General features: G+C 44.8%; 1 protein-coding gene and 1 pseudogene across 1 annotated transcript; both read left to right on the top strand.

The window, feature by feature from the left end:
- Positions 1–26,642: 26,642 nt before the first annotated feature.
- LOC147914259 (uncharacterized) lies at positions 26,643–30,294 on the top strand (annotated as a pseudogene).
- A 5,379-nt stretch (positions 30,295–35,673) lies between these two features.
- Positions 35,674–54,918, top strand: LOC106800146 (signal-regulatory protein beta-1-like). Its single transcript, XM_087445494.1, has 6 exons — positions 35,674–35,841; positions 44,144–44,497; positions 46,181–46,501; positions 47,087–47,416; positions 52,812–52,920; positions 53,781–54,918. Exons 1-5 carry the CDS (start codon positions 35,769–35,771, stop codon positions 52,916–52,918), a joined length of 1,185 nt encoding a protein of 394 aa, XP_087301620.1. The 5' UTR covers positions 35,674–35,768; the 3' UTR covers positions 52,919–52,920; positions 53,781–54,918.
- Positions 54,919–71,862: the final 16,944 nt, after the last annotated feature.

Here is a 71,862-nt window from a genome sequence, read left to right as displayed (position 1 = left end):
GCAGCCTGGGGTTCACAGATTCAGATCCTGGGCATGGACCTACACACCGCTTATCAAGCCATGCTGTGGCAAGCATCCCACATGTAAAGTAGAGGAAGATGGGCACGAATGTTAGCTCAAGGCTAATCTTCCTCAGCAAAGAGAGGAGGATTGGCAACGGATTCTAGCACAGGGCTAATCTTCTTCACCTAAAAAAAAAAAAAAGTTCAACATCACCTAGAAAATAAGGAAGTACCAAAAAAAAAAAAAACCTCATTGATTGCAGCACATGAGAGTGGTGCAGCAACCAAATGAAAGAGCTCCCGAAGGCCAAAGATGGAACAATTTGTGCAAGAAAATAAAATTGTATTATGTGATGGTCTGAATGTTTGTGTCCCCCTGAAATTCACGTGTTAGAATCCTAAAGCCCAATGTGATCCGGTTAGAAGATGAGGCTGTTGGAAGGTGATTAGATCATGAGGGCTCCATCCTCATCAATGGGCCTAGTGCTCTTATAAAAGAGACCCCACAGACATTCCTAGCCCCTTCCACCTTGTGAGGACACCATGAGAAATCTGTGAGCAGAGGAGGGCCCTCACCCAACCATGCTGGCACCCTGATTTTGGACATCCAGCCTCCAGAATGGAGAGAAATAGTTTTCTACAGTTTAGAGTGTTTTGATATAGTACCCCAGCTAAAACAAAATATGGATAAACTATGAACATTGGCTAATAGGTTCGTTAATTGAAATAAATGGACCACAGTAATATAAGATGTTACTAATAGGGGAAACTGTGTGCATCAGTACATGGAACTCTCTATTGTTATCTCACTTTTTATGTAAATCTAAATTTGCTAAAAAGAATAAATCTATTAAAAAAGCCAACATCTTCTGCTCAGCTGGATCCCTGCTTCTTGCACCTTCTAGGGGAACAGCACAAGGAATGTGTGGTGGGGAGACTTCTGTGTTAATATACGCAAGTTTCATCTCACTTCCCACATCTGAGGTTCCTTCTCTTCCTTCGTCTGTCCTCTGCCAGAGCTCAACCCAGACCCGGGCACTCAGAGATCCCAGAGGAAGCTGCTTCTCAGTCCCCCATGATGTTCATCCTAAACTTCTCCAATTAGTAAAGCCCAGGTCAGACCAAGTGAGGTCGGAGAACTTTGGATAGCTGGGTGAGATGAAGTAGCTTTGAGGATCTAACTGAGGGGAGTTAATACACGTCCTGAGAGCAAGGATTCCCACCTGGAAGATGTTCTGAAGAGGCTGGTGGATGCTGAGATGCAGCAGGCTGGAGAAGATGGCCCTCAGCTGTCAGCCCTCTTTGGAATTAACTCAGCTGAGGAGAGCCTCCTTGCCCAAGGTCATGCCTGATAACATGCCACATCCAATGACTCATCAACATGGTGATATAAAGGCCCAGCCCTCTCACTCCGGCTTAGGACACTCTGAAGGACAAGCCTAGCACCAGAGCTCCATGGGAGGTCAGCTGAGGACTTCATTGCCGCTCAACTTCTCGTTCTATCCTGTCCTGCTCCTTCTCCTGCCTCCCACAGATATTGATCTTAAATGTACTCTCTGAAAAATGATTTGTTTGTTAGTTTTCATCTCAGAGTCTGTTTCCCAGGGGACCCAACTCGGGACAAAGAGGCTGTGTTGAGTACTGGAAGAAGTGGATATCCCTTTGTTTTTAGGGGCCAAGCAGTCAGGGAACGAGGGATTGTTTATACGACCGAGTATCATGGACCATATAGTCTTACCATGCTAAGCGCAGTGAGAGTCCACAGTAGTGTTTATACAAGAAAGGGTGTAATCAGACCTGTGTTGTCAAAGAACCTCTGGGTGAAGTAGGAGGAAGAGATGACATGGGGCACAAGAAAATGGGGGTAGCGTAGTTAAGAGGTAATTGTTTTCATTCAGGCAATAGATAATGCTGGAGATGGAGAAATAGATTCAAGAGGTATTCAGGAGGTAAACCCAACAGGGTCTGGTAGGAGACAGATATGGGTGGATGACTGAGGGTGTAGAACATGGGTCCCTTCTTGGTTTCGCCTCATGGGCAGATGATGGGCCTCATACTGAATAGGGTGGGGTGGGAGAAGAGAATGTTTGAGTGCAGATTATGAAATCAGTTTTGAATATTTGAGGCATGCAAATGAATATTTGAAGGTCAAACTATATATAGGTCTGCATGATGGGCTCAAGATTACTAAGCTACCAGGGAATGGATTTAAGATTTGAACCTAGATTGTATCTTGACATCCAGTTGGTTCTGAGGAAGAGGCAGGGGTCACAAGGAAGCAATGGGAAAATGGCCATAGCAGTCAGTTCCTGGCTATGGAGGCTTGGACATTAAAGGGTCACCAGATGAATGTGGGCTGAGAGTCCTTTTAGACAACATTTGTGCTTGGGTAGAGTCCAATCCAGAGGTGAAAAAGAAGGAGGTACACATGCTGGTTCCTCTCTCTGAGAGTGTTTCTTCTGCCCCTCCACTCTTCTTCTAAACCTGGCTCCTGACGCAGCACAGACAGGAGAGGCAGCCCTCACCTAACCAGGTGTATTTCCAGGTGTGTTGCTTTCCCTTTTGGAGAGACTTCTCCGAGGCCCACCTTCCCTGGAGGGCCCCTCTATCTTCTAAGGCAAAAACATCACCATCTCCAAAACTCTAACCTCTTTCCCAGTCAAACACAATTCCTCTGCAGAAAGGACAAGCAGGCATCTTCGTATTGTATGTAGGCATCCATAGCACAGCCAGGAGCCCAAAGCAGACATTGCATTAGGGCTCATTTTTAACTCTAACACCTCTGAAGTGGGGGTAATGGTCTCTTGTAAGGTTCAACTCTATTTCCAAGAGAGTGAGGCCATAGAGATCCAGCCTCCTTCCTGCAGCTGTGCAGCTCAGTGAGGCTCAGATGTTGGGTTCACGTAGTATCTGGACCACATCTGCCCATCACGAGGTTCCAGAAGCCCCTGGCCGAGACATGTCACTGGGGCTCATAGATAGGCGAAGACTATGGGGTGGGGAGAAGCTCAGATGGAAGAAGGCTCAAGAAGAAGCACTAACCTGCAGAAGTTGTGTCCCTCCACTCTGGACCCCGGACATTTCCAGTAGCAACTTCTGAGCCTGTAGCCACATTGTCTCTCCAATTTATAATGACAAAAAAATTGTCACAGTCCCACAGTCTTCCCTCTCATACAGTCCCCTTCCTCTGACATTATGGCAGGAAGAACTGTCCTCTCTCCTCAGAGCACAGAGTCCTGGGCCTCTCCAGAACCACAGTGAGACAGAGCAGGCTCCAAGGGCCACCACGATGCCTGTCCCTGCCTCCTCGCCCTGCCCACCTCTGCCATCCCTGCTGCTGGGACTCACAGGTGAGTGGGACCTCAGGTGTGCATGGTGTGGACTACCTCTGCCTGTTTATGGTGTTCTCCCCACTGATTCCTCCAGAATTTCTTTTGGGGGTGTTTTCTCTGTCTCATCCCAGAACAGACAGAATTTAGAGAACTAGACTGGGATGGCGTCCAGCTCACAAAATCTCCCAGTGGCCGTGTCTTTTCCACACTCTTTGTGCAGGTAATGGACTCACCCCCATGGTCACAGGGCTGAGCACTGCACACATCACAGATCTCATCCCCCAGCCCCTGGGAACTGAGGATCTGTCTTTTAAACTTATTACCACCGCACAAATGCTACCTGCTCAGTGGAGAAATACATGTTGAAGAACATGAAATTGTAAACCAAGAGAAGAATCCACAATGCCTCCTTCCAGAAATAATCACTGTTAAAATTTGCGGAGGTTTGAGTGCTCATGGAACATTGGCCAGAAGTGGTCACTAGAGACCCGTCTCTCTGGGTCAGTGGTGGAAGCTGAGCCCTGCAGGCTCCCCACAGAACTGCACGGTTCTGCCTTTACATGCTGAAGAGCTGAGCAGCCATGTGGAGCCCACTCCCCAAGGCCATTGGTCCTTTAGCAGAGTCTTTGTGTCCCAATTGCCACAGCAGATGGCTTGAGGGTGTCAGACCAGAGGAAAGAGGAAGGAGGACCATTATCTGAGCAGGAGGAAGGTGGAGGAAGGTGTTTATGTTCGAGGACGAAATAAAATGTTTGAGACATGCAGGCCCACTGGAGAATTTTAGCAAACATTTAAAGAAGAATTAACACTAATTTTATACAATCTCTTCCAGAAAATAGAAGAGGAGGGAACACCTCCCTACTCATTTTATGAAGCCATTATTACCTTGATAGCAAAACCAGATAAAGACTGTACCAAAAACAAAACACAACCACAGACCAATATCTCTCATGAGCTTAGATACAAAAATCTTCAACAAAATATCAGCAAATAGAATTTAGCAATGTGTAAAGCTATATGTCACGACTAAGTCAGATTTATTCCAGGTATGCAAAGCTGTTTCTGAAAATCAATCACTGTAATCTATCACATCCACAGGTTAAAGGAGAACAATTGCGTGATATATCAATTGACGCAGAAAAAGCATTTGACAAAATCCAACATCCGTTCATGATGAAAACTCTCAGCAAACTAGAAATGGTGGGGAACTTCCTAAATTTGATAAAGAACATCTACAGAAAAACCTACAGCTATCATTATCCTTAATGCCAGCAAGCTACTCTCTTTATCAGCGATCCTCCAGATGTTCTGCAAAGCAGAATTCTCCAGTGGGCCTGCATGTCTCAAACATTTTGCTTAAGGGTGAAAGACTGAACATTTTCTCCGTAAGATAAGGAACAAGGCAAGGACGTCCATTCTCAACCCTTATTCAACATAGTCCTGGCAGTTGTAGGAGAGAGAGACAGAGGAAGTAGGGAAGGAAGGAAGGAAAGAAGGATGGAAGGAAGAAAGAAAGAAAAGAAGGAAGGAGGAAGGAAGGACAGAGGAAAGAAGGAAGGAAGGATTAGCGAGAAGGAGGGAGGGAGGAAGAAAAGTGTGGAAATTAATAAAAGAAACTTAACTAAATTGGAGTAGGTAAGGCCTGTAGAGGGAGCTCTCATGCCCTATCAGACATCATCAAATACTGCAAACAGTCAGACTTACCTTTGTACTTTCCACAGGAAGTGAAACTACTTTAGTACTGAAGGAGAATTTCTCTCCCACCCAGCAACAGCCCAGCCATCAGAAACTTCACAGCTCAGCCAACGACAAGCCGTTGCCACCCTGAACTGTTTAAGCTGAGGATGAAGGAGTTCAAGTTTCCCTGGATTAGGATGAAACTGTGTCTGTACCCACAAGGTTAACATGGGAAACAAAGCAACCAAAGTTTCTGAACTTGCTTTGCAGAACATCAGGAGGATCGCAGATAAAGAGAGTAGCTTGCCGGCAGCCCTCTGCCTGACTAAGCATCTCGCAGGAGCATTGAGCAGTTCAAACTTCAGCCCCAAAGGCCACATGCTCCCCTCCCCGTCTTATTCTCACAATGTGCTTTGGAAAAACGCTTAGAACTGCACGCAGGTAAGCTACTCTGTGACTGGTAGAAAGAATAACGTGTCCTCTGCCCAAACTGCTCCTTCTGTCCCAGATAAAGAAGTAATTGAGATTTTCTTCGATTCCTCAGGTCTGCTACAGAGAAGCACTCAACATTCTGTGCTCATCCGTCACCTGACGTTTTGAGCCCCCTCCCCAAACCCGTTTGCCTTTAATCAGTCATTTCCAAATCAGTTCTCCCTAAGATGGGTTTTTTGAGGACGATAGTCCACCATCTTCCGATATGCTAGCTTATTGCTTATTAAAGTTCTTTCTCTATCACCGCCTGCTTGGCCTTTTATCTTGCCATGAGCAGATGGAGCCCGTGCTCAGTTTCACTGTTGCTTTCGTCCAATGGACTTTCATTAAGAACAGCCCCTCCCTGCTCTCCATTTTTCTCTGTAAAAGCAAGCTCCCCTCCTTTGTTTTCTGGATTTGTCTATGATTCTCCATAGCACGCACATCCAAAATTGCAGTTCTTTTGTCTATTCCCAAATAAACTCATTTTGAGGATAAATTAACAAGTGAATTTGTTTTCAAGCTGACATATATGGCGTAGAAAAGTGAGATCCAAAAGAGGCGACCCTGGAGAGACTGTGACCCCAAGAATCAAGTGAGGTACACACACTGAGCCCCTTGTGCTCATCACTTCTGAGGGTTGCTCCCTGCTTTCGGTTTGGTGAGTGTCCTCTCAGATTCTGAGCTCTGCTCTCCTCGTGTTTTGAGCTCTCAGACTTATTCAGGATCTGAAGAGGCTTTGTTCTCTCGGGGGAGGGCCTTTGTCCCCACAGTTCAAGCCTCCATCCTTGGGCTCAAGGCATCGTCTTGGTGAGTACTCAGTTGTTTTCTGAAGGTAGCACAGTTCCTTTTGGAGCTCAGGCTTGCTAAATAACCAGATTTTCTCTTTTCTATTTAATTTATTTTATTGAGGTTATATTGTTAATAACATGTAAATTTCAGGTGTACATAATTATATTTTGACTTCTGTATAGACTATATCTCGTTCACCACCAAGAGTGTAGTTTCCATCGGCCACTATACATATGTGCCCCTTTCCCCCTCCCCCCACCCCCTTCCCCTCTGGTAACCACCAATGTGTTCTCCGTTTTTATGTGTTTGTTTGTCAGTTTATCTTTATACATATGAGTGAAGTCCTACGGTAATTTTCATTCTCCGTCTGACTTATTTCACTTAGCATAATACCCTCAAGTTTCATCCACGTCGCAAATGCCATGATTTTGTCTTTTTTATGGCTGAATAGTGTTCCACTGTGTGTGTGTGTGTGTGTGTGTGTGTGTGTGTATCACATCTTCCTTATCCATTCATCCATTGATGGGCACTTAGGTTGCTTCCAAACCTTGGCTACTGTGAATAATGCTGCAATGAACGTAGGGGTGCATATATCTTTTCAAATTACTGTATTCATATTCTTTGGATAAATACCCAGAATTGGAGTAGCTGGGTCATATGGTATTTCTATTTTCAGTTTCTTGAGTAATCTCTGAACTGTTTTCCACAGTGGTTGCACCAATTTGATTCCCACCAGCAGTGTGTGAGAGTTCCTTTTTCTCCACATCCTTTCCAACACTTGTTATTTCCCATCTTTTTTAATAATAGCCATTCTGATGGGTGTGGGTGATATCTCACTTCAAATTAGATTTGCATTTCCCTAATAATCAGTGATGTTGAACATCTTTTCATATGCCTGTTGGCCATCTGTATATCTTCTTTGGAAAAATGTTCGTATCTTCTGCCCGTTTTTTGATCAAGTTGTTTGTTGATTTGTTGTTGAGTTGTATGAGTTCTTTACATATTTTGGATATTAACCCCATATTGGATATATGATTCAGAAATATTTTCTCCCAGTTGGTGGGTTGTCTTTTCATTTTGTTGATGGTGTCTTTTGCTGTACAGAAGCTTTTTAGTTTGAAGTAGTCCCTTTCTAAAATTTTTTCTTTTGTTTCCCTTGCCTGAGGAGATATGATATTCAAAAAGATACTGCTAAGACCGATATCAAGCAGCGAACTGCCTATGTTTTCTTCCGGGAGTTTTAAAGTTTCAGGTCTTACATTCAATTCTTTAAACCACTTGGACTTAATTTTTGGGTATGGAGTTAGATAATGGTCTACTTTCATTCTTTTGCATATGGCTGTCCAGTTTTCCCAGCACCATTTATTAAAGAGACTTTCCTTTCTCCATTGTATGTTCTTGGTTCCTTTGTTGAAAATTAGCTGTCCTTAGATGTATGGGTTTATTTCTGGGCTCTCAATTCTGTTCCATTGATCTGTGTGTCTGTTTTTTTGTGGCAGTACCATGCTGTTTTGATTACTATAGCTTTGTAGTATATTTTGAAATCAGAGAGTGCAATACCTCCAGCTGTGTTCTTTCTTCTCAGCTTTATCTGTTCAGGGTCTTTTGTTGTTCCATAGACATTTTAAGATTCTTTGTTCTATTTCCGTGAAAAATGTCATTGGGATTCTGATTGGGATCGTATTGTATCTGTCGATTGCTTTAAGTAGTATGGACATTTTAACTATGTTTATTCTTCCAATCTATGAGCTCAGAATATCTCGATTTCTTTATGTCTTCAATATATTTCAAAAATGTCTTATAGTCTTCAGGGTATACTCTTTCACCTCCATGGTTAAATTTATTCCTAAGTATTTTATTCTCTTTGTTGCAATTGTAAAGGGGAATTTATTCCTTTTTTTTTTTTGTGAGGAAGATCAGCCCTGAGCTAACATCCATGCCAATCCTCCTCTTTTTGCTGAGGAAGACTGCTCTGAGCTAACATCTATCGCCAATCCTCCTCCTTTTTTGTTTTTTTTTCCCTTCCTCAAAGCCCCGGTGGAAAGTTGTATGTCATAGTTGCCCATCCTTCTAGTTGCTGTATGTGGGACACTGCCTCAGCATGGCCAGTGAAGCGGTGTGTCGGTGCGCGCCTGGGATCGGAACCCAGGCCGCCAGTAGCGGAGCACGTGCACTTAAACACTAAGCCACGGGGCCGGCCCCCCGGGATTGTATTCTTGATTTCTCTTTCTACTCCTTCGTAATTAGTGTATAGAAATACAACTGATTTTTGTATGTTGATTTTGTACCCTGCAACTTTGCTGTATTTGTTAATTATTTCTAATAGCTTTTTGATGAATTCTTAAGGGTTTTCTATATATAGAATCATGTCATCTGCAAATGGTTACAGTTTTACTTCTTTTCCCATATGGATACCTTTTATTTATTTTTCTTGCCTAATCGCTCTGTCTAGGACTTCCAGTGCTATGTTGAATAAGAGTAGTGAGAGTGGGTATCCTTGTGTTGATCCTGTTCTTAGAGAAATAGCTTTCAGTTTTTCATCATTGACTATGATGTTGGCTATGGGTTTGTCATATATCGCCTTACTATGCTGAGATACTTTCCTTCTATACCCATTTTATTGAGAGTTTTTATCATAAATGGGTGTTGGATCTTGTCAAATGACTTCTCTGCATCAATTGAGATGATCATGTGGTTTTTATTCTTCCTTCCTTAATGTGGTGTATCACATTCATTGATTTGCAGAGGTTGAACCATTGCTGCATCCCTGGAATGAATCCCATTTGGTCGTGATGTATGCTTATAATGTACTATTGTATTCAATTTGCTAATACTTTGTTGAAGATTTTTGCATCTATGTCATCAGTGATATTTGCCTGTAATTTTCTTTTTTAGTGTTGTCCTTCTGTGGTTTTGGTATCAGGGTGATGTTGGCCTCGTATAATGAGTTAGGAAGTGTCTCGTCCTCTTCCATGTTTTTGAAGAGTTTGAGAAGGATTGAGAAGAGTTTGAGAAGGCATTAAATCTTTGAATGCTTGGTAGAATTCACCAGAGAAGCTGTCTGGGTCCTGGACTTTTGTTTTTGGGTACGTTTTTCATTGAAACATAAAAAACATTTCAATCTGTTTACTTGTGATTGGTCTATTCAGATTCTCTCTTTCTTCATCTTTTTTTTTTAATTGTGGTAACACAGTTTATAACATTATATACATTTTGAGTGTACATCATTATGTTTCGATTTCCTTGTAGATTATATCATTTTCACCACCCAAAGACTAATTACAATCTATCACCATACACGTGTGCCTAATCATCCTTTTCATGCTCCTCCCTCCTGCCTTCCCCTCTGGTAACCACCAATCTAATATCTGTCTCTATGTGTTTGTTTGTTGTTGTTTTTATCTTCTATTTATGAGTGTGATCATATGGTATTTGACTTTGTCCCTCTGACTTATTTCAGTCAGCATATTACCCTCAAGGTCCATCCATGTAGTCACAAATGTCCAGATTTCATCTTTTTTATGGCTGAGTAGTATTCCGTTGTGTATATATACCCCATCTTCCTTATCCATTTGTCCCTTGATGGGCACCTAGGTTGCTTCCAAGTCTTGGCTATTGTGAATAATGCTGCAATGAATAGAGGGGTGCATGTATCTTTACACATTCATGTTTTCATGTTCTTTGGGTAAATACCCAGCAGTGGAATAGCTGGATCGTATGGTATTTCTATTCTTAATTTTTTTAGGAATTTCCATACTGTTTTCCATAGTGGCTGCAGCAATTTGCACTCTCACCAGCAGTGAATTAGAGTTCCCTTTTCTCCACATCCTCTCCAACACTTAGTATTTCCTGTCTTTTTCTTGTTGTAAGGACAGGAGTAATGACCTTCAAGGTCTTTACATGTCGGAGTTGAAACCAGAAGTCCCTGTTGTGGCCATTTTCACAGCAATCTAACTAAAGCAAGTGAGAGACATTAAGGATCACATAATCAAATGACTATAAATTTCTTGGAATCATATAGACATTGACACATAGACTCAGAGTTTTGCAACCAGGGAATCAAAAATTCTAAGAGTAAAAATTGGCCACATTGAATGTTTCCATGGCTCTCCCCAGCACACAGGATGACATCACATAAAGCGTTTTTCATTGTCTGGCCTGTTCCACCTCTCCAGCCTCATTTCTCACCACTATGTCACCCCTGCCCCCATCCTGTCTCCACTGCAACTCCCCCTAGAAAACAAACTCAGTGTCACACTCAGGGTTCCTGCTGTGTCCTAAATGAATTGAGATTCCCTGATGCACCTTGAACATTATCTAGAAGTTGGAAAACCTCCATGACCATTTGTTAATCTAATTAATGAATAAAATTATAAAGCTCTTATCATAGTGTGTAACACATAGAAGTATCAACAGTGGCCAATGTCTATCGTGCACCTGATTTGTGCTTGAAACTATTCTGAGCACTTCACAGGTATTGATTTATTTTATTTTCATAACCTTATGTGGTGGGTACTATTATTATTTCCCTTTTAAAGATGAGGAAACTGGGGCACAGAGAGGTTGGCCTCTTGCCCCAGGTTACCCAGATGGTAAATGGCAGAGTTGGGATTCAAACTCAGGGAAACTTCATCAATGGGTTGTAATTAGCATGAAGCTCCTACTGTTTGCCAGGCACTGTGCTAGTGCTAGATGCATTCCTTCCATTATCTCTAATTTCATGATAACCCCCATTTAAAACATGAAGAAATGGAGGCCCAGAGATGTTAGGTGACTTGCCCAGGGTCACATAGCTAGGAAAAGCTAGAACTAAAGATCAAGCCAGGTCTGCCTGCTGTACATCCCACACTCTTTCTTATTCTCAGCATGGCTTCTGGGCTGTCACTTAAGGAAAGGAAGCCATCAAACTTCTATTCTTCCTTCAAAACACAGCTCAAGGGTCCCTTCTGATGTGCCACTTCCCCTGACCTCTCCGACACCCAACCCCAGTGCCCCAGTCAGTCCCTTCCTCCTTGAACCTCCACACCCCCCACCCCTGCCTTTCACACAAGGGTCTAGTGGTTAAAAGTACAGCCCTGTGCTCACGTGGTCTTGGGTTCAAATCATGATTCTGCTGGGGAACCTTGACTAACCCTGTGTGTGGTCATTTGAGGATGATTATTTTCTCATCTGCAGAATGGTGATGAGAAAAGCACCTCCCTCACAGGGTCGGGTGAAATATGCACCAATCCTAGCCCAGTGCTAACTGAAGCCCTTACCCCGCTGTGCTCTAATTGTCTGTTTCAATGTTGGTCTCCATCACTGACTTGAGGGCAGGAACTGATTCTTATGCTCTCTCTGCCCCTAGCCCCCACCCTGGCTGAGAAGGGGTATTAAATAAATGTGAAGTAAATGAATGAAAAAGAAATAACTGAATCTTAGAATCCTGGTCTCACAATTTCATACATAAAATCTAAAAACCTGGCATCATGTAACTGCAAAGTTGAAAGGATCTTAGAGACCAACTTCCCAAGGATTTCCATCTTTTTTTTTTTTTATTGATGTTTTAATGGTTTCTAACATTGTGAAATTTTGGGTTGTACATTTTTGTTTGTCCATCACCACATATATGACTCCCTTCACCCCTTGTGCCCACCCCCCACCCCCACTGCCCTGGTAACCACAGTCCAGTTTTCTCTGTCCATGTGTTGGTTTATATTCCACATATGAGTGAGATCATACAGTGTTTGTCTTTCTCTTTCTGGCTTATTTCACTTAACATAATACGCTCCAGGCCCATCCATGTTGTTGCAAATGGGACGATTTTGTCTTTTTTTATGGCTGAGTAGTATTCCATTGTATATATATACCACATTTTCTTAATCCAATCGTCAGTCGAGGGACACTTAGGTTGCTTCCACTTCTTGGCTATGGTGAATAATGCTGCAATGAACATAGGGGTGCATAAGCCTCTTTGGATTGTTGATTTCAGGTGCGTTGGATAGATTCCCAGTAGTGGGATGGCTGGATCATAGGGCATCTCTATTTTTAATTCTTTGAGGAATCTCCATACCGTTTTCCATAGAGACTGCACCAATTTGCATTCCCACCAGCTGTGTATGAGGGTTCCTGTTTCTCCACATCCTCTCCAACATTTGTTTTTTTTTGTCTTGGTGATTATAGCCATTCTAACAGGCGTGAGGTCGTATCTTAGTGTTGTTTCGATTTGCATTTCCCTGATGATTAGTGATGTTGAGCATCTTTTCATGTGCCTATTGGCCATCTGTATATCTTCCTTGGAGAAGTGTCTGTTCATTTCCTCTGCCCATTTTTTGATTGGGTTGTTTGTTTTTTTGTTGTTCAATTGTGTGAGTTCTTTATATATTATGGAGATCAACCCCTTGTCAGATGTATGTTTTGCAAATATTCTCTCCCAGCTGGTTGGTTGTTTGTTCATCTTGATTCTGGTTTCATTTGTCTTATAAAAGCTCTTTAATCTGATAAAGTCCCACTTGTTTATTTTTTCTTTAGTTTCCCTAGTCTTGGTAGGCATGTCATCCGAAAAGATTCCTTTAAAACCAATATCAAATAGTGTGTTGCCTATATTTTCTTCTATGAGTTTTATAGTTTCAGGTCTCACCTTCAGGTCTCTGATCCATTTTGAGTTAATTTTTGTGAATGGCGATAGCACATGGTCCACTTTCATTCTTTTGCATGTGGCTGTCCAGTTTTCCCAACACCATTTATTGAAGAGACTTTCCTTTCTCCATTGCATGTTCTTAGCACCTTTGTCGAAAATTAGCTGTCCGTATATGTGTGGTTTTATTTCTGGGCTTTCAATTCTGTTCCATTGATCTGTGTGTCTGTTTTTGTACCAGTACCATGCTGTTTTGATTACTATTGCTTTGTAGTATGTTTTGAAGTCAGGGATTGTGATGCCTCCTGCTTTGTTCTTTTTCTTTAGGATTTCTTTAGCTATTCGGGGTCTTTTGTTGCCCCATATAAATTTTAGTATTCTTTTTTCTATTTCTGTGAAGAATGTCATTGGGATTCTGATTGGGATTGCATTGAATCTGTAGATTGCTTTAGGTAATATAGACATTTTAACTATGTTTATTCTTCCAATCCACGTGCATGGGATATCTTTCCATTTCTTTATGTCATCGTGGATTTCCCTCAATAATGTCTTGTAGTTCTCATTGTATAGGTCCTTCACCTCCTTGGTAAGATTTATTCCTTGGTATTTTATTCTTTTTGATGCAATTGTAAATGGTATTAACTTTTTGAGCTCTCTTTCTGTTAGTTCATTATTAGCATATAGAAATGCAACTGATTTTTGTAGATTGATTTTGTACCCTGCAACTTTGCTGTAGTTGTTGATTGTTTCTAATAGTTTTCCAACAGATCCTTTAGGGTTTTCTATATATACAATCATGTCCTCTGCAAATAGTGAGAGTTTCACTTCTTCGTTACCTATTTGGATTCCTTTTATTCCTTTTTCTTGCCTAATTGCTCTGGCCAAAACCTCCAGTACTATGTTGAACAGGAGTGGTGAGAGTGGGCAGCCCTGCCTCGTTCCTGTTCTCAGAGGAATGGCTTTCAGTCTTTCCCCGTTGAGTATGATGTTAGCTGTGGGTTTGTCATATATGGCCTTTATTATGTTGAGGTACTTTCCTTCTATTCCCATTTTATTGAGAGTTTTTATCATAAATGGATGTTGTATCTTGTCAAATGCCTTCTCTGCGTCTATTGAGATGATCATGTGGTTTTTATTCTTTGTTTTGTTGATGTGATGTATCACGTTGATTGATTTGCGGATGTTGAACCATCCCTGCGTCTCTGGTATAAATCCCACTTGATCATGGTGTATGATCTTTTAATATATTGTTGTATTCGGTATGCCAATATTTTGTTGAGGATTTTTGCATCAATGTTCATCAGCGATATTGGCCTGTAATTTTCTTTCTTTGTATTGTCTTTGTCTGGTTTTGGTATCAGGGTGGTGGTGGCCTCATAGAATGATTCAGGAAGTGTTCCATCTTCCTCTATTTTTGGAATAGTTTGAGGAGGATGGGGATTAAATCTTCTTTGAACGTGTGGTAAAATTCACTGGAGAAGCCATCTCGTCCTAGTCTTTTATTTTTGGCAGGTTTTTGATTACTATTTCACTCTCTTTACTTGTTATTGGTCTATTCAGATTCTCCATTTCTTCTTGGTTCAATTTTGGGAGGTTGTATAAGTCTAAGAATTTATCCATTTCTTCTAGATTGTCCAATTTGTTGGCATATAATTTCTCATAGTATTCTCTTATAATCCTCTGTATTTCCATGGTATCCGTTGTAATTTCTCCTCTTTCATTTCTAATTTTATTTACTTGAGCCTTTTCTCTTTTTTTCTTAGTAAGCCTGACTAAGGGTTTGTCTATTTTGTTTATCTTCTCGAAGAACCAGCTCTTTGTTTCATTAATCCTTTCTACTGTTTTTTTGGTCTCAATATCCTTTATTTCTGCTCTGATTTTTATTATTTCTCTCCTTCTGCTGGCTTTGGGCTTTGTTTGTTCTTCTTTTTCTAGTTCTGTTAGGTGTAATTTAAGGTTGCCTATTAGGGCTTTTTCTTGTTTGTTGAGGTGGGCTTGTATCGCTATGAGTTTCCCTCTCAGGACTGCTTTTGCTGCATCCCATATGGTTTGATATGGCATGTTATCATTTTCGTTTGTTTCCAGATAGTTTTTGATTTCTCCTTTAATTTCATCAATGATCCATTGGTTGTTCAGTAGCATGTTGTTTAATCTCCACATTTTTGTCACTTTCCCAGTTTTTTCCTGGTTCATTTCCAGTTTCATAGCCTTATGGTCTGAAAAGATGCTTGTTATGATTTCAATCTTCTTAAATTTATTGAGGCTTGCTTTGTTTCCCAACATATGGTCTATCCTAGAGAATGTTCCATGCGCGCTTGAGAAGAATGTGTAGTCAGCTGTTTTTGGGTGGAGTGCTCTGTATATGTCTACTAGGTCCATCTCGTCCAGTTTTTCATTTAAGTCTACTATTTCTTTATTAACTTTTTGTCTGGATGATCTATCCATTGCTGTAAGTGGGGTGTTAAGATCCCCTACTATTATTGTGTTGTTGTTGATTTCTCCTTTTAGGTTTGTTAATAGTTGCTTTATGTACATTGGTGCTCCTATGTTGGGTGCATATATATTTATAAGTGATATGTCTTCTTGATGGAGTGTCCCTTTTATCATTATATATTTCCCTTCTTTGTCTTTCTTAACCTGTTTTATCTTGAAGTCTACTTTGTCTGATATGAGTATGGCAACACCTGCTTTCTTTTGTTTGCCATTAGCTTGGAGTATTGTCTTCCATCCTTTCACTCTGAGCCTGTGCTTGTCTTTAGTGCTAAGATGTGTTTCCTGAAGGCAGCATATTGTTGGGTCTTGCTTTTTAATCCATCCTGCCACTCTGTATCTTTTGATTGGAGAGTTCAATCCATTTACATTTAGGGTAATTATTGAAATATGAGGGCTGAATGTTGCTGTTTTGTCACTTATTTTCTGGTTCTTTTGCATTTCCTTTGTTTCTTGTCCCATTTGTTTTGGACTGCCAATTCAGTTTGGTTGTTCTGTCTTATGATTCTTCTAGTTTTCTCTTTGTTTATCATATGTGGTTTTGCTTTGATAATTTGTTTAGTGGTTACCTTGAGGTTTGGGCAAAAAATCTTGTGTATGAGATAGTCCATTATCTGATAGCCTCCTATTTCCTTATACTAAGTCAATTCAGTCACTTTCCTCTTCCCCTTCTAACTTGCTCTTGTTATACCTTATTCTATCTTGTGTTGTGGCTGTGTGTTTACAGTGATGAGGTTAAATTTATTTTTGGTGAATTTCTTCCTTTGATCTTTGAGTTTAGTATTTAAGTGGTTGCTAACTTATTCCGGTAAAGATCTACTATTTCTCTGATTTTGTCTACCAACTTTTCTCCTTCCTCCAAGCTTTGTGTTCCCTTTCTCTTCTTTTTTTCAGGCCTGAAGGCCTTCTTGAGTATTTCTTGTAGTGGGGGTCTCGTGGCCATGAACTCCCTTAGCTTTTGTTTATCTGGGAGAGTTACTATTTCTCCATCATATTTGAAGGGTATTTTTGCTGGATAGAGTATTCTTGGCTGAAAGTTTTTGTCTTTTAGTATTTTGAATATATCATTCCAGTCTCTTCTAGCCTGAAAAGTTTCTGTTGAGAAATCCGCTGAGAGCCTGATGGGAGTTCCTTTGTACGTTATTTTTTGTTTTTGTCTAGCTGCCCTTAATATTGTTTCTTTGTCGTTGACCCTGGCTAGCCTTACCACTAGGTGTCGTGGTGAAGGCCTTTGTCTGTTAATATATATAGGTGTCCTGTTGGCTTCGCTTACTGGTATTTCCTGCTCCTTTCCCAGATTTGGGAAATTTTCAGCTATTATTTCCTTGAATAGGCTCTCTGTTCCTCTTTCCCTCTCCTCTCCCTCAGGAATACCTATAATTCTTATGTTACATTTCCTAATAGAGTCAGATATTTCTCGGAGTCTTTCTTCATTTCTTTTTAGTCTTAGTTCTCTCTCTTCTTCCATCTGGAGTATATCTGTATTCCTATCCTCTAAAGTACTAATTCTTTCCTCCATATTGTCAGCTCTGTTCTTTAAAGATTCCAGATTCTCCTTTATCTCCTCCATTGTGTTCTTCATCTCCATCAGCACTGATTGGTTTTTCTTTATGATTTCAATCTCTTTTGTGAAGAAACTCCTAATCTCATTGAATTGTTTGTGTTGTCTCGTATATCGTTGAGTGTTTTTATGATACCTATTTTAAAATCTCTGTCATTTAGTTTATGGATTTCTGTGTCTTCGGGGTTGATTTCTGGGTGCTTGTCATTTTGTTTCTGGTCTGGTGATTTCATATATTTTTGCATTGTGGTTCCTGTGTTGGTTTTGTTTTTCCTCATCCTGGAAGTCTCTGGTTGCAATTTCCACCTGCCGCCACTGTCTGGTGGTAAAGGGCTGTGTAGTCTAAGCCCCCTGTGCTCTGCCCCGGTTTTTCTGCTGCGATCCGCAGTTTTTTTTTTTTTTTCCCCCGCTGCGATCCAAGGGTCCAGTCCAGTTTGATCAGGTCTGCCTCGGATCGCTAGGTCTGGTCTGGTTGAACTGCAGACTCCGGGTTGCGGGGGGGGGGGGGGGAGCTCTCTCTTTTGCCCTCTGGGTCCCTGACGTGGGAGGCTTCTCGTTTGCCCCTCTTTATCCGCTCTCTGGGGTGCTCAGATGTTGATGGTAGCCCTGTGGCTCCTCTGAGTCCTCTGTGCGGGAGTTTCCCACTGGCTGAGAGAGTCCTAAGAGCCACGGTTTCCCCGCCGAGGGCCGCCCCTCCCCCCTCTCTGGGAGCCGCTCGGACCGGGATCGCTGATCTGATGGGGAGGGAGCGGAGTTCTCCTTACCTCTCCCCACTTCCTCTGGGGGCCCAGCACGTTCCGCTCTCAGATGTGCGGCAGTGTGGATCCCTCCACTCTAGGTTTTCACTGTCTGGGATTCCGTTGTTGGTCTGTGGCTGTTGCTTTTGTTGTATCTTGTGGGGGAAGAATTCATGGGAAAGCTCACTCTGCCATGATGCTGACGTCACTGGGATTTCCATCTTTTTGACTACCACCCGCAGTTAGTAATGCACTTTATGTTCCCATCCAGCACAAACACACACACACACACACACACACACACACACATGCACACACACTAAAGTTTCAAGAAACAGTACTTTCCCTCACTGTGTGGGATAAACTCGGATATTTATTTCCTCTTCTCTTCTCTTCTCTTCTCTTCTCTTCTCTTCTCTCCTCTCCTCTCCTCTCCTCTCCTCTCCTCTCCCTCCCTCCCCTCCCTCCTCTCCTCCCCTCCCCTCCTCTCCTCTCCTCTCTTCTCGTCTCTTCTTTCCTCTCCTCTCTTTTGCATTTTTAACAATTGCAGCTTTAGGTCCACTAAATTGATTCGTGACCACGATTGTGTTGTGGCCTCTGGTTTGAAAAACACTTCTCCAGTCCAGCTGCTCAGCCTGCGCCTTCCTCCAGCGTCCCTGACCTGAGCCTGTACGTGCACACCCCTGGAAAGGGAAGTGCCCCTCAGAAGGTGAGAGTTTCATTGTGGGACAGCAGGAATTGTTAGAAAGTCCTTTCTCTGAAGTCAAAACGAGCCTGCTGTAACTTCCTGGTTGGTGCCATCTGGTTTGCTGGTCTCTGTGGCTGCATCTTCTGGAGCAGGTCACGTCCTCTCGCTGGGGTCACTTTCTTCCACTTGCTCCCACACATGAGCCCCATCTAAGTGCATTGTGCCTAAAAGTCTATCATCAAGTCTTTGGGGTTAAGGCCTTGATCTTCACCCATCATCTCCCATTGCTGTGTTTGTGGGGTCACTGGAGCCAGTCCATCCGTAGTGGCTGAGTCTTCAGCTCCTGTATAGAGAAGTGTGTTGGGACTGTTGGGGTATCAGAGTCTGAGGGGTGGTGGGAGGGTGCTGCTGGTGATGTCAGAGACGTGGATGCCACAGAGGGGCCCTGCAGGGTCCTCAGTCCTGGCACACAGCAACCTGATGTGGCTCCTACCCCCTGCATCATGCCTGCTCCCTCTGGGGTAGTTTGCCTCCCCTCACCTCAAAATGCCAAGGGCAGGTGGCAGCACAGACCACATAATTAGCAGAACCTGGTGCAAATTGAGAACGCAGAGCTCTTGTTCAAAAATCAGGAAGTGTTTCCAGACAGTGAGAGCCAAGCAGTAAATCAAGCATGAGCCCCTCTGAGTGTGGGCCCCGGGCAGCTGCAGGGTCGGATACCCATGATGCTGACCCTGGCCCTGTGCCCCAGAGGCAGGCTCAGCGGCTGTGTGTGAGTGAGACCTGGGGCCCCCGAGTGCAGGAAATGAAACCAGGCCTGTGATTATTTGGGGAAGAGGGTCCTTAGAGATCTCCTGGCCCAAACTCCTCCATGTCCAGTTGTAGAATCTGAGGCCCAGAGAGATGGCCAAGGTCACCCTGCAAATTGGTGGCAGAGCCAGATCACAGCCCTGGACCCTCCCTCTGTTTCCTCTCCATTCCTTCTGGAGTTGGTCTCATCCTATGCGATGTCTTTAGAAAGAGTTCACATGATGACAATTAGCAAATGTCTATCCTCCCTCTCCACCACCCATCTCTTTCCCCACAAGCTCCAGACTCCTGTGTCCAGCTATCTACACCTGCAGGGGCCTCAGGCTTCCTCTCCTGCCCCGGCTTCCTCCCTGACCCTCCCACACATTCCCCTACAGCCACCAGAGTGAGTTACTAATTTATGAATTGGATCCTGCCGCACCTCTGCTCTCAGTCCACCGATGCGTTGCACACAGACTACAATTCAACCTCTTTACCACGGCCTGCGACCAGGCCCTGTGGTTTCTCAGGTCCAATATGATTGGCGCCCCCCAACCTCTGCTCCCACTCAGGGACCTTGCTGGTGCTCAGACGCCCCAGCTCACACCTACCCTGCATGCCGCCTTCCTTCTCTGGAGCACTCTTCCCCCAGATCTCCTCGTGGCTCCCTCCTCCCTTCTTTCAGGGCTCAGCTCATGTGCCCCTTCCCCCAGAAGTCTCCCTATGCACTCTGTCACAAATGCACCCCAGCACTCTCTCTCCCCTGCCTTCTTTATTTTCCTTAATGCAGTTAACCCTCCCTGAAATAACGTTGCACATTTGTCTTTTATTTTCAGCCTCCCCTCTTGAATGTAGCTTCCTTGAGGGTGGAGACCTGTCTTGATCAGTTGCTCAGTGCATTGAATGGTGCCTGGGACATAACTGATGGTCTATGAAGAGCTGTTGTAGGAGTGAGGAAACTGATAATGAAATGAATTCATTGAGCAAACGTGTTCAGAGGCTACTCTGTGTCAGCCACTGTGCTGGGCCCCGAGGACTCAGACATGGAGCAAGTGGATGTGAAAGGGTCTCTGCCCTCAAGGAGTTTGGTCATCATCTTGGGGAGAGATGGATCTTTGTTTGGGGAGCAGCAGAGTGACAGGAGTGGCCTGTCTAAGATGATGGGGTGAGGGTGAAAGATAATGGGTCCCTGCAGCAAAGGGTTGGATTTTAGGGACCATCGATGTCCCTTTTCTGACGAGCTAGGGCCTCTCTGTCCCGCTCTGTTCCTTCAGGCCCTGATGCCAGGACTGAGGCCCATATTCATGATGAGGGCTCTTGGGGCCCCAGGCCCTGTAGGAGGCGGGGCTTACAGATTAGGTGAGACCCACTTCCTGCTGGGGCTGGACTCAGGAGGAAGACTGGCTTGGCTGCACCCAGAGGAAACCGAGCCTTGTCCAGTGTGCACGGGGCTCAGCCTATGGGCACCTTGGCCCTCCTCAGACCACCCCCAGAGGACTCCAATCTCCCCATTTCTCCCCGAGCCTTCCAGCCTCACAGTGCAGGCTGCCCATGTCTACCCAGCCCCTGTAGCCCCACCCTGGTGTGACCAGTCTCCTCCTTCCATGCAGATGGGGTGACTGAAGCCGAAGGGCAAATGCAGGGGCCCACGAAGGGAAAGTCACCACCTCCAGGGAGTCTCCTCTGCTTTCTCATTGGTAGTGCTTCCTCCTTTTCCTTACCCCCATAGCACAAACCGTCTTGTTTGTTTATCCATGTATCCATCCATCCATCCAACAAACATTCACTGAGCACCTACTACGCTCCCAGCACTTACTCACAGTAGTGAATGAGACTATGGTTCCTGCCCTCGTAGAGCTTACAGTCTAATGAAGGGAAGAGTCCTATTGCAGCCACAGTCATGCACTGCATAACGACGCTTCCATCAGTGATGGACAGCATATGTGATGGTGGTCCATATATGGTGGTCCCATAAGATTATAAGGGAGCTGAAAAGCTCCTATCGCCTAGTGACATCGTAGGCGTAGTAACATCGTAGTGCAACACATAACTCACATGTTTGTGGTGATGCTGGTGAAAACAAACCTACGGCACTGCCAGCTGTGTAAAAGTGTAACACATACAATTATGTACAGTACATAGTACTTGATAATGATAATAAATGACTATGTTACTGGTTTATGTATTTACTATGCTATACTTTTGTCATTATTTCAGAGTGTACTTTTCCTACTTATAAAAAGAATTTCCTATAAAACGGTGTGCTGTGTTACGTTGCCAGCAGCCTCATACATGTCGAATTTACCACGTCTATTGATTGCATCATTTTCTCTTGTGCGTTTTTTCTTTCTTTTGCTCATTATGGCCCCTAAGAGTAGGAAATCCACTGCTATTGTTGCCAGTAAGAGGCCACATTGATGATTGACCCGGAAACAAAATTAAAGTGATTAAGGATGACGAAGTTAGAAAATCAGTGATGGTTATTGCTCGCCAGTCAAGCACGTCCCATTCCACCATAGCTACAATCTTCAAGGACAAGAACAAAGTGATGGAAGCTGTTAAAGGATCTGCTTCATTGCAGGCAGTGAGACTAACAAAAATTCGAGAATGGTCTATATCAAACATGGAGAAGCTTCTAGTGACCTGGATTAAAGACCAGTCACAGAAGCGTATCCCTCTCAGCACAGTGACAATCATACACAAAGCAAATGTTTGTGATGTTAAAGGAAAAAGCTGGACCCAACTATGATGTTGAATTTACTACTAGCTCTGGGTGGTTTAAAGGATTCTAGAATCATTATTCATGATGTAATGTGAGTGGTGAGTCTGTGAATGCTGATGTGAAGGCAGCTAAAGAATTTTTAAAAATTCTAGATGAGACTGATTGTGGGGGAAAATTACTTGCCAGAGCAAATATTCAGTATGGATGAAACTTCCCTATTCTGGGAAGGGATGACCGAAAGGACTTTCATCCATAGGGAGGCCAAGTCAATGCCGGGTTTCAAAGCTTTTAAGGACAGGATAACATCTCACTTGGGGGCCACATTGCAGGCTACAAATTGACACCCTTTATGATCTGGCACAGTGACAACCCCAGGGCTTTCAAGCATGTCAGTAAACACACAACGCCAGTGTACTGCAGGAGCAGTAAGAAGTCATGGATGACCCAGCACCTCTTCCAAGATGCCCACCTGGATTGCTATCCCTGAAATGGAGAAGTACTGTTTGGAGGATAACATACTTTTCAAGATTTTGCTTATTGTTCATAATGCTCCTGGGCAACTTCCTTTTATTGCTGATCTTCATCCCAATATCAAAGTGGTTTTTCTCCCTCCAAACAACACCTCTATGATACAACCAATGGATCAAGGTGTTATAGCAGCTTTTAAGCCTACTACCTGAGGAGGACCTTTGCCCAGGCTATTGCTGCAACTGAGGAAGACACTGATGCAATCCTGTAAGGATTACAACATCTATGACTGCATCAAGAACCTGCTTGGGCTTGGGGTGATGTCACGAAGGAGCGTATGAATGGCATCTGGAAGAAGACACTCATGAGTTTCATCCATGACTTCAAAGGATTTACCAAGATGAGGAGGTTGCAAAAATCAACAAGGCTGTAGTTGAGAAGGCAAACATTTTTAACTGGGGTGGATGAGGATAACATTGAGGGATGAGGGTGACACTGAGGAGCTCCTAGAGGTGGTTCCTGAAGAACTGACTAATGGGGAGTTGGAACTGGAACAGGAATGCATGGCTGAAGAAGAGGAAACTGCAGAAGAAAAAGAAGAACCCCCAAGAAAATTCACAGTGAAGAGTTTAGAAGAAGCTTTTGCAGACCTCAACAAGCTCCTTAAAACATTTGAAAACATGGACCCCAACAATGAGATTAATAGAGAGGAATGTTCATGGTGCATTATCTGCTTATGCAAATCTGTGATAAAAAAAGAAACAAATCAAACAAACCACCATGGACATATTTCTGGAGAGAGTGACACCTCCTCAAGGAGAGCCTCAGGCAGGTCCTTCTGTATTCCAGAAGAAGGCATTGTTATCTTAGGAGATGGCAGCTCCATGTGTGTTATTGCCTCTGAAGGTCTTCCAGTGGGACAAGATGTGCAGTTAGAAGATAGTGATGTTGATGATCCTGACCCTGTGTAGGCCTAGGCTAATGTGTGTATGTTTTTGTTTTAACAAAAAAGTTTAAAAAGTACAAAAATCTAAAAGTAAAAAAAAAATTTCAAATAGAAAAAAGCTTATAAAATAAGGATATAAAGAAAGAAAATATTTTTGTACGACTGTACAATGTGTTTGTTTTAAGCTAAGTGTTAATACTAAAGAGTCAAAAAGTTAAAAAAATTAAAAAGTATAAAGTAAAAATGTTACAGTAAGGTAAGGTTAATTATTGAAGAAAGAAAAATATTTTTTTATAGATTTAGTATAGCCTAGCGTGCAGTGTTTATAAAGTCTGCGGTAGTGTAGAGTAATGTCCTAGGCCTTCACATTCACTCACCATCACTCACTCACTCACCCAGAGCAACTTCCACTCCTGCAGGCTCCGTTCACGGTAAGTGCCCTATACAGGTGTACCATTTTTTATCTTTTATACCATATTTTTACTGTACCTTTTCTGTGTTTATATATGTTTAGAGACACAAATACCATTGTGTTACAACTGCCTACATTATTCAGTATAGTAACATGCTATACAAGTTTGTAGCCTCGGACCAATAGGCTATACCATATAGCCTAGGTGTGTAGTAGGCTATACCACCTAGATTTGGGTAAGGACACTCTAGGATGTTCACACAATGATGAAATCGCCTAATGATGCACTTCTTAGAACGTATCCCCATCATTAAGCGACATGACTGTAATTGTAAATTAAAAAATAAATGCGGCTGTCATACATGCTATGCGTGAGAAGTACTTTAACCTGTGGAGGTATAAGGGGAGGCAAGGCTTTCCTGAGGGAGCAACTTTCACCCAAGACCGCGCTGTCCAATACGGCAGCCGCTGGCCACACGTGGTTATTGAGCACTTGAAATGTGGCTTGTGCCACAGAGGAACTAAATTTTTAATTGTATTTATCTTAATTAATTGAAATTGAAATTTAAAACTATAGCAGTGTAACATAGATATATATTTTTTGTTAAACACAACTTTATTGTTTTGGCAGGACTGAATTTCAGTTTGTTGAACATTTCCAAGACTAAAGGAAAAAATAATGTAAAATAGCACAATATTTTCTATGTTGTTTACATGTTGAAATGATATTTCAGGTATTGGGTTAAATAAAATGTATTGGTTAAAATTAACTTCACCTGTTTCTTTTTGCTTTTTCAACGTGGACACTAGAAAATCTAAAACCCCCTATGTGGCTCACAATGTGGTTCTATGGACAGAGCTGAGCTAAGAGCAGAAGGGTGTGGGAGGAGTTAACAGGTGGAAGCAGCGTGAAGGGTATGGGGGCAGGTCACATTTTTCTTAGGGTGGAAACACATTTATTTAGCTCCTGTTTTATGCTTAGAACTTCAGACTTCATATTCACAAGACCCAGTCACAGGCAGATGTCACTAGCCTGTTGTGACAGATGGGGAAACTGAGGCTCGAGCTTGACAAGGTCTGGTGGCTGGTGTGATCGATTCGTTGAACTGTCTGCACTTTGCAGGGGGGCCAGCCTGAACTGGTTTTATTGGTCTGTGAGCGCTGATTTCACCTCGGCTCTGTCAAATTTCCCCTTTCTGCCTCTCTCCGGTCTCTTAGGCAGAGTCCACGTTTCTGGACACTTGCAGAAAGGGACCACGGATGAATTGTTTTATCAAACTTTTCTGAGAAAGCTATTCTGTGTCAGGCCCTGTTTAAAGCACAGTCCAAACCAGGCTGGTTCCCAATGTCAACATCACGTCCAGTGTAGTGTCAACATCACACCCTCCTTCCCTCACCACAGCCAGCGCTGCCCACAAGTCTCTGCCAAGGGATCTGGAAGGGCTGGAGGCGAAGCATTCTTCTGTTCCCCCTCCTTTCCCTGAATTAGGTCACAGGCGTGGATCCTTTGGCGGGCCCAGAGTGCGTATATGTGTGTGTGCACATGCTGTGTGTGTGTGTGTTGTAGGGGGTGCCCGCTGCACAGCTCTCTCGTGTATGATCTGATCCAGCTCCATAGCTCTGGCCCAGAGTCCATGCTGCCATCTCTTGCTTCTACAGCCATCTTGATGGGCTGTCGACAGGATGCTCTGAGCTCTCCGAGGACCTCGCCCCCTTCCACTCTGCATGGGGGAAGTTCAGGCTGCTCCCCTGCCACCCCATCCCTCTGCCCTGCCATCTCTCTTTAGTTCCTTTCTGTTGTACTCGGGGCAGCAAGTCTACTGTCTTCCTCAGAAGACACCTGGGGAGGAGAAGCCGGCCTCCTCCTCCTGCAGGCACCCCGATCTCTAGGATTTATCTTCTCGGGGTGCCTTGCTTGGCTGAGGCAGCAGTGGGGGTTGTGAGGGGAGAGATTCCATAGCAGTCTCCCCCAGGCTGACAAGTCCCCCCACAGTTAGCTGAGTGTACAGAGCAGGGGGGAGGTGGGGTGGCTGGGGGCACAGGCCACACTTTGCTGCTTTTTATCAGCCCTGGAACATACCTGGCCCCAAAGCTTCATTCATTATTACCCAGTACTTACTCTGTGCCCACCACGGCGCTGGGTGCTGGTTACAGCAACGGGCGAAAAACAGCGATCCTCACGGCCACTCGTTTTTCATGGGGAAACAGATCATAAGAAACAGGTGTATATGTCAGGGCCATAGGAAGCCAAATCAAGCAGAGTAAGGGGATGGAGAGGGACCAAGGGGAGAGGCCAGGGCAATGGCTGCTGTGTTTAACATTCATCCTCCCCCAACTCAGAGCCTGCTAGACAATTCTGGGCAACAGGTGAAGCCCCGGCCGACGCTGTGTGAGCCTAGTAAAGTGGTGGGGCAGGAGCTGGGTTTCCAAGTCTATGCTCTTCTTCCTTTGATTTGGTTGTACATGTCCAGGCCCACTTCACCAACCCTTCCGGGCCCATATCCTATCCACTCTGTGGTCCCAGAAGCCATCCCTGGGCCTGGGCCAGAGAAGGCTCTCCATCACATCTGTTCAGCATGGAGGAGGCCACATCAGAGGGAGCTCTGTGGCTCAAAGCTGTGTTTGGAGCCCCGCGCCTTCCCACTCTGGCTTGTGGGGCATCAGAGATAGTCAGCACCCAGGCAAAGGCAGCAGACACCTCCTAGGCTGGAGACCTCAGGCCTGAAGGTTTGGGGTTTGGAAGGAGGTTTGGGCCACAGTGACCACTTCTCTCACTGTGGCTCCAACCACTGCTCCAAGTCTGGAGGGGGATGAGTGGCCAGGAATCACATGGCCCTCCCCAGGCTGTCAGGAGACCAGGCAGTGGTCCTGGGCTCATGTAGAGCCTCATCAGGGGCTTGGTGCCCGGCATGGACCAGAGACTCTACGAAACTCTTGCCATGACTGCCACACCTGGGCAGGCCCTGGGCAACTTCCTGCCCACCCTTCTGCTGGGAGTCGCAGGTGAGTCTGAGTCTTGCCCACAGAGACCCTCAGAGTAGGCAGGAGGCCCTCGGGGATTACAATCCAGCCACCTTGTGTTGCAGGTGGGAGACCGAGGCCCAGAGGACCTAGCTGAGCTGTGTGCCTGCCTACCAGGGGGCTGTTTTGCCTTTTTTTCCCATGTGGACCTTGTGAGAAATGGAGATGATGGGAGCTTGGGGGTCAGGAGGAGGCCGATGTGACATGATGATGAGGGACCAGGGGAGGCCAAAGAGTGTAAGGGGAGCCCACCACCTACCCAGTCTCCCTGACATCAGCTCTGGTCTGGGTGGCTAACTAATCTAGGTCAGAAAGAGCATGAGAGTGGGAAGACAGTGGGAAGACAGAGGGAGAGAGGAACCGCTGAGTGATGACCCAAAGACAGGTAGACCTGCTTAACATCCCTTCTTAGCCACTGACAGGTCACTGTGTGACCTTGTGCAAGTCCCTAAACCCCTCTGAGTCTCTCTTTCTTCTTCTGGAAAGTGGGACAATAATACCAGCCTCCCACGGTTGAGACGCAGATGAAAATGAGCACCTACACATGAAAGTGTTTTAAAAATCACAGGGTGCTGTGTGGGTGGGGTGATGATTATCAGAGGAGAGGAGAGCACGATGCAGAAAGTACCAGAGCTCTGTGCTAAGAGGACATGCTCCCATGGCCTCCAGAGCTGCCCTCATCGCCTGTCACCCTGTGTTGTCAATGCTGGTTCATTTCCCCACACACCTGACCAGATGCTCCTTGAGGGCAGGGGTCCCATCTGACACATCTCTGTGTCTCCAGCACCTAACTCCCATACTGGCTCAGATCAGGTGCTCAGGAGATGCAGTGAAGACTTGGAGAGGTCCCTGCTGTCAGATCTCTGTCCTCAGGGGAAGGGAAGAGTCTAGTCCTGCAGTTGACCTGGGGTGACTCCAGGAGACAGATCCTAGGTGAGCATCAGAAGTGCTTTGTCATAGTCCCAGCTTTGTGAGGATGGAGGAAGCTGCCTCAGCTGGAGGGTTCCCTGTCACTGGAGGTGAGCAAGCAAGAGGGTAGAAGGCCTGATGAGGTGTTGATGGGAAGGACCTGATTAGGAAGGACAACCATCTGGGCCTGCAGTGATTCTTGACTTCACACTTACATGCAAAACAGAAACCTTGATTCCTCACCACACCTCTCCCATCCCAAGTGGGTCCAGTTTTCCCCCTCTCGAAAACTAGAAGCAACATCCACGCAGATGCTCAAGAGAAGAACCTGAGAATTATTTACCCATAATTCATTATGTCCCTCAACCCACATTCAGTCCATCACCAAGTCCTGTTGGGTGTATCATCCAAATGTCTCTAGGGTCCCTCCATGTCTCACCACTCTAGTCCAGGCACCATCACCTCACACCTGGAGGTCTGTGCCAGCCTTCCCGCTGGTCTCCCTGCTCCCATCCTGCCACCCTCCTCTCCACTCTCCACAAGGCAACCCCAGTTGTTTCCTAAAACATGTCAATGAGACCCCCTTTCCCCTCTGTTTAAAGTCTCCGATGGCTTCCCATCACACCCAGAATAGAGTCAAGAGTGTCAGCATGTCCCACAAGGCTCTTCTCGATCTGGACCTCTTTGCCTACGATGGTGGAGTCCTAGAGACCTCTCAGTTTCCAAGTCCACCAAGCTCTTCGTATCTGAGATGCTTCTCATCTGCTGTTCCCCCTTTCTAGAAGCTTCTTCCCATGCACATTCCCATGGTTGGCTCCTATCCATTCCTCAGTTTCAGCTCAAAATGTCACCTCCTCCAGGAATCCATCTTCCACCACCCATCTAGAATAAGTTCCCCCAGTATTTTCCATCTCTACACTCTTTGCGTTTCCCTGAAGTCATTGAGATCCAGTCGTAATGATTTATTTGCTCGTTTGCTTGTTATCATCTGTTCATACACTCCCCGACGCTGGAGTCAGACATGGCACACAGTAAGTCTGCAGGGTCTGACCCACCATGGGCATCTCTTACAGGCTGTTGGTGTTGGATGTGTCCCACTCTGTGCAGTCACATGCCCTCTTTTCTAGCTGGGCAGTCCTTTATCTCTCTGATGGGCACGTCTCGGAGGACAACCCCTGGACATTCGGTGCCTTTCAACAACACTGCTGGCCCCTTCAGCTCCTGGGATTGCAATCTTGCCTGGATGAAGGACAGAGATGAGCATCAGCCTCAGATCAGCACCTGGTGGCTGACAACAAAGGCAATTACTCCATCACGGCCCCAGCAAGGTGTGGGTGACACTGGCCTGACAACACTTCTCCTTGGAGGTCACCTGTGAAGTCACCCACGCAGCCCTGGCAGAGCTTCTCTCAAGTGCTCCACGGTGAGCGGGCAGTGGGTTTGGGTGGGGGGCATTGTTTCCCTGGCAGCATTGGCTTTCAAAGTCTTTCGCCTGAAGCCCCATCTCACAAATGGCAGACCAGTGTTCCTCATGCCGTGGCTAATCTCGTAGGACAGCGGGGAAGGCACAGGTTCCAGAGCCGACCACCTGGTTCAATCATGGCCGTCCCACTTCACAACTCGTGTGATCTTGGGGAAGCTACTTAACCTCTCTGTGCCTCAGTTTCCTCTTAGAATGAGAATAAAATTAAGACCTACCTCATATGTTTCACGTGAGGATTAAATGAGTTAATCTTTGTGAAGCACCTAGAACACCACCTGGCACAGAGGGAGTTGTTTATGAATGTTTCATCTTAGTATTATTATTATCTGGGCCCAATCTTCCATTCCAAGCATCTTTCTTCTATTAATATCATTGGTGTTAGATTTCGATTTAAATATTTATTATTTATTCATCATACATGAATATCTATTGTGTGTCAGGCACTGTTCTAGGTGCTGGGGATACAGCAATGACTAAAATTAAGTCCCTGTCCACATGAGCATGGTATTTTAGTAATTCTTAAATTATATTTCATGCTATGAAATATTTGAAACCACAGAAAATAAAATACCAGAGACCCAAGTACATGTACCCATGTTAATAACATTTAGCTCTAGTTGCCTTACACTGAGCATAGAAGAAAAAGTTATTTCTTTCTTTCAAGAAAAGGTGACTAAGGAGATTGTGAAAGATCTTGTGGCTGGTTCCTGGGAGAGGGAAACTTAGGGGCAGGTGGGTAGGGGTAATTTCTTCAGCTGTTTCTTTCTGTTCCTCTGTCTAGTTGTCCCCACTCTGAAGATCACCAGGCCTTCAGGGACACCCGTCCATGTGGGTCAGAAAGTGAATCACACTCGCCACTCGAGCCACTTCTATCCCTCGTGCCTGCACCTCACCTGGATGAAGAACTGGCACAAGATCCAGACCGTGGAGTCCCCCCAGGTCACGAGAAACCAGATGGGATCTGCTCCCTGTAGCACACGTGTCGGGCAGAGGCCATGCTTGACAGGAGACAGTTTGCCTTCTGGGTGGTCCAGGATGAGCTGCCCCCAGTTCAGGCCAACATCACCCTTCTCAGGCATCAGGCTGTGGAAAGGTGTGTGCGGGTCTCACCCAGCCCCTCTGGGCAGCACAGCTGGGACGGTCAGGGTGGAAACCGGGACTTTCTGCCTGGGGTGTAGACAGCAGTAGGTCAGGGACTCAGGGCAGCACTGGATGAAGGGGAAGGGAGGGAGGACACCTTAGGCTGGTGATAAAACTCTTAGGCATTCCCCCCTAAATTCCACTCCTCCCTCCCTCCCCCACACCCTCACAAAGAAGGAGGAGCTGGACCTCCCTTCCCCAATTCCACGCACTCTTCAGGTTTAAAGATCTCCACCTTAACACTTGACTGCAGGAAATAGCAGAGAGTAAGGACTGCTTTTGGAGCCCAAGTTCCTTCTAGGAGGGCTATTAATCAAGACCGGTCTAGCTGGAAGTTCCTGGAAGTCAATTTTAAAAAGAGACCAGAATTCTTGACTCAGCTGGGAACAGGAGGGTGCAGGTGCAGGATTCTCCTTCTCTCTAGTACCCAGTGTGCTCTACTCTCTCCTCTTTCTCTGCCTCTTTTTTCTCTCCTCCTCCTCCACTGTCTCCTCCTTCCCTTCCCCCCATCCTAATCCTCTTTCTCCTCTTCCCTCCATCTCACCCTTTGTGTCCTCAGATGACTTTCTCCACTAGGGGGAGCGGCCCGCTAGCAATTCAGACCCAGAGGAGAGCACTGCTTTTCTTGGTCCAGCTGGATCAGCTTGGGAGCATGAAGGACTGGCTCAGAGGAGATTCCAGACAGGGAGGGGAGAAGGGAGGATTAGGATTGGCCAGGCCTGGGGGAGCCAGGGGTAAGCAGAGTGTGGACTGACAGCTTTCCAGAACCATGTGAGGTGGGCAAGGACAGCTCCCCACAGGAATGTGAGCCTCTGTGCCTGCGTGTTTTATAGTCCATGTCACTACCAGTGAAACGGTGGGCAGGACACCGGGCTGGTGAAACAACACATCTTCACAACAGGGGCTGTGACCTACTTTCTATCTCTCCCTGAGAGAGCTGGCCTTCATGTGTCTACTGTAAGAATTCTCAGGGGATGATCCCACTCACCACTCAATTTCTCCGTGCCCTTTTTTTTTTGCTGTCCAGCAGAAATAAGAAAAATGTTCACCCAGCGGGATATGTAGATCTGGGTGAAAACGTACAAACTGGTCCTTTCTGATGGGAAGCAAGTTACATTATTTGTGCAGTGACAGTGTCCCAGGCTTCACCCTCCTTGGACTTGGGGGCCTTTACCCACCACATGCAGAAATTCCATCCACAGAGTGTGCATCTCACCCGGCTAGAGAACTGCCGAATGTTCACAGGAGCTGAGAAACTCGTGTCTAAGCACAATAGCGATGGGACCAACACTCTGGAAAGATTGCAGTTGATGAAAGAGTTGGTGCAGGTGTCTGAGCAGGTGCTCACTTCTAAGGTGCATCATGAAGCACAGCCTCCAATTTGGGCCAACGTCACACTGTCTGGAGCAGCCTATACCAGACAAGCCCATTGGCAGCCCAAGTAAGCTCACCTGTACTCCTGTGAGCAGTTGGTTCCCCTCTGTCTCCTGAGTAGAGTGAGGTATTTAAACTCACAGGGCCCCATTTGGTGTCTCCTTCTGCCCATTGGTATTTAGGTCCAGAGACGCCTGCCCCTCTCTTTGTGGCTATCCTGCTGGGCCTCAAGGTGCCACTTGTGATGAGTTTCATAGTCTCCTACATTCACAGGTGGCAGAACCTGTAACAGGAGAGTTGGGGGCAGGCCATAGTCCTTAGGGAGGGAGGTCAGGGCCACCGTCATGGGCTGGCAAGAGGAGTCCAGAGCACGCCCACAAAGTGATGATCCAGCCTCAAGAAAACGTAGTGAACACTCTTATTTTCTCCAACTGTCTCTTGGAATTCTCAGAGGTTTCCGACTCTCACACATTGTGCAGTTCCCCGGAGTTTGAAGGTTTTTAAATGAAGTTCATTGGGACTGCGGAGGTGGGTGTCCAAGTATGGAGGTGGGATGAAGGTCAAAATTTTGAGACCCAAACTCCAGAGCCCCCCCATAAGATGTTTTCATACGATATATCTTCAGAATTAATAAGGAAAGTATTATTAAAATCAACCACTAAAGTCTATCTGAGGGACTTGGGGGTGCTACTAGTGGCAAAGATGAATATGGGGGTGGGAGAGAGTTCAGAAGTCAGTAAGAGGTGTTGGGGTGTAATGAGTAGAGTCTTCATTTCTGATCTGCACCATGAACGCAGGCCAATCAGAGTGTCTGCAACATAGTAGGTGCTCGATAAATATTTGTGGAATTAATACATGAATGAATGAATGAATGAATGCCTGTTTCTCCCTACAGCTCCTGCATGCCCTGTGATGCATTGCCTCCTGCCCTCCCCAAGGGAGTCCAGGGGGGAGAAGCTGCCGCAAGGACCTGGAGGTTACCCAAGAGCCCTGCCCTTGACTCTACGATCCCCACCTCCACCATGGACATGCTCCCTTCCACACACCCTCCTGATGCTCCTTCTCTGATGTTTGCAGCTGAGTCAAGGATGGGCTTTGGTCATGGGGGATCAGGGTGTCTGCACCCTGATGCATTGAGCTTCAAGCTGGCCCTGCCTCCACCCAAAGAGAATCAAGCACGTCAAGAAAATACATCTCCATCTGCCCCTGATCATGAGCAACCCTTAATTTTCAGAGCAGTTTGTACTTTTATCCAGAGCTTTTGAAGTATGATTTCCTTTTAACACATATGTATCTTGAAATCACTAAGTTGAAGAAGCATTTTTCTATTATGAAATATATAAAGAATAATATAAAAAGTATCCATGGACCTACCATCCTATCTTTGTAAAATATTAACATTTTGCAATTATGTTTTTCTGTTCCTCATTTTTTTTGGTGAGGCGGATTAGCCCTGAGCTAACATCTGTTGCCAATCCTCCTCTTTTTGCTGAGGAAGACTGGCCCTGGGCTAACATCTGTGCCCATTTTCCTCTACTTTATATGGGATGCCACCACAGCCTGGCCTTGATAAGCCGTGTGCTGGTCTGCGCTTGGGATCCCAACAGGCAAACCCCGGGCCACCGATGGGGAGTGCACGAACTTAGCCACTATGCCACCGGGCTGGCTCCTTCTGTTCCTTTTAAAAATACTGCCCTGAGTTTGGTGTTTATCATTCTCAAGCATGATTTTATACTTTTACGACATATGTATAAATCTTCAAGCAATATGTAATATTATTGCATGTTTTAAATGTTATATAATTGCTGTTATACTATATGCAGTATTCTGGAACTTTATGTCAATTTTTATGCTTAACACAGTTTGTGGGATTTATTCATGTTGATACATGTAGCTCCATTTTATTACTTTTCCACTGCTCTATAGGTTTCTATTGTGAGAATATGCCACAATCTATCAATTCTTCTCATGATGGATATTGAGGGTTTATCTAATGTTTTGTTAAGACAACTTTGCAACAAACATTCTTATCTTTGTTTCTTTGGGCATATGTGGGAGAGTCCCTCTTGTTCCTCTAATGTGGTCTGCAAAGCAGCAATTTTGGTATCATTTGGGAGTTTTTGTTGCAAAAAATTTTTGATCAAGATTTGCTCTTTCCATTTACGCCTTTGATCTAGTTAGATTTTTCTGCTCTGTGTGTGTGAGTGTGTGAGCGTGTCTGTGTGTTATAGGTGGTAGGGATCTTATTTTTTTCTTCCACAATGATAAATTATCCAGCAGTCACTGATCTGCAATGCCCCCTTTGCCATATATCAAGTTTCCATAAGTCTGTGGTTCTTTTCATGAGGTCTTTGTTCCATTGCGCTTCGTGGCTATCTCCCTGTCAAAACTACACGCTGTTACTTACAATTGCTTTATCATAAATTTTCATACCTCTTTGGTGCAAATCTTCCCACCTCTTCTGGTTGATCAAAACTGTTGTGGCTCTTCTTGGTCCAAATGCATTTTTGAATCACTTTGTTGAGTTCTATGAAAAACTCTTTTAAAATTATTATTTGAGTGTGTTGAATTTATATATTAATTCAGGTAAACTGACATCTTTCCAGTATTGAGTTTTCCCATTCATGGACATGATATACCTCTATTTATTTAGGTTTTCCTTTATGACTTGCAATTTACAATTTTGCAGGTTTTTTTCCCCCTATAATGATCTTATGCATCTCTAATTAGAGCTATCTTTAATGCTTTCTGATTTATGGAATCTTTAAAATTATTATTATTGTTTTCAGTGGTTTTTGACTATCGTATAGGATTATAATTGAGTTTTGAACAAAATTTACATCCAGCAAGCTTATAAAACTCTCTTGTTAATGCTAATAGTATGAACATTCTCTTTATGTGTAACTCTGATAACATAAATCTAATAATCTAAAATTAGTTTCTCCCTTTATCAAAGTTACATACTCACACGGTTTAAGATTCAAATAGTTCTACAGGTTCTAATATGAAAACTGGAGTCTCCCTAACCCCCCATCACTTCCACCTCCCAGGGGCAACCATTTGCAACTCTTTAACTGATGATTTTAGATTTTACTGCCATATTGCATAGAGCACACTCATATTGCTACTTCTTGATTTCTGACTCTTAGGCATTATTTATTGACTTCCTACTAAGGAAGGTGAGGATACAATGTTGTGTTACTCCAGACCTCATGCCTCACATGCACACTTTCTATTCCCCATTGCCCTAATATAATTATACTATAATTTTGGATAACTTACTAGTCAGTGTCTATGTTATAATGACTATGAGATTGTTGTTTATGCTGAATCCTGTAACATTCCCACCTTTTGCTTATGCTGGTCCTCTCATGTGTGTGTCTATGTAACCACCACCATATCAGGATCAGAACAATTCCATGACCACAAAGGTCTGCTTTGTGCTGGCCCTTTAGAGTGACACCCATCACCACGATACCAAACCTCTGGCAAATGCCAATCTTTTCTCTATCTCTATAACTTCAAGAATGTTATATAAGCAGAATCATACAATATGTGACATTTTGAGATTGATTCTGTGCATTCCACAAAATGACTTCAAGAAACTTACTAGCTGAGTGGTATTTCCTTGTACGGATGCAGCACAGTTGTTTAACCATTCACTTATTATTGAGCTTTGGGATGTTTCCCATTTCTTGCTATTACAAAGAAAGCTACTCTAAACATTCATGCGTGGGTTTTTGTGTGGACATCAGTTTTCATTTCTCTGAAATAAATGCCTGGGAGTGTAATTGCTGGTCATATAACCCACTTCCCCTCCTGAAAGAAGTCAGGAAATGATTCCTTTTGTTGACAGGAGGAAGCATTATTTCTACTAGGCCTGTCCATGTCTCTCTGAAAACATAAGTTGAGTAACTCCTCAGTTGTAGCTGACTCCTCTTCCTGATTCCTATTTCACAATCTAGAAGCAGGAACTGTCTAGATCTAGAAGCAGGTTGCTGTCACAGCCTTGTCACCCCGTCATAGGCGCTTCCTCTTATATCATGGGAGGCGGGACTTCCCTCCTCTCCACAGAGCACAGAAGTCAGGGTTCTCCCCAGCACACGCTGGAACAGAGCAGGCTCCTCAGGCCTCCAGGATGCCCATCGCTGCCTCCCGGCCCCGCCCCCCTCCTCCTTGCCTGCTGCTGACTCTACTGCTGGGACTCACAGGTGAGCACTCCCTGGGGTAGAAGCCCCTCCTTCTGTCTTGGGACATTTAGGGCCTCCAGGTAAACACCGGTGCACCACCCAGAGCTACCAGACATGGCCCAGGACCGGGCATTATCTGAGAGCATGAAATCAGGGATCTGAGCGTTTTCTCTTTGGGTCCATCACCTGCAGATGATCACCACAGGCGATGAAACAGATGGTGCTTCAAACAGCAACAAAGACGACTTTGTGTATATTAACTCGTCTAATCCTCACAGCAACCTTCTTGATAGCTAGGACCATTATCCCCAATTTACAGATGTGAAAACTGAGGCTGAGAGAGTAACTTTCCCATTGTCACCTACCTAATTCAGTGGAGCAGCCGGGATTCAAGTCCAGGCCAACCAGCTCCAGAGTTCATTCGTTCACCATGCTTTGCTGCTGAGCTTCTCAATGGAGGCCAATTGCAGAAAAATCAGCAAGTACAGAGAAGCAAACAGAAGGATCACCATCACGCCACTGAGAGATCACCAAAGTTTCACTTCCGCTGTGTGTACTCACAAATTTTGTTAATGATGTGTTGGGTGGTTCCTTGTGCCAATCATTTTTACTGAGCTCTTAATATGTATTATAATTTCATCAAATTTTCAGAACAACTTTGTATACATGCTATGCCACACTTTTATATCTATTTGTGAATGCATGCATTTATGTGTGTGTTCATGTGTATCAGTTGGTGTGAGAAAGTGTACACACACACATACACAGGCACACACACACACAGGACTTTTGAAAAGACATTCCTTATTGTTTTCTTCAAATCATTTTCAGTCTACATGAAATGCACGTTGAACAGATGTTTAATTTTCCCTGTCTCTCAGCCAACATCCCTCCTTTCTACTTCTCTAAATTTGCCCCTTACCCTCCTCAAACTCTTAAGAGAAGCAAACTCCTCTGTTTTGTGTGTTACTATCTTGGAGTTCCACTTCCACGCTGGACAGAGGTGAGGAGGAGAGAAGGGGATGAAGATACAGAGACTCCTGCCTATATGATCTGTATCTGTAATTATATCCATATCCGTATCTGTATCCGTACCCATATCTGTATCTCTGTCATCTAACGTCAGCTGAAGCCTCCCTCCCTCAGGAAATCTAATGAGTAATAACTTCAATGTCTTGAACACTCACCATGTCCACACACTGTTGGAAATGCCTACGGCTGTTTTATCAAGAGATCATTATATCCAAGGTAGATAATCTTGTCACCCCTACCTTACAGATAAGAAAATGGGAGCATGGAGAGGTTCAGGGTCACTCAGTGGTCAATGGTAGAAGCTATGATTTCAACTCAGAACAAATTCTAGAGCTCACGGATTTAACCATTACCTGACTTCCATCCCATGAGATTTCTGCAGCTTCTGCCAGTGGGTGTGGGGAATGGTGAGGTGTGGGGAATAGAGTTTGTGCTTTTCTTCTCCTGGGCTTTTCTGCCTCCTGCATGTATGCAATTTGCTTTTGTTTTTCACCAAGTCCTCTACATGGGAAACTCAGTTTCTGAAAAATTTCCATTGGGATTATCCACTTAAAACACACTTCCGGGTCCCTGGCAGGTGTCACACTGGGCAGTTTACTCATCATACAAATATTTATCGGACACCTACTATGTGCCAGGAGCTTATATAGGAACTTGTGGTACATTGGTGAATAAAAGAGACAAAGTAGTTGTCCTCATGAAGCTTATAACCTAACGGGGAAATGACAGTAAACAATAGACATAATAAATGGCTAAAGAACGTGTTGTATTAGAAAGCAATAAGTGAAAGGAAGGAATTAAAGTATAGGTGGATAAGAGAATTGGGAGACTCTGTCGGTGGGATATATTTTAAACAGGGTAGTCTGGACAGGCTTCACTGAGAAGGGAAATTTGAGCAAACAGAAAAAGAAGGTGAAAAGCCCCCAGGTAATCTGGGGGAAGAGCCCTTCTGACAGGGAACAGCATGTACAAAGGCCCTGAGAATAGGATCTTCCTGCTATATTCAAGGATTTTGGCTTTTGCTCTGAGTGACATGGCTGGCATTGCAAGGTTTTGAAGAAAGAAGTAACATGATTTGACATGAGTTTTAAATTATTCTAGCATTTGGTTGAGAGTAGACTAAACAGGACATAAATAGAAGCAACTAGAACCTGTAAGAGGTCACTGCCTTCATGCAAACAAGAAGTGGCTCGCGCCAGGACAGTAGCTGGTAGAGATAGGGGAAAGAGGCCAGATTTTGGATGCATGCTGGAGTGAAGTCAACAAGATTTCCTGATGCATAGGATTGGAGTGAGAGGGACAGACTCCTAGCGTTTGGGGCCTGAGCATCTGGAAGAGTAAGGGTGCCTCAGCTGAGACACAGAGGGCTGTGGGGGAAATTCAGGAGTTCACTTTGGGTCATGTTAACTGTAGATGTTTATTTCCATCCAAGGAACATGTCCAGTGGGCAGTTGACATACAAGTCCAGAGTTCAGGGGAAAGATCTGGGCCAGAGAAGTAAGTACAAGAATTACAGATACACAGATGGCAGATGGAACTCGACCCTCTGCTCCCTCTTCTCTCCTCCCTCCTCTATTCCTTCCATTTCTCCCTCCAAGATTCATTCATATTTCTCCCCATTTTTTTCTTAGCAGTTCCAATCTTCTTCTCCAGACTTAAAAACCCAAACCACCTGATGTTATGGGCGCACCAAAGGACCTACCCTGGAGTAGCATATGCTTCCTTAGGAGGCAGGTTTGGTTGTAAACAGTGCTAAGTGGGTGGGGGTCACCAGCTCACACTCTGCAAAGGTAAAGCACATTTTTTTCCCTGAGGAGTAGACAAGAAATTGAAAAGAACACAGGATTTATCTGTGGCGCCACAACAGCCTGCTCCTCTGATTTATATCCCTGCCACCAGAATCCAGGCCTGTTTTTTAGGACACTTAAGATAAGAAGGAACGCTTTTCTATTTCTCTCCGTGTCCAGAAACTGGCTAGTCCCTGAGGCAGTGAAACGGAACTGGAAAGTCTTGCAGCTGCAGTTCAGTGATTGGGCCAAAGGTGACTTGTGTCCCTTCAACTTGTAACTCATTGTCCAAACACAGTCAACCACCCACAATTCTTTTCGAAACACAAGTTTGAAGTCTGCTGTTTCCATGCTTGCTCGCATGGCTCTATCTCTCCATTCAAGAGCAGGTTTCTCAAATCTATAAGCCTTTGGGACCACACATTTTGTCTTTCTCCTTGAGCCATTTAGTCCAATTCAGAAGCTCTTCATGGGGCGATCACCTTGTGTTAGTACATATTTTTGATGGTGGCAAAATACACGTAACCTAAAATTTACTGTTTTAACCATTTTTAAGGATACAATTCAACGGCATTAAGTACATTCACAATGTTGTGAAACAGTCACCACCATACATTTCCAGACCTTTTCCACATGCTAAGCAGAAACTCTCTTCCCGTTAAACAGTAAGTCCCCTTTCCTCCTTCCCTCCAATGGCTAACCTCCGTTCTACCTTTTGTTACTATGATTTTGCCTATTCTAGGTGCTTCATATAAGTGGGATCATATATTTGTCCTTTTGCATCTGGTTTATTTCACTTAGCATAATATTTTCAAGTTTCATCCATGTTATAGGATGTATCAAAATGTCATTGATTTTTAGGGCTGAATAACATTCCATAATATTTGTACACCACATTTTGTTTATCCATTCATCTGTTGGTGGAAATTTGGGTTGTTTCTACTACCTTTTGGCTATTGTGAATAATGCTGCTATGGACATTGATGTACGTGCGTCTGAGTCCCAGCTTTTAATATTTTGGGGTATATACCTAAGAGTGGAATTGTTGTGATCATATGGTAAATTTTATGTTTAACTTTTTAAGAAGCCACCACTGTTTTCCACAGTGGCTGCACCATTTTATATTCCTACCAGCAATGCACAAGAGTTTCAATTTCTCCTCGTTTTTGCCAACACTTATTTTCTGTTTTTTATTTTGTTCTGATGATAGGCATCCTAAGCAATGTGGAGGATTTTCTCATAGTGGTTTTGACTTGCATTTTTCTAATGACTAGTGTTGTTGGGCATCTTTTCTTGTGTTTACTGACCATTTGTATATCTTCTTTGGGGAAGTGTCTTTCAAGTCCTCTGTCCATTTTTAGTTGGGTTTTCTGTTAATTTGTTGTTGAATTGTAGGAGTTCTTCATATATTGTGTGTATCAATCCCTTGAGATATATGCTTTGCAAATACTTTCTCCCATTCTGTGAGTTGTCTTTTGATTCTCCTGGTAGTATCCTCTGATGTCCAATAGTTTTTGATTTTGATGAAGTCCAATTTACATAGTTTTTCTTTTGTTGCCTGATTTTTTGGTGTCATATCCAAAAAATCATTGCCAAATCCAATGTCATGAAGACTTTTACCTGTGTTTTTTTTCTTAGAATTTTATAGTTTTAGCTCTTACATATAGGCCTGTATCTATTTTGAGTTCATTTGTGTGTATGGTATAAAGTAAAAGGTCCAACATCATTCTTATGCGTGTGGATATCCAGTTTTCCCAGTATCATTTGTAGAAAAGACTGTCTTTTCCCCATTGAATGGCCTTGGCACCCTTGTTGAAAAATCACTCGACCATAAACGTGAGGGTTTATTTCTAGGCTCTCTATTCTGTTCCATGGTTTATATATCTGTAATGTCAGTACCAAACTACTTTGATTATTATAGATTTGTACTAACTTCTTAAATCAGGAAGTGTGAGTCCTCTAACTGTGTTCTTCATTTTCAGAATGGTTATTTGGGGTCCCTTGGGATTTCATATGCTTTCTTCTATCTCCTCAAAAAATATTTCTGCCATTGAGATTTTTTTTTTTTTTTTTTTGGTGAGGAAAACTAGCCCTGAGCTAACATCCGATGCCAATCCTCCTCTTTTTTCTGAGGAAGATGGCCCTGGGCTAACATCCATGCCCATCTTCCTCTACTTTATATGGGATGCTGCCACAGCATGGCTTGACAAGCAGTGCATCGGTGTGCGCCCAGCATCCGAATCTGTGAACCCCGGGCCGCCTAAGTGGATTGCGCGCACTCACCCGCTGGGCCACCAGGACGGCCCCTTGCCCTTGAGATTTTGACAGAGATTGTATTTTTTTTTTAATTGAAGTAACATTGGTTTTCACATTTTATAAATTTCAGGCATACATCATTATACTTCTGTTTCTGCACTGATTACATCATGTTCACCACCTAAATACTAATTACAGTCCATCACCACACACATGTGCCTAATCATCCCTCTCGCCCCCCTCCCTCCCGTCCTCCCCTCTGGTAACCACCAATCCAAACACAGATTGTATTGAATCTGTAGATTGCTTTAGGTAGTATTCAGTATTTATCTTAACAATATGAAGTCTTCCAACCCATGAACATGGGATGTTTTTCCCTGTATTTATGTCTTCTTTAATTTCTTTCAGCAATGTTTTCTACTTTTCCGTGGACAAGTGTTTCCTCTCCATGGTTCAATTTACTACTAAGTATTTTATATCTTTTGATGCTATTGTAAATGGAATTGTTTGCTTGATTCCCTTTCTGGATTGTTCATCACTAGTGTATAGAAATGCAACTGATTTTTACCTGTTGATTTTGTATCCTGCAAATTTGCTTAATTTATTTATTAGCTCTAACAGGTGTGTGTGTCTGTGTGTGTGTGTGTGTGTGTGTATGTGATCTTTAGTGTTGCTGCATATAAAATCATGCCATGTGCAAACAGAAGTGGTCTTACTTCTTCCTTTCTATTTTGAATGCCTTTTATTTATTTCTCTTGCCTAATTGCTTTTGCTAGAACTTCCAGTATTGTGTTGAATAGAAGTGCTAAAAGTGAGTATCTTTTTCTTGTTCCTGATTTTCAGGGGAAAAACTTTCAGACTTTCTCCATTTCTGAATACGATGTTAGCTGTGGGTTTTTCATATATGACTTTATGATTTTGTAGAAGTTTCCATCTATTCCTTGTTTATTGATTGTTTTCATCATGAAAAAATCTGGCTTTTGTCAAATGCTTTTCTGCATCGAATAAGATGATCATGTGGCCTTTGTTTTTCATTCTGTTAATGCGATAGATTACATGGTTTGAATTTCATATGTTGAACCATACTTGCATCCCAGGAATAAATCCTACTTGGTCGTGGTGTGAAATTTAATATGCTGTTGAATTTGGGGTGCTAGTATTTTGTTGAGGATTGTTGCATCAGTTTTTGTGAGAGATATTGGTCTGTTTTCTTGCAGTGCATTTGTCTGGCTTTGGTATTAGGATAATGCTGGCCTTCAAATGAGTCTCAGAATGACTCTGGATAAGATAGGAAGACTGCCTTCATCTTCAACTTTTTGGAAGAATTTGCAGAGGATTAGTGTTAGTTCTTCCTTACATGTTTGGTAGAATTCACCAGTGAAGTCTGTTGCTCCGGGGCTTTTCTTTGTTGGGAGATTTTTGATTATTGATTAATCTCCTTCCTAGTTAAAGGTCTATTCAGATTTTCTATTTCTTCGTGATGCAGTCTTGGTAAGTTGTGTATTTCTAGGGATTTGTCCACTTCATATAGGTTATCCAATTTACTGGTGTTCACTTGTTCATAGTAGTGTTTTATCATCGCTTTTATCTCGGCAAAATTTTGTAGTGTTCTTTAATTTCTGATTTTAGTTATTTGGGTCTTCTCTCTGTTTTTCTTCGTCAATCTAGCCAAAGATTTGTCAATTGCGTGGATCTTTGTGAAGAACCTCTCTTGGTTTTCTTGATTTTATCTGTTGTTTTTCTATTTACGATTTAGTTATCTCTGCACTAATCTTTATTATATTCTTCCTTTTGCTATCTTTGAGTTTATTTTTCTCTTCTTTGTCTAATGTCTTAAGGTATATAGTTATTAATTTATGATATTTTGGTATGTTGTATTTTTGTTTTCATTTGTCTCAAGGTCTTCTCTAATTTCTCGTGTGATTTCGTCCTTGACTATTGATTTTTTAAGAGTGTGTTGCTTGATTTCTTTGTATTTGTGGATATTCCATTTCTCCTTCTCTTATTGATTTCTAGTTTTATTTTTCAGACTGTTTCACTAGTGGACTGCTTGAATAGTCCTTCATCCAGATTCCAATAAATTGCCTTATTCAACCTGTGTATCAATGCCATATACACAGATTTTTGTTATGGAAACTGGTTTCTGAAAGTCAGAAGAGATCTGTGTGGTAGGCAGAACAATGGTCCTCCAAAGTGATCCTTTCCCTAATACTCAGCACGTGTGAATATTTTACCTTTCATGGCAATTTTTTTACATTTTGCAGAAGTGATTAAGTTAAGACTGTTGATATGGGGAGATTATCCTAGATTATCAAGGTGAGCCCAATGATATCATAAGGGTCCTCAGAAGAAGGAGGCAGGAAAGTCAAAGGTAGAGAAGTACAAGTGATAATGGAAGCACGAGGTTGGAGTGATAGGAAGACTGGAACCATGAGAAAAGGAATGTGGGCAGCCACTGGGACTAGGAAGGTAAGGAAGAGAGCCTCCAGAAGAAATGCTGCTTGGCTGACACCTTGATTTTATCCCAGCAACACCAATTGTGGACTTCTGACCTCCAGAACTATAAGATAAAAATTTCTATTGTTTTAAGCCACTAAGTTTTTGGTAATTGGTTACAGCAGGATTAGGACACTAATGCCACATTATTATGCTATGGATAAAAAAATCCCAGGTACTTGAAAGAACGTTTTACTTCTTAATTAAACTATATATTCATTCTGTGTTGGGAGCTCTGCCCATGAGTGTCACTCAAGTATCCAGGTTGATGGAGCAGACCCATCCTGAGCATGTGGATCTCTGCATAAGAGGGAAGTTGATGCATAGAGGTTCTTGTAGTTAAATGCATATCCCGCTAAATTCCTTTGTTACTCTTGCTCACAACTCATGGTCTAAAAACGTCTCATGGTCCTACCCAATGCAAAGGTCCAGAAATACAACACGCCCTGAGGCCAGAAAGTGGACAGCCAGAAATATTTGGCAAAGCATGAAACCCCCAGAGAGGGCAAAGGCACTCAAACCGACTCTCTGCCACATCTCTTAACCTCTCTGTGCCTCAGTTCCCCATTTGTACTAGGGTCTCACATTGCAGGCTTCTTGTGAGGGTTACCTGTGATGACATATGCAATGTGCTGAGCTCAAGGCCCACTCGTGCTGTGCACTGGGTCAGTGAAAGCTGTTGTTGATAAACACTTGAGAAAACCTACAAGATCACATAGGGATGAATAAATGATGGATTTGGTTTCCTCCAGGAGCAGCAGGTGAGGAGCTGCAGGTGATTCAGCCTGAGAAGTCAGTGTCAGTTGCAGCTGGAGAGACGGCCACTCTGCGCTGCACCATGACCTCCCTGCTCCCTGTGGGGAACGTCCTGTGGTTCAGTGGGACAGGGCCAGGCCGGGAGTTAATCTACAATTTCAAAGGAGGCCACTACCCCCGAGTAACAAATGTTGGAGACACCACAAAGAGAGACAACATGGACTATTCCATCCGCATCAGGAACATCACCCCAGCAGACACTGGTATCTACTACTGTGTGAAGTTCCAGAAAGGGAGCCCTGATTATGTGGAGTTTAAGTCTGGACCAGGCACCCAGCTCACCGTGAGTGGTGAGTACAGCGTGGGCCTCCTTCGTCCCTTGGTGTTTGACAACAAGTCAATAATAACGCCCCCCATTCTTTGAGCAACAGCAAGAATCAGGTGTGGCAGTGGGTGCTTATGTTCATGATCTGATTTCACCGCATTCCACAGATCAGGGAAGTTGAGGCCTGGAGAGGTCGTGCTAGTTGCTCAAGGCCCCACTGCTGGTAAATGGGGGGAAAATTCTGGAATGCCCATCTGCCTGGCTCCACAGCCCTTGCCTTTTCAATCCAGTCCAGCCCTTTGTTCCAGGGATGAGGGAACTGAAAGTCTGAGTGACTCACCCAGTCACAGGGCCAGACCTCGCCCCTGCCCCCAGAGAGCGCCCCTCAATGTGGCCAAGTCTTCCTTTACTCAACACTTACTGAGCACCTACTGTGTGCCACGCTCTGCTCTGTGCTGTGGAAGCAGCAGTGGACCAAGCAGGCAAAGGCTCTTCTCCCAGGAAGCTCACGTCCTCTTCCCTTCCTGTGAGGAGAAATCCAGGCAGGGCAGGGAGGGAGAACGTGTGTTTCTTCTTTTCATCCTCAGAAACATCACACAGAGAGGAATCCCTAAGAGGCCCAGACTCTCTGTTTACTCTGACAGTCTGGCTGGAGGAGAGACACAGAGATTTGGTGTTCTCTGTGTGTCTGTCCAGAAAACCTTCGTGTGATTCAGGGACCAACTCACACAGTCCCTGAAGGCTCCAGGCAGAGCTGGGCCATCTCAGAATGTCCCTCACCCAGGGAAGAGGTTCCTCATGTAGGTGATTTAGGGGTTCCCCATGGAGGCAGCAAAGATGCTCATTTAGGATTTTCTGCCAGAGGGCCAGGATCCTGAATCCTGCAAAGTCAGTGCACAATGGACCGTTAGGCCCATCCAGCCCCATGCCCCGTGTACAGATGGGGAGCTGGGCTACGTGCCCACGGGTACACAGCCAGTGAGTGAGGGGATCATTCCAGAACCCAGATCTGATTCCAGTCAGGCTCTGTCCTGCCTCAACATTGGACACTCTTTCCCTGGAAGAGCCTGGCCCATCATTTGTGCTGGATAAAAGCTTGTTACATCAAACCATTGAACAGAGAGCTAGCATTTCTCCTTTTCATCAGTTTCCCAAAGGTTCAGAAGCCCCTTGCATTCAGACCCCGAGGCCCGAGGAGATTGGGAACCTCTCCACACCTTCAACTGCATCATCCCCATTCAAGCGTTCCATATCACACCAAGAGCTGCGCGTTGTTTCCACAGCTGCATAACATCCATCATATGGAGACAGCATCCTTCATTCTAGTCTTCCATTGATGGATACAGAGTTGTTCCTAACCTTGGGATATTAGACCAGCCCTGCACCACTCTACTCAAGTGGGAGACGCCCACTGGAGGTGGCATTGCTATGTCAGTGGGTGTGTGTATTTTAATTTGTTGGATATTGACAAATTTCCCTCCTAGACAGGGTAGAAATTGAGTATCCCCACAACCCTGCCCATTCCTCAGAGTTCACCTCTGGGAACACGTGTTTCCTCCTCTGTAAGATGAGGATGATGACCCTCCCTCCCAGCAATAATACAAGGATTAAAAAATAATATATTGAAGGTTCTTAACAGTGTCACTTGCCTATAGTAAGTGATGATAATCATGATCATGTTTATTTTTTATAAATGATCCTTTTGTAGCCAAACCCACTCCCCCCGTGGTATCGGGCCCCACGGTGAGGGTCCCACCTGAGCAGACAGTGAGCTTCACCTGCGAGTCCCACGGCTTCTCCCCCAGAAACATCACCCTGAAGTGGTTCAAAAATGGGAATGAGCTCCCAGCCTCCCAGACCAACGTGGACCCAGAGGGAGACAGCGTTTCCTACAGCGTCTCCAGCACAACGAAGGTGGTGCTGGCCCCGGGGGATGTTCGCTCCCAGGTCATCTGCGAGGTGGCCCACGTCACCCTGCAGGGGGACCCTCCTCTTCGTGGGACGGCCATCTTGTCTGAGACCCTCCGAGGTAGATGCCCCTCAGCCTAGCCCAAGCCCACAACTGCCCCCAGGGCCCCAAGCCCACTCCTCCCCCTGCTGTTTGCTCCAGGCCTGAATTTCCTGGAATCTAGTTCCTGACCGTCCTTGCCAATCACCAGGCACCTGGATGTGCTGGTCACTCACCTGTTTTAACGGCAGCTGCCAGGTGAACACCTGCCATGTGCCAGGCTCGAAGCTAGGTCGTGTCGTCTACTTTACCAATAGCAGCTCCAGTTACTGAGCACCTACTCTAAGCCCAACCCCTGCCTACTTGGTGATTTCATTTATTTTGCTACAGTTATTCTGCTCCCACTGTATGCCAGGGGCTGTGATTCTTGATTTCACTCCTTATGACCCTAATAGGAGCTACCAGTCCCTGAGCACCTACTGTGATCCTGGCACTGTGCTTTGTGATCTTATTCACATGAAAAGAGCACCCTCAGTGTTTGAGTGCCTGCTGCATGCCTAGCACTGTCCTGGTGATTCCTGTCTGTGATGGGAGCTAAGTTATGGAGCCCTCCTCTGTGATCTGTCTGTTCCATAAGGTCAGAGCTTCTGCCCTGTGCTGTTTCAGTTCCGCCCACCTTGGAGGTTTCCCAACACCCCATGGTAGGGAACCTGGTGAACGTCACCTGCCAGGTGAACAAGTTCTACCCCCGACACCTAAAGCTGACCTGGTTGGAGAATGGAGACATGTCCCGAACAGAAATGGCCTCAACACTCATAGAGAACAAGGATGGGACCTTTAACTGGACGAGCTGGCTCCTGGTGAACTCATCTGCTCACAGGGAGGATGTGGTGCTCACCTGCCAGGCGGAGCATGACAGGCAGCCGGCGGTCACCAAACACCAGACCCTGGAGGCCTCTGCCCACCAGAAGGAGCAGGACACAGGTGGAACCCCTGGTGAGGCCTCCACTCCAACTGAGCTGGCTCTTTTAAAATTTTATCTTTTTTATAGTCATTAATGCTTGTTATAGAATAATCTAGAAGTTTATAAATATAAAGCACAACTTGGAAGTGAGCTAGCCTCTCCCAAATCAAACACTCCAAGAGTCACCACTGGTAAGAGTTTGGTGCATATCTTTATAGATCTGTTGGTATAAATATACGTTAAAGAAAAAAGAAGGGAAGGAGGGAGGTCATCCTTTTCATAGCATCCGCCTCTTGCTTTCTCTACCTAACAATGACTATGTCACCATCAACGTCAACCCACTTCCCTCTTCCTTGTTCTTTGTAAGCTCTGCCTAGTCTCTATTCCGTCCTAACAATGACTATGTTCACCATCCACGTCAGCCCATCTCTCTCCTCCTTGCTCTCTCTAACCTCTGCCTAGTCTCTATTCCATCCTGGACTTTTCCATCCACATCATTAATGTCACTCCAGCAGATGCCTGCACCTGCTAACTACTCTGTGAAATTCTCAGAAGGGAGCCCTGAGGACATGGGGTTTGAATCTAGACCAGTTACCTGGGTGACCCTGAGTGGTCACAACACAAGACTCCTTTGTTCCCTGATTTCTGACAATGGGCCAGTAATCACAACCGCTCACTGCACATTTACTATATGCAAATTCCAGTTCCTCTGTGATCTCTTTTCCTGCTTCAACTACCCTGTGTGTTTGGAGTGTTACCTCTGAGACTTGAGGAGCAATGGTGAGTATGTTGTTGAAGACTTTTTGCTGTTAGACCATGTGATTGGGCTAAATTAATCAAGGTAAATCTGAGTCCCTGAGGACAGGGACCACCAGCCTGTGCAGGAAATACATGCTAATTAGAAACACATTCCTCCTCTGCTGGGCATTGTCCCAGGGACCTACAAAGTCCCCCTTTCTGTGAACAAAATATGTCTCATTTCTCTCTCATGTAACATCAGAAGGGAATAGAGTCAGGCTTCCAGGAATCTTGACTCCAGAAGAGCTTTCAAAGGCCCACGTTCCTTCCGTCTGCTCTATGGAGTTGTCCTCATCTGCTGGGTCAACCTGGGACGCTAAGTTTCCATGACCCTGCCTGCTGGAAGAGTAAGATAGGAAAATGAAGACAATTTCCCTTAAAACAAGAGACATGCAGAAATTGCATAATTGTGTCCACTAATAACTTGGTCAAGTATGCACATCCAGGTGCACGTGTAGTCCACTATTGTGTGATCATATGATTAAGGACATTGGTTTTCTACAATACCAATACCATTACACATTTAATAAAATTAACAATAATTCCCTAATATCATCTAAAATGGAGTATACGTTTACATTTTCCCAAATTTCTTTTATAGCTGTTTTTAAACCTGCAAAATGGTTTTAATTCATCCATAAATGCTTGGTAGACTATTCCTGTGCAACCATCAGGGTCTCAAAAATTCTTTTTCATGAATATTTAAATTATGAGTTCAATTTCCTTAATAGTTTAGGGCTATTCAAATTATTTATTTCATATAGAGTAAATTGTGGCAGATTGTGCTTTTTGAGGAGTTTCGTCCATTTTCTCTAAGTTCGCAAATCTATCTGTAGGATTGTACTCAATCTCCCCTTATTATTCTTCTGACATCTGCAGGGTCTATAGTATGTCCCGCCTTTCATTCCTGATTTTAGAATGTGTCATTCCTCCTTTTTTTATTGTCAGTCTTGCTAGAAGTTTTTCAATGTTATTGATCTTTCCAAAGAATCTGCATTTTGCTTCAGGGATTTTTATCTATTGTTTCTCTGTTTTCAATTTCATTGATTTTTCTCCTCTTTTCTGTACTATTTCCATCCTTCCTTCTGCTTTGGGTTTATTTTGCTCCTCCTTTTCTAGTTTCCTGAGGCAGGAGCTTAGATGATTGGTTTTATGCTTCTCTTTTCTCTAATGCCATCCTGGTCTCCTCCTGTGCTGGGTAGTCAGGAGAGTGGAATCTTGACCCCTGGCTGCTGTGTCCTCCCTCCAGTCCTCAGGGCCCAGCCAGTCTGCTTCCTCATCCTCCTGTCAGTGTCCTCCTGTGCTTGTACCTCGCGTTGTTTCTAGGGGTCAGATTGTACTGAAGGGGGAGAGCAGGGAGAGATGGGTCCACACCATCCTGTCTGGACCAGCCTGAGTTTGCTCCTCAGTCTCCACCTCCCCCGGGGCTCAGACCAGGGCTGTTAGTTCTGGTCCTCTCAGTGTGCCTGACCGAGTACCCTCGCTAGCGTACTGAGTCTGGAAATGGTTTTTGGGTTGTCCAGGTTGGCAGGCTGGAGCAAAGTGCAAGATGTCTCTATGACCCTGCTGCAGCAGGATGCCCAGCCTGTCCCGGGCATCTGAGGGCTCCAGCCACTGCAGTCCTGGGTGCAATGGGTCTGGCGTGAGGATGAGCATCTTTGGGTTCATTTGTATGTTGTTGGGGTATTTACAATATTTCTAGCTTAATGACCCTCTCTTCTCTTAGTACAGTATAATCCACGTGTGTTAATGGAGTTTGGGTGGGTTGGTTGGTTTTGACAGTGAGACAAAGGTTCTGAGGGCTCTGAGTTTTTTGGTTCTCTTTTTCTTCAGGATCTTAAATTTCCCTCCCCTCCTTTTCCTTTTTCCCTTCACTACTCAATTGCCAAACAGCACTTCTTCCTTTTTCTCTGCCTTTTTGCCCAGAAGTTATGCCCTTTAAATTGAGCCCGTCCCTTTTGTCACATCTGTCCTTTAAAATGTCCCAGCCTCCTTTATTAGGTTCCTATTGCCCCTGTAAAAATTTACCACACTTTCTGTGGCTTTAAACAACACAAGTGTATTATCTTACAGCTCTAGAGATCAGAGGTCCACAGTGGGTGGCAGGGCTGCACTCCTTCTGGAGGTTCTAGGGGAGAATCCATGTCCTTGTCTTCTCCAGCTCCTAGAGGCCGGCTGCATTCTTTGGGTAAGGGCCCCACCTCACTCTGACTTCTGACTCTGTCATCACATCTCCTACTCAGACTCTCCTGCCTCCCTCTTTCACTTACAAGGATCTTTGTGATTACCCTGTCTCCACTCAGATAACCCAAGATAATGTCCCCATCTCAAGATCCTTAACTGAATCACCAAGGTGAGTGTCTTTTGCCATGTAAGTAACAAATTCACAGATTCGGAGGATTCTGTGCCAACCCTTTTCAAACAGGCATACTTTGAAACCCCCTCTGTGCTCTAACCTGCAGGACAGACACTTTTTCAATATTCTCAAATTTAATGTGGATTTACTAGTGATGGTGGGATTTCTAAATAACTCTCAGGCTCACCTTTTAGCTGCCCTTGTCACTTTTTCTCATGGCTGAGTGAGGCTGGGATGGCAGCCTTGTTACAGACGGCGTACTAGTGTTTGGTGATTTTTCTCTTTGATTCAGTTATTTTGCAGTTTTAGCATTTTCTCTTCAGCTAATACTGGGAGTCAGTTTTGTGTGGAATTTACTTTCCCTTCTTTGTGTTTTCTTGTGGTTGGAGAGGTCGCTTTTGGAGACAAGGAGCTGTTCTGCTGCCATTGCCCTGGTGCCCGGGAGTCACTGAAGATTCCTGAGTGCTTTGGCCCATGTGTCCCTGTCCCACATCTCATGGCCCATACGTCCCCATCAGGGCCCTATTCTGGCAGACAGGCCCACTGCAGTTGAGAGTTCAGACTCCTCAGTAGCTCTGCTAATATAATTGTGTCCTGGGCCTATCCTCAGTTCTTCTGCCCCCTGGCTCTGGGAGATAAGACTCTGCAGTGCCACCAGGAAGTCCTCTGGCTTTCACACTTCACCTTTCAGTTGTGATTAATCTCTCTTACTTTTCATTGTCTTTCTCCAAAGGATTGATCCCCAGCAACAGGCATCCAATTCCATAGTCCTTATAATTACCATTTCCTATTCAGTTTCAAATGCTGGACACCAAGGTATTCTCTTGCTCTGGTTACACCCTCCCAGTTCACCACTGGTGAAGTTTGAACACTTGCACCACTAGGGGGAGCAGGGCCTCCCCTGCTCCACCTCCGGGCAGTGCTGGGGTCCTCTTGGCCAGCCAGCCCAGTCATCCAATTGCAAATTTGCATTTAGAGTTTGCTTTCCAGACCACTCCCAGATGGACACCCATATGTCAGTTATGGTGGGAAGAGACCCTGAAGTGGACATGAGAATGTGGAAGCTTATCGTGGAGTGCAGCCAGGGTCAACATGCCTGTGGGAGTGAGAGCAGGACTGGGACAGGGAGCTGGTGACCTACAATCCAGGCACAACACAGACTCGGTGCTCTCACAGAGCTGTGGAGCAGGTTAGACTTTCAGAGCTGTTTTCAGTGGAGGGGAGAGGGCTGAGCCTCAGTACTCCGGTTCAGCCAGGCCTCTGATGCGAGCTGCCCTCCAGCAGGAGGTGCAAACTTGAACACAGCTCTCTTCCCCTGAGAGAAAGTCCCAGAGAGCCGCTCATGAGAACTGTCATCCTCCAGGACCCCAGGAGCAAAAGAGGGTGAGGTCTCCTCTCCTTCCTTAGGAATAAATTCATTTATAAAAAATTATTTTAATATATTTTTTTAATTTTAAAATAAAAAACTGCCCATTGTAAAAATGCAAAGAACTCAAACGTACTTCCCCAGATACAATTTTCTGAGTCTAACAGAAAGATTTCCGCTGACACAAGACCTGGGGTCAAGGTGGGCCGGATTCTGTTTGAAGCCCCTCCAAGCGTGAGACCCCATTTCCTAGACTCACCAGGCTGTTCTCCAGACAGCAGGTCTCATGAGATCAAGCTACTGTGAAGGCTCCCTCAGCTCCTGAGAACATGGGGTCATCCAGCCTCACCCCTGCTATGAATGAGGGCAGCCTTGCCTCTCTCTCACCCACTGTGAAACCTGTCCTCACTCCACTTGCATGCTGTGTGGACATTCATTCCTAGGACCCTGAGAGTATGGACTTGTCTTGGTCCCAAAGGCACGGTCTCTGTTCATTCTACAGAAAACAGTGATTGATTTCCCTAGGATTGAATCCCACTAATCTTGTGACCCTCCCTAAACTCTCTGAGCCTCAGTTTCATCATCAGAATGGTGATAGTAATACCTGCTCCAGAGAGGTATGAGGATCCAGTAAGTAAACAAGGAGACACACTTACAGGTCACTGAGTACACCTTCTCCACCCTTCCCTCCTGGGGGACAACTCTCGCATCCTGACGGTGAGGTGAATGAGAATGAGGAACATCTTAACCCTAATTTCTGCCTCGAGGTTGAGCACAGGGCAGGATGTAGGTTCAAAAACTTCCAAATGTTGATGGGCCCAGGTAGCCTCAGAGGGAGTAAGTGGAGGCCCTGGGAATGGCTCCTATGTGGCCCCTCTAATGGCTCCTCCTGTCCCTTGATTTCTAGGCCGAGAGCTGTCTACTGTCCCTCTGGTAGTCCTCCTCCTGAGCGCAAAGCTGCTGCTGGCCATCGGTGTCTCTGCCATCTACGTCCACAGGAAGTGGAGGGCCTGACTGTAAGTCGCGGGGCAGGAGGGCAGGACACGGTCTGTCCCATAAAGGGAAAGGTCAGTAAAAGGGCCATCCCACAGGACACACGTGGAGTGAAGAGAAGGTGACACACCTCCCTAAATACACTCAGGAGTATTCTGGATTCCTCTAAGAGGTTCTGAATCCCAGGAACTGTGTGGGGTCCTGCAGCAGGAGGGCTCGATTAAGGGTTTTCTTTTTTTTTTTTTTTTTTTTTTAAAGATTTTATTTATTCAGTTTTTTCCCCCCAAAGCCCCAGTAGATAGTTGTATGTCATAGGTTCACATCCTTCTAGTTGCTGTACGTGGGACTCGGCCTCACGTTGGATGGAGAAGTGGTGCCTCGGGGCGCTCCCGGGATCCGAACCCGGGCCGCCAGCATCAGAGCGCGCACACTTAACCGCTAAGCCACGGAGCCGGCCCATCGATTAAGGGTTTTCAAAGGGTGTCCACAGAGTCCTAGGGGTCCTGTAGTGGAAGTGGGCGGAGGGAAGCTTATTGAGGGACAGAAGAGTAGGTGGTTTCCTTGGAGACCATCTCTAGATTATTTGAACGCTCGGGCTGCATGGGGCTAAAGGAACCCACATTTTAGAGTAATGCTGAGAAGTCCTTGATGCTGCTCTGAGGGCTGTACCTGCTCTGACCCTCTGAGTGACAGAGTGGAAGGGATGGGGAGGGGATTAGGACTTGGGGAGGGAGGCTGAGGTGGCAGAGTCCTATGGCAGGGTCAACCTGTCCTCTCATTGCAGGTATCTCAGCAGGAGAACAGCACTGGGGACGTAGGAGGCACACAGGGAACGTTTCTGTAATGACGAGCAGATAATTAAATGTGGACATGTTTCCCACAGCTCCTTCCTTCCTTCCCTGCTGTGTGCCACCCCCAATCTCTGCTGCTCCCTTCCTTCTGTGAGTGGCCCAGCCTAAGAGAAGGAGCCTACCAGAAGCTTCCATGACTCTGCTCCAAGAGCCTCCACTCCCCGGAGACCTGCCTGCTCACACATTCCTGCTGCTCCTTCTCCCAGTCCTTGATGCCCCCAGAGCTGGGTCTTCATACATGGTCCTGAGCAGGGGCCATGGGACCTAGCACTGGGACTGACTCACGACATCTCCCTAGAAAGTGAGAAACGAGTCAAATCTACACACATTAGGATATCTCTCATCGATCGCGTTGAGACTTGGCCATGAACTACACACTCATGTCCATGCATCAAGAGTTATTCTGTCTTCTGGATTCCTGTCTACCCCCGACTCCCCAGCCTTTTTGAGTTGCTCTATTTCCTCATCAGGTCAAATGAACCCCCATTCTGATTTTAAGAAGAAAAATTATTCTCCTTCCCCTTTGCCTAAATGTCCTGCTCCTCAAACCCAGAGAGTTTTTCTAATCTCTCAGTCATGAAGGCACTCGTTCTTCTATCATCCAGCAGCCTTTTCAACCCTGTTGCTCACAGTACACATGCTGTCAGTTCAAGAGCCTAGGAGTCATCTGTGATTTCTCTTTCTCTTATATCCCATATTCATTTCTGCCTTCAACATGCTCATGTCCAATGGTGAGATGGCAAATGTTGAACAATTGATTCTCCAAAAGAAGAGAAAAAGCCTTATTTGTAGTGCCTGCCAATTTCTGGGATGTAAACACTCCCCACGTGGCCAATTTCAAGCTACTAACAGTTTAACAACCACCCTGGAAAATTCCTGAAAATGTAGCACTTTGCTCTCATGAGCCTATCCAAGCCTTCCCCTGCACACCACTGAGTTCTATCCATAATCTGCACACTTCTCACGCCACCACTGCTCCCTGTCCCCAGCCACCATCATCTCTTCCTGGACCATTGCTAGAGTCTCTAGCTGGCTTTCCTGTTTCAACCACAGCAGGTCTTTGGAAATGTGAGTCAAATCCTATCACTCCTCTGCTTCTTCCCCTGCATATCTGCATGCTTCACTCTCTCCCTTCTTTCAAGTCTCTGCTCAAATGTCACTCTATTAAAGGCATCTGTTGCCCATTCCCTTTTGCAATAATTCATTTTTGTAAAATGTGATGTGGGTTCATCACTGCGAGACAAGGAGTCAACATGACTACACGCTTTGCTGTCTATACATAAACTGAGTAACAGAGTCACAGTGATCAATCACTGCAGACTGTGAATGAAGTCACGTGATTGGTTACTGATCATGATGAGCTTCTGTCAGTTACCTGGTGATTTGTGGAGTAAGAAGAGCTAGCAGCAAAGTTTGTGCTCATGCAAATGCTCAGATTGAATTTACTGTGGTAATTGTAATTTGAACCATGTGATGGGGACTGATGTTATTTAACTGAGCTGTGGTACCTGAAATTCATGCCTATCAGCACCATGCAAAGTGAACCCTGCCTGTGTGTGTGTCTCTTCCTCTAGAGGATGTCGGTCTATCAGAGAAGGGACTATCTATCTGTATCATCAGATGTCAGAACAGTGACTGCCAGATAGTAGATCATCACATTTTTAAAAGATGAATGAATGAATACTTCATTGAGGACATTAGTTTCTACTAGATGTCTGGTTTCAAAATAAAGTTTCTCTTCATTTGACCATCTGATTTTTGTCTTCTGAAGCCCTTTTGTTAAAGACTATTCTCCCTTCTTCGTGTTTAAAAAGTCCCATCAAAAATTCAACATCATCTTGAGGCTGGCACAGTAGCATAGTGGTTAAGTTCGGTCACTCCACTTTGGCAGCCTGGGGTTCACAGATTCAGATCCTGGGCACGGACCTCCGTGCTGCTTATCAAGACATGCTATGGCAAGCGCCCCACATGTAAAGTAGAGGAAGGTGGGCAGGGATGTTAGCTCAAGGCTAATCTTCCTCAGTAAAGAGAGGAGGATTGGTAAGAGATGCTAGCACAGGGCTAATCTTCTTCACCTAAAAAAAAAAAAGTTCAACATCACCTAGAAAATAAGGAAGTACCAAAAAAAAAACCTCATTGATTGTAGTACACGAGAGTGGTGCAGGAACCAAATGAAAGAGCTCCCGAAGGCCAAAGATGGAACAATTTGAGAAGGAAAATAAAATTGTATTATGTGATGGTCTGAATGTTTGTGTCACTCTGAAACTCACGTGTTAGAATCCTAAAGCCCAATGTGATCCGGTTAGAAGATGAGGCTGTTGGAAGGTGATTAGATCATGAGGGCTCCATCCTCATCAATGGGCCTAGTGCTCTTATAAAAGAGACCCCACGGGGACTCCTAGCCCCTTCCACCTTGTGAGGACACCATGAGAAATCTGTGAGCAGAGGAAGGCCCTCACCCAACCATGCTGGCACCCTGATTTTGGACTTCCAGCCTCCAGAATGGAGAGAAATAAATTTCTACTGTTTAGAGTGTTTTGATATAGTACCCCAGCTAAAACAAAATATGGATAAACTATGAACTTTGGTTAATAATAATGTGCCAATATAGGTTCATTAATTGAAATAAATGCACCACACTAATATAAGATGTTACAAATAGGGGAAACTGTGTGCAGCAGTACATGGAACTCTCTACTGTCATCTCACTTTTTATGTAAATCTAAATTTGCTAAAAAGAATACATCTATTAAAAAGCCAACATCTTCTGCTCAGCTGGATCCCTGCTTCTTGCACCTTCTAGGGGAACAGCACAAGGAATGTGTGATGGGGAGACTTCTGTGTTAATATACCCAAGTTTCATCTCACTTCCCACGTCTGAGGTTCCTTCTCTTCCTTCGTCTGTCCTCTGCCAGAGCTCACCCCAGACCCGGGCACTCTGAGATCCCAGAGGAAGCTGCTTCTCAGTCCCCCAGGATATTCATCCTAAACTTCTCCAATTAGTAAAGCCCAGGTCAGACCAAGTGAGGTCGGAGAACTTTGGATAGCTGGGTGAGATGAAGTAGCTTTGAGGATCTAACTGCGGGGAGTTAATACCTGTCCTGAGACCAAGGACTCCCACCTGGAAGATGTTCTGAAGAGGCTGGTGGATGCTGTGATGCACCAGGCTGGAGAAGATGGCCCTCAGCTGTCAGCCCTCTTTGGAATTAACTCAGCTGAGGAGAGCCTCCTGGCCCAGGGTCATGCCTGATAACATGCCACATCCAATGATGCATCAACATGATGATATAAAGGCCCAGCCCTCTCACTCCGGCTCAAGACACTCTGAAGGACCAGCCTAGCACCAGAGCTCCATTAGGTCAGCTGAGGACTTCATTGCCGCTCAACTTCTCATTCTGTCCTGTCCTGCTCCTTCTCCCGCCTTCCACAGATATTGATCTTAAATGTACTCTCTGAAAAATGATTTGCTTGTTAGTTTTCATCTCAGATTCTGTTTCCCAGGGAACCCAACTTGGGACAAAGAGGCTGTGTTGAGAATGGGAAGAAGTGGATATCCCTTTGTTTCTAGGGGACAAGCCGTCAGGGAAGGAGGGATTGTCTATACTACCATGTATCATAGACCATATAGTCTTACCATGCTAAGCGCAATGAGAGTCCACAGTAGTGTTTATACAAGAAAGGGTGTAATCAGATCTGTGTTGTCAAAGACCCTCTGGGTGAAGTAGGAGGAAGAGATGACACGGAATACAAGAAAATGGGGGTAGCGTAGTTAAGAGGTAATTGTTTTCATTCAGACAATAGATAATGCTGGAGATGGAGAAATAGATTCAAGAGGTATTCAGGAGGTAAACCCAACATGGTCTGGTAGGAGACAGATATGGGTGGATGACTGAGGGTGTAGAACATGGGTCCCTTCTTGGTTTCACCCCATGGGCAGATGATGGGCCTCATACTGAATAGGGTGGGGTGGGAGAAGAGAATGTTTGAGTGCAGATTATGAACTCAGTTTTGAATATTTGAGGCATACAAATGAATATTTCAAGGTCAAAGTGTATATAGGTCTACATGATGGGCTCAAGATTACTAAGCTACCAGGGAATGGATTTAAGATTTGAACCTAGATTGTATCTTGACATCCAGTTGGTTCTGAGGAAGAGGCAGTGGTCACAAGGAAGCAATGGGGAAATGGCCATAGCAGTCAGTTCCTGGCTATGGAGGCTTGGACATTAAAGGGTCACCAGACCAATGTGGGCTGAGAGTCCTTTTAGACAACATTTGTGCTTGGGTAGAGTCCATTCCAGAGGTGAAAAAGAAGGAGGTCCACATGCTGGTTCCTCTCTCTTTCTGAGAGTGTTTCTTCTGCCCCTCCACTTTTCTTCTAAACCTGGCTCCTGACGCAGCACAGACAGGAGAGGCAGCCCTCAGCTAACCAGGTGTATTTCCAGGTGTGTTGCTTTCCCTTTTGGAGAGACTTCTCCAAGGCCCACCTTCCCTGGAGGGCCCCTCTTTCCTCTAAAGCACAAAACATCACCATCTCCAAAACTCTAACCTCTTTCCCAGTCAAACACAATTCCTCTGCAGGAAGGACAAGGAGGCAGCTTCCTGTATTGTACACAGGCATCCATAGCAAACCCAAGAGCTCACAGCAGACGTTGCATCAGGACTCATTTTTACCTCTGACACCTCTGGAGTGGGGGTAATGCTCTCTTGCAAGGTTCAACTCTATTTCCAAGAGAGTGAGGCCATAGAGATCCAGCCTCCTTCCTGCAGCTGTGCAGCTCAGTGAGGCTCAGATGTTGGGTTCACGTAGTATCTGGACCACATCTGCCCATCACGAGGTTCCAGAAGCCCCTGGCCGAGACATGTCACTGGGGCTCATAGATAGGCGAAGACTATGGGGTTGGGGAGAAGCTCAGATGGAAGAAGGCTCAAGAAGAAGCACTAACCTGCAGAAGTTGTGTCCCTCCACTCTGGACCCCGGACATTTCCAGTAGCAACTTCTGAGCCTGTAGCCACATTGTCTCTCCAATTTATAATGACAAAAAAAGTATCACAGTCCCACAGTCTTCCCTTTCATCACAGTCCCATTCCTCTGACCTCATGGCAGGAAGAACTGTCCTCTCTCCTCAGAGCACAGAGTCCTGGGCCTCTCCAGAACCACAGTGAGACAGAGCAGGCTCCAAGGGCCACCACGATGCCTGTCCCCGCCTCCTCGCCCTGCCCACCTCTGCCATCCCTGCTGCTGGGACTCACAGGTGAGTGGGACCTCAGGTGTGCATGGTGTGGACTACCTCTGCCTGTTTATGGTGTTCTCCCCACTGATTCCTCCAGAATTTCTTTTGGGGGTGTTTTCTCTGTCTCATCCCAGAGCAGCCAGAATTTAGAGAACTAGACTGGGATGGCGTCCAGCTCACAAAATCTCCCAGTGGCCGTGTCTTTTCCACACTCTTTGTGCAGGTAATGGACTCACCCCCATGGTCACAGGGCTGTGCCCTGCACACATCACAGCTCTCATGCCCCAGCCCCTGGGAACTGAGGATCTGTCTTTTAAACTTATTACCACCACACAAATGCTACCTGCTCAGTGGAGAAAAAAATGTTGAAGAACATGAAATTGTAAACCAAGAGAAGAATCCACAATGCCTCCTTCCAGAAATAATCACTGTTAAAATTTGCAGAGGTTTGAGTGCTCGTGGAACATTGGCCAGAAGTGGTCACTAGAGGTCTCTCTGGGTCAGTGGTGGAAGCTGAGCCCCACAGACTCCCCACAGAACTGCACGGTTCTGCCTTTACATGCTGAAGAGCTGAGCAGCCATGTGGAGCCCACTCTCCAAGGCCATTGGTCCTTTAGCAGAGCCTTTGAGTCCCAATTGCCACAGGAAGGCTTGAGGGTGTCAGACCAGAGGAAAGAGGAAGGAGGACCATTATCTGAGCAGCAGGAAGGTGGAGGAAGGTGTCGATGTCTGAGGACGGAATAAAATGTTTGAGACATGCAGGCCCACTGGAGAATTTTAGCAAACATTTAAAGAAGAATTAACACCAATTTTATACAATCTCTTCCAGAAAATAGAAGAGGAGGGAACGCCTCCCTACTCATTTTATGAAGCCATTATTACCTTGATAGCAAAACCAGATAAAGACTGTACCAAAAACAAAACACAACCACAGACCAATATCTCTCACGAGCTTAGACATAAAAATCTTCAACAAAATATCAGCAAATAGAATTTAACAATGTGTAAAGCTATATGTCACGACTAAGTCAGATTTATTCCAGGTATGCAAAGCTGTTTCTGAAAATCTATCACTGTAATCTATCACATCCACTGGTTAAAGGAGAACAATTGCATGATATATTAATTGATGCAGAAAATGCATTTGACAAAATCCAACATCCGTTCATGATGAAAACTCTCAGCAAACTAGAAATGGTGGGGAACTTCCTAAATTTGATAAAGAACATCTACAGAAAAACCTACAGCTATCATTATCCTTAAGGGTGAAAGACTGAACATTTTCTCCCTAAGATAAGGAACAAGGCAAGGACGTCCATTCTCAACCCTTATTCAACATAGTCCTGGAAGTTGTAGGAGAGAGAGCGAGAGGAAGTAGGGAAGGAAGGAAGGAAATAAGGATGGAAGGATGAAAGAAACAAAAGAAGGAAGGAGGAAGGAAGGACAGAGGAAAGAAGGAAGGAAGGATTGTAGAGAAGGATGGAGGGAAGAAAAGTGTGGACATTAATAAAAGAAACTTAACTAAATTGGAGTAGGTAAGGCCTGTAGGGGGAGCTCTCATGCCCTATCTGACATCATCAAATACTGCAAACAGTCAGAGACTTACCTTTGTACTTTCCACAGGAAGTGAAACTACTTTAGTACTGAAGGAGAATTTCTCTCCCACCCAGCAACAGCCCAGCCATCAGAAACTTCACAGCTCAGCCAACGACAAGCCGTTGCCACCCTGAACTGTTTAAGCTGAGGATGAAGGAGTTCAAGTTTCCCTGGATTAGGATGAAACTGTGCCTGTTCCCACAAGGTTAACATGGGAAACAAAGCAACCAAAGTTTCTGAGCTTGCTTTGCAGAACATCAGGAGGATCGCAGATAAAGAGAGTAGCTTGCTGGCAGCCCTCCGCCTGACTGAGCATCTCGCAGGAGCATCGAGCAGTTCAAACTTCAGCCCCAAAGGCCACATGCTCCCCTCCCCGTCTTATTCTCACAATGTGCTGTGGAAAAACGCTTAGAACTGCACGTAGGCAAGCTGCTCTGTGACTGGTAGAAAGAATAACGTGTCCTTTGCCCAAACTGCTCCTTCTGTCCCAGATAAAGAAGTAATTGAGATTTTCTTCGATTCCTCAGATCTGCTACAGAGAAGCACTCAACATTCTGTGGTCATCCATCACCTGACATTTTGAGCTCCCTCCCCAAACCCGTTTGCCTTAAATAAGTCATTTCCAAATCAGTTCTCCCTAGGATGGGTTTTTTGAGGACAATAGTCCACCATCTTCCGATGTGCTAGCTTATTGCTTATTAAAGTTCTTTCTCTACCACCGCCTGCTTGGCCTTTTATCTTGCCATGAGCAGATGGAGCCCTTGCTCAGTTCCACTGTTACTTTCCTCCAATGGACTTTCATTAAGAACAACCCCTCCCTGCTCTCCCTTTTTCTCTGTAAAAGCAAGCTCCCCTCCTTTGTTTTCTGGATTTGTCTATGATTCTCCATAGCATGCACATCCAAAATTGCAATTCTTTTGTCTGTTCCCAAATAAACTCATTTGAGGATAAATTAATAAGTGAATTTTTTTTCAAGCTGACATATATGGCGTCAGAAAAGTGAGATCCAAAGGAGGAGACCCTGGAGAGACTGTGACTCCAAGAATCAAGTGAGGTACACACACCGAGCCCCTTGTGCTCATCACTTCTGAGGGTTGCTACCTGCGTTCGGTTTGGTGAGTCTCCTCTCAGATTCTGAGCTCTGCTCTTCTCGTGTTTTGAGCTCTCAGGCTTTATTCAGGATCAAAAGAGTGTTTGTCCTCTTAGGAGAGGAACTTTGTCCTCCCGGTTCAAGCCTCTGTCCTTGGGCTCAAGGCATCGTCTTGGTGAGTACTCAGTTGTTTTCTGAAGGTAGCACAGTTCCTTTTGGGGCTCAGACTTGTTAAATAACCAGGAGTTTTTCTCTTTTATGTTTAATTTATTTTATTGAGGGTATATGGTTAATAATATTATGTAAATTTCAGGTGTACATAATTATATTTTGACTTCTATATAGACTGTATCTTGTTCACCACCAAGAGTGTAGTTTCCAACGGCCACCATACATATGTGCCCCTTTACCCCTTTCGCCCTCCCCCCCCTTCCCCTCTGGTAGCCACCAATGTGTTCTCCATTTTTACGTGTTTGTTTGTTAGTTTATCTTTATACATATGATTAAAGTCATACGGTAATTGTCTTTCTCCGTCTGACTTATTTAACTCAGCATAATACCCCCAAGTTTCATCCATGTTGTCGCAAATGCCATGATTTCGTCTTTTTTACTGCTGAGTAGTATTCCTTTGTGTGTGTGTATCTCTGTGTGTGTGTGTGTGTGTGTGTGTGTGTCACATCTTCTCTATCCATTCATCCATTGATGAGCACTTAGGTTGCTTCCAAATCTTGGCTACTGTGAATAATGCTGCAATGAACATAGGGGTGCATATATCTTTTCAAATTACTGTTTTCATATTCTTTGAATAAATACCCAGAAGTGGAATAGTTGGGTCATATGGTATTTCTATTTTCAGTTTCTTGAGTAATCTCCGAACTGTTTTCCACAGTGGTTGCACCAATTTGATTCCCACCAGCAGTGTGTGAGCGTTCCTTTTTCTCTGCATCATCTTCAACACTTGTTATTTCCTGTCTTTTTTAATAATAGCCATTCTGATGGGTGTGGGAGATATCTCACTGTAAATTTGATTTGCATCTCCCTAATAATCAGTGATGTCATACATCTTTTCATATGCCTCTTGGCCATCTGTATATCTTCTTTGGAAAAATGTTCATATCTTCTGCCTGTTTTTTAATCGGGTTGTTTGTTGATTTGTTGTTGAGTTGTATGAGTTCTTTACATATTTTGGATATTAACCTCATATTAGATATATGATTCGGAAATATTTTCTCCCAGTTTGTGGGTTGTCTTTTCATTTTGTTGATGGTGTCTTTTGCCATACAGAAGCTTGTTAGTTTGAGGTAGTTCTTTTCTAAATTTTTTTCTTTTGTTTCCCTTGCCTGAGGAGATATGATATTCAAAAAGATACTGCTAAGACTGATATCAAGGAGCAAACTGCCTATGTTTTCTTCCAGGAGTTTTATAGTTTCAGGTCTTACATTCAAGTCTTTAATCCATTTGGACTTAATTTTTGGGTATGGAGTTAGATAATGGTCTACTTTCATTCTTTTGCATATGGCTGTCTAGTTTTCTCAGCACCCTTTATTGAAGAGACTTTCCTTTCTCCATTGTATGTTCTTGGTTCCTTTGTTGAACATTAGCTGTCCTTAGATGTATGGGTTTATTTCTGGGCTCTCAATTCTGTTCCATTGATCTGTGTGTCTGTTTTTGTGCCAGTACCATGCTGTTTTGATTACTGTAGCTTTGTAGTATATTTTGAAATCAGGGAGTGCAATACCTCCAGCTGTGTTCTTTCTTCTCAGCTTTGTCTGTTCAGGGTCTTTTGTTGTTCCATAGACATTTTAAGATTTTTTGTTCTATTTCCATGAAAAATGTCATTGGGATTCTGATTGGGATCGTATTTTATCTGTCGATTGCTTTAAGTAGTCTGGACATTTTAACTATGTTTATTCTTCCAATCTATGAGCTCAGAATATCTCCATTTCTTTATGTCTTCAATATATTTCAAAAATGTCTTATAGTTTTCAGGGTATAGTCTTTCACCTCCTTGGTTAAATTTATTCCTAAGTATTTTATTCCCTTTGTTGCAATTGTAAAGGGGATTTTATTCTTTTTTTTCTTTTTTTGTGAGGAAGATCAGCCCTGAGCTAACATCCATGCCAATCCTCCTCTTTTTGCTGAGGAAGACCGGCTCTGAGCTAACATCAATTGCCAATCCTCCTCCTTTTTTTTTCGTTTCCCCCAAAGCTGCAGTAGATAGTTGTATGCCATAGTTGCGCATCCTTCTAGTTGCTATATGTGGGACGCCGCCTCAGCATGGCCGGAGAAGCGGTGCGTCAGTGCGTGCCTGGGATCCGAACCCGGGCCGCCAGCAGCGGAGCATGTGCACTTAACCAGTAAGCCATGGGGCCCGCCCCCTGGGATTGTATTCTTCATTTCTCTTTCTACTCTTTCGTAATTCGTGTATAGAAATGCAACTGAGTTTTGTATGTTGATTTTGTACCCTGCAATTTTGCTGTATTTGTTAATTATTTCTAATAGCTTTTTGATGAATTCTTAAGGGTTTTCTATATGTAGAATCATGTCATCTGCAAATGGTTACAGTTTTACTTCTTTTCCCATATGGATACATTTTATTTCTTTTTCTTGCCTAATCACTCTGGCTAGGACTTCCAATACTATGTTGAATAAGAGTAGTGAGAGTGGGTATCCTTGTGTTGCTCCTGTTCTTAGAGAAATAGCTTTCAGTTTTTCACCATTGACTATGATGTTGCTATGGGTTTGTCATATATGGCCTTACTATGCTGAGATACTTTCCTTCTATACCCATTTTATTGAGAGTTTTTATCGTAAATGGGTGTTGGATCTTGTCAAATGACTTCTCTGCATCTATTGAGATGATCATGTGGTTTTTATTCTTCCTTCCTTAATGTGGTGTATCACATTCATTGATTTGCAGAGGTTGAACCATTGCTGCATTCCTGGAATAAATCCCATTTGGTCGTGATGTGTGCTTATAATGTACTATTGTATTCATTTTGCTAATACTTTGTTGAAGATTTTTGCATCTATGTCATCAGTGATGTTTGCCTGTAATTTTCTTTTTTAGTGTTGTCCTTCTGTGGTTTTGGTATCAGGGTGATGTTGGCCTCGTGTAATGAGTTAGGAAGTGTCTCATCCACATCAATGCTTTTGAAGAGTTTGAGAAGGATGGAGAAGAGTTTGAGAAAGCATTAAATCTTTGAGTGCTTGGTAGAATTCACCAGAGAAGCCATCTGGGTCCTGGACTTTTGTTTTTGGGGACATTTTTTATGACTGTTTCAATCTGTTTACTTGTGATTTGTCTATTCAGATTCTCTCTTTCTTCATCTTTTTTTTTAAATTGTGGTAACAGTTTATAACATTATATACATTTTGAGTGTACATCATTATGTTTCGATTTCCTTGTAGATTATATCATTTTCACCACCCAAAGACTAATTACAATCTATCACCATACACGTGTGCCTAATCATTCCTTTCACCCTCCTCCCTCCCGCCTTCTCATCTGGTAAATTCCAATCCAATGTCTGTCTCTGTGTGTTTGTTTGTTGTTGTTTATATCTTCTATTTATGAGTGTGATCATATGGTATTTGACTTTGTCCCTCTGACTTATTTCACTCAGCATATTACCATCAAGGTCCATCCATGTAGTCACAAATGTCCAGATTTCATCTTGTTTATGGCTGAGTAGTATTCCATTGTGTATATATACCCCATCTTCCTTATCCATTTGTCCCTTGATGGGCACCTAGGTTGCTTCCAAGTCTTGGCTATTGTGAATAACGCTGCAATGAACACAGGGGTGCATATACCTTTACACATTCATGCTTTCACGTTCTTTGGGTAAATACCCAGCAATGGAAGAGCTGGATTGTATGGTATTTCTATTCTTAATTTTTTGAGGAATCTCCATACTGTTTTCATAGTGGCTGCAGCAGTTTGCACTCCCACCAGCAGTGTATGAGAGTTCCCTTTTCTCCACATCCTCTGCAACACTTACTATTTCTGGTCTCTTTCTTGTCATAAGAACGGGAGTAGTGAGCTTCGAGCTCTTTCCATGTCGGAGTTGAAACCAGAAGGCCCTGTTGTGGCCATTTTCACAGCATCGAGCTACAGCCAGTGAGAGACATTAAGGGTCATGAAGTCAAAGGACTATAAAGTCCTTGGAATCACAAAGACTTTGACACATAGACACAGTTTTCAACTGAGGAATCATAAATTCTAAGGACAAAAATTCTCCAGATTGAAACTCTCCATGCCTCTCCCCTGTTTACAGGACGACATCACATAAAGGGTTTCATTGTCTGGCCCGTTCCACCTCTCCAGCCTCATTTCTCACCACCTATGTCACCCCACCCCCATCCTGTCCCCACTGCCCCTCCCCCTAGAAAAGAAACTCAGTGTCACACTCAGGGTTCCCGCCGTGTCCTAAACGAATTGAGATCCCCTGATGCACCTTGAACATTGTCTAGAAGTTGGATAACCTCCATGACCATTTGTTAATCTAATTAATGAATAAAATTATAAAGCTCTTATCACAGTGTGTAGCACATAGCCGTATCAACAGTGGCCAATCTCTATCATACACCTTATTTGTGCCTGAAACTCTTCTGAGCCCTTCACAGGTATTGATTTATTTTATTTTCACAACCTTTATGTTGTGGGTACTATTATTATTTCCCTTTTAAAGATGAGGAAACTGGGGCACAGAGAGGTTGGCCTCTTGCCCCAGGTTACCCAGATCGTAAGTGGCAGAGCTGGGATTCAAACTCAGGGAAACTTCATCAATGGGTTGTAATTAGCATGAAGGTCCTACTATTTGCCAGGCACTGTGCTAGTACTAGATGCATTCCATCCATTATCTCTAATTTCATGATAACCCCCATTTAAAACATGAAGCAATGGAGGCCCAGAGACATTAGGTGACTTGCCCAGGGTCATATAGCTAGGAAAACCTAGAACTAAAGATCAAGCCAGGTCTGCCTGCTGTAAATCCCATACTCTCTCCTATTCTCAGCATGGCTTCTGGGCTGTCACTTAAGGAAAGGAAGCCCTCAAACTCCTATTCTTCCTTCAAAACACAGCTCAAGGGTCCCTTCTGCTGTCACACTTCCCCTGACCTCTCCCTCACCCGACCCCAGTGCCCCAGTCAGTCCCTTCCTCCTTGAGCCTCCACACCCCCACCCCTGCCCTTCACACAAGGGTCTAGTGGTTAAAACTACAGCCCTGTGCTCCCGTGGTCTTGGGTTCAAATCATGGCTCCGCTGAGGAACCTTGACTACTCTTGTGTGCGATCATTTGAGGATGATTAGTTTCTCATCTGCAGAATGCTGCTGAGAAAAGCACCTCCCTCACAGGGTGGGGTGAAATATGCACCAACCCTAGCCCAGGGCTGTGAAGCACTTACCCCGCTGTGCTGTAATTGTCTGTTTCAGTGACCGTCTCCATCACTGACTTGAGGGCAGGAACTGCTTCTGATGATCTCTCTGCCCCTAGCACCCACCCTGGCTGAGAAGGGGTATTAAATAAATGTGAAGTAAATGAATGAAAAAGAAGTGACTGAATCTTAGAATCCTGGTCTCACAATTTCATACCTAAAATCTAAGAACGTGGCACCACGTTACTGCAAAACTGAAAGGATCTTAGAGACCAACTTCCCGAGGATTTCGATCTTTTTGACTACTACCCACAGTTAGTAATGCACTTTATGTTCCCATCCAGTGTAAACACACAAACACACACACACACACACACACACACACACACACGCATGCTAAAGTTTCAAGAAACAGTGCTTTCCCTTACTGTGTGGGATAAACTTGGATATTTATTTCCTCTTCTCTTCCCTTCTCCTCTCTTCCCTTCCCTTCCCTTCCCTTCCCTTCCCTTCCCTTCCCTTCTTGTCCCTTCTCGTCTCTTCTTTCCTCTCCTCTCTTTTCCAATTTTAACAATTGCAGCTTTAGGTCCACTAAATTGATTGTGACCACGATTGCGTTGTGGCCTCTGGTTTGAAAAACACTTCTCTAGTCCAGCTGCTCAGCCTGCGTCTTCCTCCAGCGTCCCTGACCTGAGCCTGTACGTGCACACCCCTGGAAAGGGAAGTGCCCCTCAGAAGGTGAGAGTTTCATTGTGGGACAGCAGGAATTGTTAGAAAGTCCCTTCTCTGAAGTCAAAATGAGCCTGCGGTAACTTCCCGGTTGGTGCCGTCTGGCTTGCTGGTCTCTGTGGCTGCATCTTCTGGAGCAGGTCACGTCCTCTCGCTGGGGTCACGTTCTTCACCTGCCCCCACGCATGAGCCCCACCTAAGTGCATTGTGCCTAAAAGCCCATCATCAAAGCCAGTCTTTGGGGTTAAGGCTTTGATCTCCACCCACCATCTCCCATTGCTGTGTTTGTGGGGGTCACTGGGGCCAGTCCATCCGTAGTGGCTGAGTCTTCAGCTCCTGTACAGAGAAGTGTTGGGACTGCGTGGGGTATCAGAGTCTGAGGGGTGGTGGGAGGGTGCTGCTGGTGATGTCAGAGACCCGGATGCCACAGAGGGGCTCTGCAGGGTCCTGGGTCCTGCCACACAGCAACCTGAGGTGGCTCTTACCCCTGCATCAGACCTGCTCTCTCTGGGGTAGTTTGCCTCTCCTCACCTCAGAAGGGCAAGGGCAGGAGGCAGCACAGACCACAAATTAGCAGAACCTGGTGCAAACTGAGAACACAGGGCCCTTGTTCAAAAATCAGGAAATGTTTCAAGACAGAGAGCAGAGCAGTGAATCAAGCATGAGCCCCTCGGAGTGTGGGCCCTGGGCTGCTGCAGGGTCGGATACCCATGATGCTGGCCCCGGCCCTGTGCCCGGGAGGCAGGCTCAGCGGCCCTGTGTGAGTGAGGCCTGGGACCCCCGAGTGCAGGAGAGGAAACCAGGCCCGTGAATATTCGGGGAAGTGGGTCCTTAGAGACCTCCTGGCCCAAACCCTCCATGTCCATTTGTAGAATCTGAGGCCCAGAAAGATGGCCCAAGGTCACCCTGCAAATTGGTGGCAGAGCCATATCACAGCCCTGGACCCTCCCTCTGTTTCCTCTCCATTGCTTCTGGAGTTGGTCTCATCTTATGCGGTGTCTTTAGAAACCATTCTCATGATGACAATTTGCAAATGTCTATTCCCCCTGCCCACCACCCGTCTCTCTCCCCCAAGCTCCCGACCCTGTGTCCAGCTGTCCACAGCTGCAGGAGCCTCAGGCTTCCTCTCCTCCCCCGGCTTCCTCCCTGACCCTCCCACCTACTCCCCCACAGCCACCAGAGTGAGTTACTAATTTATAAATTGGATCCCACCACACCTCTGCTCCCAATCCACCGATGTGTTGCACACAGAGTACAATTCAACCTCTTTACCACGGCCTGCGAGACCAGGCCCTGTGGTTTCTCCCATGATTGTCCCCCCCACCTCTGTTCCCACACAGTGACCTTGCTGGTGGTCAGACGCCCCAGCTCACGCCTACCCTGCGTGCCACCTTTCTTCTCTGGAGCACTCTTTCCCCTGATCTCCCCATGGCTCCCTCGTCCCTTCATTCAGGGCTCAGCTCACCTGCCCCTTCCCTCAGAGGTCTTCCTATGCACTCTGTCCCAAATGGACCCCAGCACTCTCTCTCCCCTGCATTCTTTATTTTCCTTCATGCCAGTTAACCCTCCCTGAAATAACATTGCACATTTTTCCTTTATTTTCAGCCTCCCCTCTAGAATGTAGCTTCCGTGAGGGTCGAAACCTGTCTTGCTCAGTTGCTCAGTGTCTTGAATGCTGCCTGGCGCATAATTGGCGCTCTATCAAGAGCTGTTGTAGGAGTGCTGAAACTGATAATGAAATGAATTCATTGAGGAAATGAGTTCAGAAGCTACTGTGTGTCAGGCACTGTGCTGGGCTCTGAGGACTCAGACAGGGAGCAAGTGCACGTGAAAGGGTCTCTGCCCTCAAGGAGTTTTGTCATCAACTTGGGGAGAGATGGATCTTTGGGGAGCAGCAGAGTGACAGGAGTGGCCTGTCTAAGCTAGGGTAAGCCTGTCTAAGATGATGGGGCGAGGGTGAAAGGTAATGGGTCACTGCAGCAAAGGGTTGGATTTTAGGGACCATCGATGTCCTTTTTCTGAGGAGCTAGGTTTTCTCTGTCCCTCTCTGTTCCTTAAGCCTCTGACGCCAGGACTGGGGCCCATATTCATGATGAGGGCTCTTGGGGCCCCAGACCCTCTAGGAGGCGGGGCTTACAGATTAGGTGAGACCCACTTCCTGCTGGCGCTGGACTCAGGAAGAAGATTGGCTTGGCTGCACCCAGGAGATGAGCCTCACCCAGCGTTCATGGGGCCCAGCCTGAGGGAGCCTGTGGGCGCCTGGGCCCTCCTCAGACCCGCCCAAGAGGACTCCAATCTCCCCACTTCTCCCCAAGCCTTCCAGCCTCACAGAGCAGGCTGCCCGTGTCTACCCAGCCCCTGTAGCTCCACCCTGGTGTGACCAGTCTCCTCCTTCCCTGCTGATGGGGTGACTGAAGCCGAAGGGCAAATGCAGGGGCCCTTGAAGGGAAAGTCACCAGCTCCAGGGAGTCTCCTCTGCTTTCTCATTGGTAGTGCTTCCTCCTTTTCTTTACTCCCATAGCACAAATCCTCTCATTTATTTATCCAAGCACCCATCCATCCATCCAACAAACATTCACTGAGCACCTACTATGCTCCCAGCACTTAATCACAGTACTGAATGAGAACACGGTCCTTGCCCTCGCAGAGCTTACAGTCTAATGAGGAGAAGAGTCCTATTGCAGCCACAGTCATGCACTGCATAATGATGCTTCCATCAGTGATGGACGGCATATATGATGGTGGTCCATATATGGTGGTCCCATAAGATTATAAGGGAGCTGAAAATCTCCTATCGCCTAGTGACATCGTAGCCGTAGTAACAACGTAGTGCAACACATAACTCACATGTTTGTGGTGATGCTGGTGAAAACAAACCTACTGCACTGCCAGCTGTGTAAAAATATACAGCACATACAATTATGTACAGTACATAGTACTTGAAAATGATAATAAATGACTATGTTACTGGTTTATGTATTTACTATGCTATACTTTTCTCATTCTTTTAGAGTGTACTTTTCCTACTTATAAAAAAAGTCTCCTATAAAACAGTGTGCTGTGTTACGATGCCAGCAGGCTCATACATCTCAAATTTACCGCGAATTTTGATTGCATCATTTTCTTTTGTGAGTTTTTTCTTTCTTTTGCTCATTATGGCCCCTAAGAGTAGGAAATCCACTGGTGTTGTTGCCAGTAAGAGGCTACATTGATGATTGACCTGGAAACAAAATTAAAGTGATTAAGAACGACGAAGTGGAAAATCAGTGATGGTTATTGCTCACCAGTCAAGCACGTCCCATTCCACCATAGCTACAATCTTCAAGGACAAGAACAAAGTGATGGAAGCTGTTAAAGGATCTGCTTCATTGCAGGCAGTGAGACTAACAAAAATTCGAGAATGGTCTATATCAAACATGGAGAAACATCTAGTGACCTCTATTGAAGACCAATCACAGAAGCGTATCCCTCTCAGCCCAGTGACAATCACACACAAAGCAAATGTTTGTGATGTTGAAGGAAAAAGCTGGACCCAACCATGATGTTAAATTTACTGCTAGCTCTGGGTGGTTTAAATGATTGAAGAATCATTATTCATGATGTAATGTGAGTGGTGAGTCTGTGAATGCTGATGTGAAGGCAGCTGAAGAATTTTTGAAAATTCTAGATAAGCCTGATTGTGGAGAAAATTACTTGCCAGAGCAAATAATCAATATGGATGAAACTTCCCTATTCTGGGAAGGGATGACCGAAAGGACTTTCATCCATAGGGAGGCCAAGTCAATGCCAGGGTTCAAAGCTTTTAAGGACAGGATGACAGTCTCACTTGGGGGCCACACTGCAGGCTACAAACTGACACCCTTTATGATCTGGCACAGTGACAACCCCAGGGCCTTCAAGCATATCAGTAAACACACAACGCCAGTGTACTGCAGGAGCGGTAAGAAGTCATGGATGACCCAGCTCCTCTTCCAAGATGCCCTCCTGAATTGCTATCAGTGAAATGGAGAAGTACTGTTTGGAGAATAGCATACCTTTCAAGATTTTGCTTATTGTTGATAATGCTCCTGGGCAACTTCCTTTT

Source organism: Ceratotherium simum, chromosome 21, assembly GCF_057802395.1.
Source record: "Ceratotherium simum simum isolate JZ-2026a chromosome 21, ASM5780239v1, whole genome shotgun sequence".
Lineage (NCBI taxonomy): Eukaryota > Metazoa > Chordata > Mammalia > Perissodactyla > Rhinocerotidae > Ceratotherium > Ceratotherium simum.
The sequence above is the reverse complement of the archived record's forward strand: the minus strand, read 5'-3'. Positions and strand labels throughout refer to the sequence as shown.

Excerpts from the sequence above, each read along its gene's own strand:
- LOC106800146 (XM_087445494.1), top strand. The coding sequence starts at position 35,769 with ATGCCCATCGCTGCCTCCCGGCCCCGCCCCCCTCCTCCTTGCCTGCTG. Across the intron at positions 35,842-44,143 it reads TCTACTGCTGGGACTCACAG|GAGCAGCAGGTGAGGAGCTG; the intron begins GTGAGCACTCCC and ends GGTTTCCTCCAG. Across the intron at positions 44,498-46,180 it reads CACCCAGCTCACCGTGAGTG|CCAAACCCACTCCCCCCGTG; the intron begins GTGAGTACAGCG and ends ATCCTTTTGTAG.